The sequence below is a fragment of the Lolium rigidum genome, chromosome 6 (genome assembly GCF_022539505.1).
Source record: "Lolium rigidum isolate FL_2022 chromosome 6, APGP_CSIRO_Lrig_0.1, whole genome shotgun sequence".
NCBI classification, from domain to species: Eukaryota; Viridiplantae; Streptophyta; class Magnoliopsida; order Poales; family Poaceae; genus Lolium; species Lolium rigidum.
In genome coordinates, this window is record NC_061513.1 from 97,419,251 (window position 1) to 97,490,966 (window position 71,716).

General features: G+C 45.7%; 4 protein-coding genes across 5 annotated transcripts in view; 2 read left to right on the top strand and 2 right to left on the bottom strand.

The window, feature by feature from the left end:
* The window catches only part of LOC124665455, a 2,829-nt gene extending 1,853 nt beyond the window's left edge, over positions 1 to 976 (bottom strand). Inside the window, exons 1-2 of the mRNA XM_047202872.1 lie at positions 777 to 976; positions 338 to 685 (exon numbers count right to left, since the gene is read on the bottom strand). Of these exons, the coding sequence (XP_047058828.1) occupies positions 338 to 685; positions 777 to 896 (468 nt within the window). The 5' untranslated portion in view covers positions 897 to 976. The remainder of the gene's footprint in view (positions 1 to 337; positions 686 to 776) is intronic.
* Positions 977 to 37,791: 36,815 nt separating this feature from the next.
* Positions 37,792 to 40,873, bottom strand: LOC124665522 (probable rRNA-processing protein EBP2 homolog). Its single transcript, XM_047202924.1, has 2 exons — positions 40,781 to 40,873; positions 37,792 to 38,810 (listed from the first exon to the last, which is right to left on the bottom strand). Exons 1-2 carry the CDS (start codon positions 40,797 to 40,799, stop codon positions 37,939 to 37,941), a joined length of 891 nt encoding a protein of 296 aa, XP_047058880.1. The 5' UTR covers positions 40,800 to 40,873; the 3' UTR covers positions 37,792 to 37,938.
* Positions 40,874 to 46,600: 5,727 nt separating this feature from the next.
* LOC124666575 (nuclear matrix constituent protein 1b-like) lies at positions 46,601 to 52,104 on the top strand. Its single transcript, XM_047203915.1, has 8 exons — positions 46,601 to 46,756; positions 47,879 to 48,088; positions 48,375 to 48,628; positions 48,816 to 49,086; positions 49,167 to 49,250; positions 49,331 to 50,961; positions 51,052 to 51,172; positions 51,520 to 52,104. The coding sequence occupies exons 1-8, from the start codon at positions 46,616 to 46,618 to the stop codon at positions 51,676 to 51,678; spliced, it is 2,871 nt and encodes a 956-aa protein (XP_047059871.1). The 5' UTR covers positions 46,601 to 46,615; the 3' UTR covers positions 51,679 to 52,104.
* A 636-nt stretch (positions 52,105 to 52,740) lies between these two features.
* Positions 52,741 to 55,469, top strand: LOC124666177. 2 transcript variants are annotated; one of them, XM_047203526.1, is made up of 3 exons: positions 52,741 to 52,914; positions 53,721 to 54,251; positions 54,398 to 55,469. In XM_047203526.1, exons 1-3 carry the CDS (start codon positions 52,897 to 52,899, stop codon positions 55,238 to 55,240), a joined length of 1,392 nt encoding a protein of 463 aa, XP_047059482.1. In that variant the 5' UTR covers positions 52,741 to 52,896; the 3' UTR covers positions 55,241 to 55,469. The 2 variants fall into 2 exon arrangements, with proteins under 2 accessions (XP_047059482.1, XP_047059483.1); XM_047203527.1 differs by having other exon boundaries at positions 53,726 to 54,251.
* The last annotated feature ends 16,247 nt before the right edge of the window (positions 55,470 to 71,716 follow it).

Here is a 71,716-nt window from a genome sequence, read left to right on the forward strand (position 1 = left end):
AACAAATTTTAGGGGGAAATTTTTAAAAAAACACAACTGTCCGCAAACTAACGATCACCATGGTGGAGTGACCAAAACACATGCGGGGCAACTTCGTGACCCAGCATTCACGAGTTGCAAGTTCGTGACTAAAATGCACATCCGGGGCAACTGGCCAAATTGGGGTTTTTCTCCTAGGATAATTAAAGGTAAGCATGCCCGGTCCCTTTTAAAAAAAAAACCACTGATCCTTTTCTGGTGTAGGCAGAGAGGTCAGTAGGTCACATTCACAACTCACAACCACCCAAACCTTAAGAATTACTCCCTGGGCCATGGGCAAAAAGGGAAATGCTCTTACCGGCAAGGCGAGCCTGACATCGTCGCCGTCCTGGATCCAGAGCTCCATGGGCCCGGCGAGCTGGAAGGGCGGCAGCGTCGGCTCGAAGGTCCCTCTGGCGCCGCGTCCGATCTCGGCGAGCGCCGCCGTGTCGTCGGCGTCGGCCTGGGAGCGGAAGATGGGCAGGTCGACGAAGTCCCACCGGCTGACGTCCTCGAGCAGGCGCACCGGCACGGCCTTCCTCCCGACCTCCATGTCGAACTCGTACGCCACCGCCTGCCCCACAAGCGCGTCCCTCACGTCGAACCCGGACACCTTGAGCTCCTCCGACTGGAGCCCCAGCCCCTTCACGATCGCGTCCCTCAGGTCCTGCAGATCCGACAACAGCCGCGTCAGCCCGTCAGCTCCGATCAGGCCACAACCAATCAAGATTCAGGGAGGTGGTGGGGAGGGGACTCACGGAGATGGCCTTGGGGACGGGGGGCTTGGGCGCCGGGTCGAGGCCGCGCGACGAGCCGATCGCGAGGAGCAGCGCCAGGGGCAGCGCGAGGAAGCGCCATCGGGCTCGAGCGGCGGCCATCGCTGCTCCTCCTCGTCGTCTCTCCTATCAATTCGGCCGGAATCCTTTCGCGAGGAAGATGGCAGATGAAACGGAATTCAACTGTGTTTATTTTGGGACTGAAAACTGTTTGATGATCTCTCTGTAGAAGCTCCACGCGTCGGATCGTATGTATAGCTCGCGGGCCCGGGCAGTTGCGAACTTTCGAGAGCGCGGGCCCGCTATTGATTGGCCGGTTAACGACGTGGAGGGACGTGTCACGGACCAATCAGAGGAGAGAGCGTGGACGAGAGGTTCGACTTGGAGCCGGGCGGTAGGCGACCCCGCCGTACCGGGAACAGTTGGATTGGCCGGTGAGGCGCCGCCGTATCGGGAAGACAGTGTGACACGAAGTGAGCGTGTTCATAGTGTTTTCAGTTTTTCTTTACTCTCTCCTCTAGAAGACGGCGAAAAGGTAGGCGGCCAAGGGCGGACTCAGATAAGCAAATCATGTACTTTGTACTTCCTCTCATCTACATTAGTTGTCATTAAGAACATCTCCCGCCGCGTCCTTCGAAGCGTCCCCAAACAGCGACGGATCGAGAGTTTGGGGACGTATTTTGTTCGTGCTGCGTTTCGGATGTCGCATTCCAGCCGCGTCCCTCAAACAAAATTTTATATATGTAAAACTTAAGCGAATACATTCAAACTTACTATATATTACATAGATTCGAACGAAATTCGATGAAATTTAAACTAAACCTAATCTAGTAGTACTTTCGGTGGCCGGAGGCGTCGTAGTACTGGTGGAAGTTATACATGTCGTCAATGACGACCTCCTGCTTGCCGCGCTCGTCGGGCTCGTCCTTCACCGCCCCGCTTGGTCCAGCCTCGCCATCGTCGGTGAGGTCCACGAGCGGCTTCCCGGTGTCGCGGATGGACATGGCGATCGCCGCGTCGAGGTCGCCCCTCCAGGCGTCTTTGTCGTTCAGCGACGCCAAGCACACCGCTCGCAGCCCTGGGCAGTCCTCGGGGTCGTCGCTGCTCGCAATGAGGCGCTGCTGCCGCTCGTACTCCGCCAGCAGCGCCGCCTTCCCGGCTGCCTCGTCGTCCTGCTCCTCCTTCACCTCCGGCTTCGGGATGAGGAGGGTGTCGCCATCGCGCCTTTGCTGCTGCCGGCTGCCGCCACGCCTCGGGATGACTGGGGGCGCGCGAACTCCGGCTCCTCCTCCTTCACCTCGCGCTTGGGGACGGTGTAGGGCGCAGCGCAGTGCGACGAGGACGGCGCCGATCACACCGGCCCAGATGAGGAAGAGTTGGAGGAGGACGACTACGTCCTCCTCGGCTGCCAGCATGCTGCGGGAGATGGTGGCGGCGATGACGGTGTCTTCAACCTTGGAGCGCCGTTGTGGACGCCATCGACGATGTTCTCCAGGGTGCGCCCCGGAACGCCCCAGATGACAAGGGATTAACTTATCAATGCCTACAGGTTGTAGACTAGGGTTTAGTTGGAAGTAGAGGGCAAGTAGATCTCGAAGGTTTCAGCCGAAAAGTACTCGACGATTATGAAAACTAGGGTTTGAGAGACAATGATTCGATGCTTTCTTTGTCCCTCGACTCCCCCTTATATAGGAGGCGGAGCCGAGGGATTCGTATTGTACAAGTTACAGAGTTCGGGAGGGTTTCCAACTCATCCCGTAAGATTACAAACATCATCTTCTAATACAACTCTAACTTTCCTTAATATCAACTCGGGCTTCCGATTCTTCTTATTCTTCGAGTCATGGGCCTTCAGTAAACCCCGGGTACTATCTTCGGCAGGCCCATTGGGGATGCCTATGTCAGTAGCCCCCGAGATTTTGCTTGAATTGTAGAGTCAAGGAAAATCTCCCCTGTTTATATTTACTCGACAACTTTAAACTTCTCTATTTTTCTTCATATGAATTTCTATATTGTACAGGGATAATGGTATTTGGGGCTAGTTCATCTGACGGATCAGGTACTAGTTAACTGCTCTAGTGGCAATCCGCAAAAACCTACTTCGAGATCACGTCCCCGGACATGATCTCGGGATACTGGGTGTAAACTTCGACGAGTGCCGCTTAAGGTCTTACCATTCTGTCGAGTCCCGGTCATATTTATCGGGTACCTAACGCGTCCGTTAGGATTTTTCTTCGTATCCGTTGATACGGATAAAAGTAGCAAACCGGCGTCGGAGACGGCGCCACGCCACTCAGAACGGATCTGGGGTCTTACCTTCGCAAAGTTTTGCGGCATTCAGAAATTGTTCGCAACTTTCGGCGTTCTGAGAATATATTGTCGAGTGCTTATTCGGCTGTTGGAATGGCACATTTTATTGAGTCAACGGATGACTTATATTGCTCTCCCGATGGGAGTATATGCAGTGTTATTTTATAACTCGAAATATACTCTCTTGTTCTTCTTTCTCTTTTTTTTTATAATTTCATCGGGCACGCGAATAGCGTTCCCGATGGGAGTAGGCCCCGAGGCTACAGCCAAGGACTTGTGCTTGGGTGTAGGCTCCACGCCTTATGCCGCTATATTTTTTTCTCTCCCGAAACTTCCAAATCTCTCGGGTGCGCGAACAGCGCTCCCGATGGGAGTAGCCCCCGAGGCTATGAGCAAATATTTGTATTTGATCATAGGCTCACACCATTTCTATTTTGTTTTTCTCGAATTTTTCATTTTTCCAAAGTAGCCCCCGAGCATTTGGGCAAAAACTTGTATTTGATCAAAGGCTCTCGAAATAATTAATAATCTTTTGCTGTCGAACATTTCCCTTGTCAAGGTGACATCATTGCTTACGATACCCACGATCAATATATCGGGCAATCACGAGAGCCTTTCTCTCTCTCTTGCTTGTGGGCCGAAATTTCGCACCATTTTGACACGTCGCGCAAGTGGGGGACACATGTCCTCCGCTTTTCCTGGTGCACGTACTGTAGTTGCTGCACTTTCTCGTCCATATGAAATTACCGTTTACCCCTTGTCCACGTGTACACCATCTGTGATGTAATTTGTCAATCCCACGGTGTGACGGTTCATCGCACCTCTATATAAGGGCGTCGTCTTCCTCCTCTAGTCCTTTCGCTCGCGCCGCACCTCTGTTCTCCTCTGTCACAAATCCTCCCTTGCGCCGCAAAGCTCTTGAGCTCAACCATACTCGCACCTTACTCCAGCGCCATTGTTGATGCCTCCACGCAGACTCACTAGGCACAGCACGCCTGAATCGAAAATGGCAACTGAAGATCTGGCGAACACAGAGTGGGAGAGATCCAAAATCTCCTCACAAGACATCAACTTGCTGAAGAAACTGGGGATCAGCAAGAAGCAGGACGCGCTTCGCTTCCCCAGTGAAGAAAGTTATCCAACCCCTCCAATGGAGTACCGGGTTAGTTTTGTCGATCATCTCATCCGCGGTCTTTCTGCCCCCATCCACAATTTCTTATGGGGGTTGCTTTTCATGTATGGAATGCAACTTCACCACCTTACTCCCAATTCCATCCTCCATATCTCCATCTTCGTCACGCTTTGCGAGGCTTTCTCCGGGAGTCCAGCCCTAACCGGACTCTTTGGAAACGCATTTTCTTCTGCCGCCGTAATGGCTCGCCAATGTTTCTTATAACATTGGTGGCGTTGTTATCTCGCGTCCGCCCCGACGTTGAGTACTTTGATGTCAAGTTCCCAGACTCAGTACAAGGGTGGCGCAAAAAGTGGTTGTACATTCATGAGGAGAATCATGGTTCTGTCGAAGATAACATCCCTCCTTTTGATGGTACCGAGAAAATTTGTCGCCGTCGTTCTTGGGATGCAGAGGTTACCGACGAAGAAAGAACGGCGACGGAGGCCTTGATGACACGCATCCATCAACTCCAAAACACCCGAGGTCAAGAATTATCGGGTGTCCAAATCACGGCGTACTTCCTTAGGATCAGGGTGCAGCCTCTGCAAGCCCGAAAAAATCCCCTTTGGATGTATGCTGGCGCCGAAGATATAGACCGCTTGTCGACAGATTTATCAGTTAAGGACTTAGAGAAACTTGTCCGAAAAATCTCGTCATTGAACAAGAAAGACACCATTCCTTCGACTTGCCGTGTGACGCCATTCAGCGCCACCAACGCACTTCCTCGGGTGATATATCTTTGTCATATGTTTAATTACAGACTCCTTCTTTTTCCTCATTGGTACTGCTAGTTTTTGAACTGCTATTACTGATATGAATCTATGCCGAAACATTTCTATGTTGTGCAGAACCATGACACTTCATCACCTCTTCCTCCCCTTCCTGAAGGTGGAGATGTCGAAGAACGGGCCATTGTCACCGACGACAACCAAGGTACCTCTCGCCTTGACAGTGATGTCGCAGGTTCTCGAAAATCCGCGGCATCCTCTGAAAAAGAGATTGAAACTGAAGCCACCGAATCAACACGCTCTTCTCTCCCAGCTGCTTCCCCGAAGAATAAGAGAAAAAGGGAGAACGTTGTTGATTCCGGCACCTCCGAAGCCGGTGCTGTTCATGGAAAAGGGCCTGCACTTGATGCTGGAAAGAAAACCTTTGATCCTTACGAGGCTGCTCTTATCAGCTCGTAAGTATTTATGTGCTGTACTTGTTTAGTTTTTGATAATGCTTTCCTATGTTCCTTGGCACTTTATTTTTGTAGTGGCGAAGAAGATGAAGATACACCTATTGATGCGACTGCTCGCACGAGCACATCCCGCACTTTAGTTGTTTCTGAATCTCGACCCGATGGGGACGAAACTTCGCCTCCTCAACAAAACATCGAGCAGCCACCACTAGTTGAAAGCCCCCGAGCTTCTTCTCCAAAAAGAGCGAGGGTCGAGCCAGCCAAGGAAACTATCCAATTCCCTGGTAGTTCGTCGGCACCTTCATTGAATGATGTAAGTTCCTCGCCTTTTAATGCTTCCATCTCCTCTTTATTTTTTGCTAGGTGTTGTCAAATTTATTCTGATTATATTGACTTCCATTCTCCCTTGGTTGTCTCTTCAGCCTTTGATGAAGGAATTTATTCGTCTCGGTACTCAATTCATCGGGTACCGTGACCATACCAAAAAGCTGGAAGGTATTTCTTTTATTTTCCTCCTCTGTGGCATATGTACCATTATGTCTTGTCATGATGTCTGACTGTCGCTTATTTTGCCAGGAGATCTTGCGGAGGCTGATACGCGTACAACACGCGTCCGTTGGGAACCCCAAGAGGAAGGTGTGATGCGTACGGCGGCAAGTTTTCCCTCAGAAAGAAACCAAGGTTTATCGAACCAGGAGGAGCCAAGAAGCACGTTGAAGGTTGATGGCGACGAGATGTAGTGCGGCGCAACACCGGGGATTCCAGGCGCCAACGTGGAACCTGCACAACACAACCAAAGTACTTTGCCCCAACGAAACAGTGAGGTTGTCAATCTCACCGGCTTGATGTAACAAAGGATTAGATGTATAGTGTGGATGATGATTGTTTGCAGAAAACAATAGAACAAGTATTGCAGTAGATTTGTATTTCAGATGTAAAGAATGGACCGGGGTCCACAGTTCACTAGAGGTGTCTCTCCCATAAGATAAATAGCATGTTGGGTGAACAAATTACAGTCGGGCAATTGACAAATAGAGAGGGCATGACAATGCACATACATGATATAATGAGTATTGTGAGATTTAATTGGGCATTACGACAAAGTACATAGACCGCTATCCAAGCATGCATCTATGCCTAAAAAGTCCACCTTCAGAGTTATCATCCGAACCCCTTCCAGTATTAAGTTGCAAAACAACAGACAATTGCATTAAGTATGGTGCGTAATGTAATCAATAACTACATCCTCGGACATAGCATCAATGTTTTATCCCTAGTGGCAACAAGACATCCACAACCTTAGAACTTTCTCGTCACCGTCCCGCATTTAATGGAGGCATGAACCCACTATCGAGCATAAATACTCCCTCTTGGAGTTAAGAGTAAAAACTTGGCCAGAGCCTCTACTAATAACGGAGAGCATGCAAGATCATAAACAACACATAGGTAATAGATTGATAATCAACATAACATAGTATTCTCTATCCATCGGATCCCGACAAACACAACATATAGAATTACGGATAGATGATCTTGATCATGTTAGGCAGCTCACAAGATCCGACAATGAAGCACATGAGGAGAATACAACCATCTAGCTACAGCTATGGACCCATAGTCCGAGGGTGAACTACTCACTCATCACTCCGGAGGCGACCATGGCGGTGAAGAGTCCTCCGGGAGATGATTCCCCTCTCCGTCGGGGTGCCGGAGGTGATCTCCAGAATCCCCCGAGATGGGATTGGCGGCGGCGGCGTCTCGATAAGGTTTTCCGTATCGTGGCTCTCGGTACTGGGGGTTTCGCGACGAAGGCTTTAAGTAGGCGGAAGGGCAACGCGGGGGGCCACACGAGGGCCCCACACACCAGGCCGGCGCGGTCAAGGGCTGGGCCGCGCCGCCCTGTTGTGTCGGCGCCTCGTGGCCCCACTTCCTTTCCCCCTCGGTCTTCCGGAAGCTTCGTGCAAAAATAGGACCCTGGGCGTTGATTTCGTCCAATTCCGAGAATATTTCCTTTGTAGGATTTCTGAAACCAAAAACAGCAGAAAACAACAACTGGCTCTTCGGCATCTCGTTAATAGGTTAGTGCCGGAAAAATGCATAAATACAACATATAATGTGTATAAAACATGTAGATATCATCAATAATGTGGCATGGAACATAAGAAATTATCGATACGTCGGAGACGTATCAGGATCCCCAAGCTAAGTTCCTGCTCGTCCCGAGCAGGTAAACGATAACAAAGATAATTTCTGGAGTGACATGCCATCATAACCTTGATCATACTATTGTAAGCATATGTAATGAATGCAGCGATCAAAACAATGGTAATGACATGAGTAAACAACTGAATCATAAAGCAAAGACTTTTCATGAATAGCACTTCAAGACAAGCATCAATAAGTCTTGCATAAGAGTTAACTCATAAAGCAATAAATCAAAGTAAAGGTATTGAAGCAACACAAAGGAAGATTAAGTTTCAGCGGTTGCTTTCAACTCGTAACATGTGTATCTCATGGATATTGTCAACATAGAGTAATATAACAAGTGCAATATGCAAGTATGTAGGAATCAATGCACAGTTCACACAAGTGTTTGCTTCTTGAGGTGGAGAGAGATAGGTGAACTGACTCAACATAAAAGTAAAAGAATGGCCCTTCGCAGAGGGAAGCATTGATTGCTATATTTGTGCTAGAGCTTTGATTTTGAAAACAAGAAACAATTTTGTCAACGGTAGTAATAAAGCATATATATCATGTAAATTATATCTTACAAGTTGCAAGCCTCATGCATAGTATACTAATAGTGCCCGCACCTTGTCCTAATTAGCTTGGACTACCGGGATCATCGCAATACACATGTTTTAACCAAGTGTCACAAAGGGGTACCTCTATGCCGCCTCGTACAAAGGTCTAAGGAGAAAGCTCGCATTTTGGATTTCTCGCTTTTGATTATTCTCAACTTAGACATCCATACCGGAACAACATAGAAAACAGATAATGGACTCCTCTTTAATGCATAAGCATGTAGCAACAATTAGTGTTCTCATATGAGATTGAGGATATATGTCCAAAACTGAAACTTCCACCATGATTCATGGCTTTAGTTAGCGGCCCAATGTTCTTCTCTAACAATATGCATGCTCTAACCACTAAAGTGGTAGATCTCCCTTACTTCAGACAAGACGGACATGCATAGCAACTCACATGATATTCAACAAAGAGTAGTTGATGGAGTCCCCAGGAAACATGGTTATCGCACAACAAGCAACTTAATAAGAGATAAAGTGCATAAGTACATATTCAATACCACAATAGTTTTTAAGCTATTTGTCCCATGAGCTATATATTGCAAAGGTAAAGAATGGAAATTTTAAAGGTAGCACTCAAGCAATTTACTTTGGAATGGCGGAGAAATACCATGTAGTAGGTAGGTATGGTGGACACAAATGGCATAGTGGTTGGCTCAAGGATTTTGGATGCATGAGAAGTATTCCCTCTCGATACAAGGTTTAGGCTAGCAAAGTTATTTGAAACAAACACAAGGATGAACCGGTGCAGCAAAACTCACATAAAAGACATATTATAAACATTATAAGACTCTACACCGTCTTCCTTGTTGTTCAAAACTCAATACTAGAAATTATCTAGACTTTAGAGAGACCAAATATGCAAACCAAATTTTAGCAAGCTCTAGGTGTTTCTTCATTAATAGGTGCAAAGTATATGATGCAAGAGCTTAAACATGAGCACAACAATTGCCAAGTATCAAATTATTCAAGACATTTTAGAATTACTACATGTAGCAATTCCCGATTCCAACCATATAACAATTTAACGAAGAAGATTTAACCTTCGCCATCAATACTATGAGTAAAGCCTAAGGACATATTTGTCCATATGCAACAGCGGAGCGTGTCTCTCTCCCACACAATGAATGCTAGGATCCATTTTATTCAAACAAAACAAAAACAAAAACAAACCGACGCTCCAAGCAAAGCACATAAGATGTGATGGAATAAAAATATAGTTTCGGGGGAGGAACCCGATAATGTTGTCGATGAAGAAGGAGATGCCTTGGGCATCCCCAAGCTTAGACGCTTGAGTCTTCTTAAAATATGAAGGGGTGAACCACCGGGGCATCCCCAAGCTTAGAGCTTTCACTCTCCTTGATCATATTGTATCATCCTCCTCTCTTGATCCTTGAAAACTTCCTCCACACCAAACTCGAAACAACTCATTAGAGGGTTAGTGCACAATAAAAATTAACATGTTCAGAGGTGACATAATAATTCTTAACACTTCTGGACATTGCATAAAGCTACTGGACGTTAATGGAACAAAGAAATTCATCCATCATAGCAAAAGAGGCAATGCGAAATAAAAGGCAAAATCTGTCAAAACAGAACAGTCCGTAAAGATGGATTTTATTGAGGCACCGGACTTGCTCAAATAAAAATGCCCAAATTGAATGAAAGTTGCGTACATATCTGAGGATCACGCACGTAAATTGGCATATTTTTCTGAGCTACCTACGAGAGGCAGGTCGAAATTCGTGACAACGAAAGAAATCTGTTTCTGCGCAAGTAATCCAAATCTAGTATGAACCTTACTATCAAAGACTTTACTTGGCACAACAAAGCACAAAACTAAGATAAGGAGAGGTTGCTACAGTAGTAAACAACTTCCAAGACTCAAATATAAAACAAAAATACTGTAGTAAAAACATGGGTTGTCTCCCATAAGCGCTTTTCTTTAACGCCTTTCAGCTAGGCGCAGAAAGTGTGTCTCAAGTATTATCGAAAGATGAAGCATCGACATCATAACTTGTTCTAATAATAGAATCAAAAGATAACTTCATTCTCTTTCTAGGGAAGTGTTCCATACCTTTCTTGAGAGGAAATTGATATTTAATATTACCTTCCTTCATATCAATGATAGCTCCAACGGTTCGAAGAAAAGGTCTTCCCAATATAATGGGGCAAGATGCATTGCATTCAATATCCAAGACAACAAAATCAACGGGGACAAGGTTATTGTTAACGGTAATGCGAACATTATCAACTCTCCCCAAAGGTTTCTTTATAGCATTATCAACAAGATTAACATCCAAATAACAATTTTTCAATGGTGGCAAGTCAAGCATATTATAGATTTCTTAGGCATAACGGAAATACTTGCACCAAGATCACATAAATCATTACAATCAAAGTTATTGACCTTCATCTTAATTATGGGCTCCCAATCATCCTCTAGATTTCTAGGAATAGAAGTTTCAAGTTTTAATTTCTCTTCTCTAGCTTTTATGAGAGCATTTGTAATATGTTTTGTGAAAGCCAAGTTTATAGCACTAGCGTTGGGACTCTTAGCAAGTTTTTGTAAGAAATTTATAACTTCAGAGATGTGACAATCATCAAAGTCTAAACCATTATGATCTAAAGCAATGGGATCATCATCCCCAATGTTGGAAAAAATTTCAGCAGTTTTATCACAGGCAGTTTCAGCAGTTTTAGCAATTTCCGGCAGTTTTGCAGGCTTTGCATTAGAAGTAGAAACATTGCCAACACCAATTATTTTACCATTAATAGTAGGAGGTGCAGCAACATGTGGAGCATTAGCATTACTAGTGGTGGTAATAGTCCAAACTTTAGCTACATTATTCTCTTTAGCTAGTTTTTCATTTTCTTCTCTTTCCCACCTAGCATGCAATTCGGCCATCAATCTTATATTCTCATTAATTCTAACTTGGATGGCATTTGCTGTAGTAACAATTTTATTTTCAATATCCCTATTAGGCATAACTTTCAATTTTAAAAGATCAACATCAGAGGCAAGACTATCAACCTTAGAAGCGAGAATATCAATTTTATTGAGCTTTTGCTCAACATATTTGTTAAAAGCAGTTTGTGTACTAATAAATTCTTTAAGCATAGCTTCAAGTCCAGGGGGTGTGTTCCTATTATTGTTGTAAGAATTCCCATAAGAATTAGCATAACCGTTACCATTATTATAAGGACATGGCCTATAGTTATTACTAGAATTGTTCCGATAAGCATTGTTGTTGAAATTATTATTTTTAATGAAGTTTACATCAACATGTTCTTCTTGGGCAACCAATGAAGCTAACGGAACATTATTAGGATCAACATTAGTCCTATCATTCACAAGCATATACATAATAGCATCAATCTTATCACTCAAGGAAGAGGTTTCTTCGACGAATTTACCTTCTTACCTTGTGGAGCTCTTTCCGTGTGCCATTCAGAGTAATTAATCATCATATTATCAAGAAGTTTTGTTGCTTCACCAAGAGTGATGGACATAAAGGTACCTCCAGCAGCTGAATCCAATAGGTTCCGCGAAGAAAACTTCGATCCTGCATAAAAGGTTTGGATGATCATCCAAGTAGTCGATCCATGGGTTGGGCAATTTTTAACCAAAGATTTCATTCTTTCCCAAGCTTGAGCAACATGTTCATTATCTAATTGTTTAAAATTCATTATGCTACTCCTCAAAGATATAATTTTAGCAGGGGGATAATATCTACCAATAAAAGCATCCTTGCATTTAGTCCATGAATCAATACTATTCTTAGGCAGAGATAGCAACCAATCTTTAGCTCTTGCTCTTAATGAGAAAGGAAACAATTTTAATTTTATAATGTCACCATCTACATCTTTATACTTTTTCATTTCACACAATTCAACAAAATTATTGAGATGGGCAGCAAGCATCATCGAACTAACACCGTAAAATTGCTCTCGCATAACAAGATTCAAGAAAGCGGGTTTAATTTCAAAGAATTCTGTTGTAGTAGCAGGTGGAGCAATAGGTGTGCATAAGAAATCATTATTATTTGTGGTTGTGAAGTCACACAACTTAGTATTTTCAGGAGTGGCCATTTTAGCAGTAGTAAATAAAGCAAACTAGATAAAATAAATGCAAGTAACTAATTTTTTTGTGTTTTTGATATAGAGTGCAAGACAGTAAATAAAGTAAAGTTAGCAACTTTTTTTTGTGTTTTGATATAATGCAGCAAACAAAGTAGTAAATAAAATAAAGCAAGACAAAAACAAAGTAAAGAGATTGGATTGTGGAGACTCCCCTTGCAGCGTGTCTTGATCTCCCCGGCAACGGCGCCAGAAAAAGTGCTTGATACGCGTACAGCACGCGTCCGTTGGGAATCCCAAGAGGAAGGTGTGATGCGTACGGCGGCAAGTTTTCCCTCAGAAAGAAACCAAGGTTTATCGAACCAGGAGGAGCCAAGAAGCACGTTGAAGGTTGATGGCGACGAGATGTAGTGCGGCGCAACACCAGGGATTCCAGCGCTAACGTGGAACCTGCACAACACAACCAAAGTACTTTGCCCCAACGAAACAGTGAGGTTGTCAATCTCACCGGCTTGCCGTAACAAAGGATTAGATGTATAGTGTGGATGATGATTGTTTGCGTGAAAACAGTAGAACAAGTATTGCAATAGATTTGTATTTCGGATGTAAAGAATGGACCAGGGTCCACAGTTCACTAGAGGTGTCTCTCCCATAAGATAAATAGCATGTTGGGTGAACAAATTACGATCGGGCAATTGACAAATAGAGAGGGCATGACAATGCACATACATGATATAATGAGTATTGTGAGATTTAATTGGGCATTACGACAAAGTACATAGACCGCTATCCAAACATGCATCTATGCCTAAAAAGTCCACCTTCGAGGTTATCATCCGAACCCCTTCCAAGTATTAAGTTGCAAAACAACAGACAATTGCATTAAGTATGGTGCGTAATGTAATCAATAACTACATCCTCGGACATAGCATCAATGTTTTATCCCTAGTGGCAACAGCACATCCACAACCTTAGAACTTTATGTCACTGTCCCAGATTTAATGGAGGCATGAACCCACTATCGAGCATAAATACTCCCTCTTGGAGTTAAGAGTAAAAACTTGGCCGAGCCTCTACTAATAACGGAGAGCATGCAAGATCATAAGCAACACATAGGTAATAGATTGATAATCAACATAACATAGTATTCTCTATCCATCGGATCCCGACAAACACAACATATAGAATTACAGATAGATGATCTTGATCATGTTAGGCAGCTCACAAGATCCGACAATGAAGCACATGAGGAGAAGACAACCATCTAGCTACAGCTATGGACCCATAGTCCAGGTGTGAACTACTCACTCATCACTCCGGAGGCGACCATGGCGGTGAAGAGTCCTCCGGGAGATGATTCCCCTCTTCGGCAGGGTGCCGGAGGTGATCTCCTGAATCCCCCGAGATGGGATTGGCGGCGGCGGCGTCTCAGTAAGGTTTTCCGTATCGTGGCTCTCGGTACTGGGGGTTTCGCGACGAAGGCTTTAAGTAGGCGGAAGGGCAACGCGGGGGGCCACACGAGGGCCCCACACACCAGGCCGGCCCTGTTGTGTCGGCGCCTCGTGACCCCACTTCCTTCCCCCCTCGGTCTTCTGGAAGCTTCGTGCAAAAATAGGACCCTGGGCGTTGATTTCGTCCAATTCCGAGAATATTTCCTTTGTAGGATTTCTGAAACCAAAAACAGCAGAAAACAACAACTGGCTCTTCGGCATCTCGTTAATAGGTTAGTGCCGGAAAATGCATAGATACGACATATAATGTGTATAAAACATGTAGATATCATCAATAATGTGGCATGGAACATAAGAAATTATCGATACGTCGGAGACGTATCAGAGGCCAACAAGCGTGCTGACGCTCTTGCTGCTAGGTTAGAGCAGAGCGAAAAGGCTCGCGAAAAAGCTGAAGAAGATGCCAAGAAGGCTACGAAAGATGCCGACATTGTCGGAGAACTCCGAAAAAGACTTCACGACGCAGAAACTTCTTTGAGTGAAAACATAACTCAACAATCTGCGCGTGAACAGGAGATCCTTTCTCGCCTAGAGTCGCAATGTCGATGTTTTATTAGTAAGTGTTCAGATCCTTGCTGTTTCCTTGTGTCGTGTTTTTTTTCTTTTCATTTGGCCAACTTTTTTCACTTTTGCTCAGGGAGAACCGGTCAAGAGTATGAGCTAGAGGGTGCCGAAGGTGACCAACTCCTTGATGCATTCTCTCTTCTGGAAATTCACTGTGATGAGGCTCGCGATGGCCTTACCGAAGCAAAGATTGGGCTGTCGCGGCTTTTTCCATATTTTTTCAAGAAGAAAGAAGTGCCTGGAACTTTTGTTGCTCTCGCCAAGTGCTTCAGTTCTCAAGATAACCTTGGACTCCAACTTCGCCAAGAGGGGTTAAAAGTACGAGTTGAAGGTACAATTGCCTTGGTTGCTGACAGTCAGCAAGATGTCGACTGGGCAAAAGTTGGCGGCACAAAGGAGATGGAGACGAAGAAGTGGCAGGCGCTGATTAAGGCTGCGAAGCCTAACTCGAAGAAGATCCTTGCCTATCTTGGATATGATCCAACTTCTGCGCCTAGCTCGTCGAAGCCGGAGGTCAAGTAGACCACCTTTCCTTTGCTTCTAGCTTTAATTCTCTGTTGGCGTTGTTGCCTTTCTAGATTTGACGACAACTATTCCAGTAGTTCACTAAGAATCCCTCTTCTGTAACAGCCTTGTATATATTTGAAGAATTAATGGAAATCTATCTTTGCTTGATGATTGATGTCGAGATTCTTTATTTTCAGTTGATTTTTGACAACTATACTGCGACCCCTCCTTCCGATCCTTTTCGTGTGTCCTGTTTGAAGAAACCTGTTGCTGTCGAGCAATTTGAAGACTCGTCGAATAAACATTCAACAGAAGATCTGGAAGAACTTCGCCAACGACTCCGATCTCCGAAGAAACAATCACTTATGATAATGGAGCAATCTCGAAAATCATCCGAGAGAGAAACAATGGCACTTCAACGAGCTCGCGATGCCATAACCGCTAAGGAAGCCGCCTTAGATGAAGCCGCGAAAGCTGCTTCTCGAGAAAACTCCCTGCTTGAATTAATGATTGAGGCAAGCTCGAAATGGCGGGTATATTTCTTGGACTTAATCCTTCTCTCTCTTTTTCTACTGTGCCTGTTATCTATCTTTAACTGATGTATTGTCACCAAGCAGGTCCCTTTTTAGATGCTGAGGCCGAGGATCAAAGAGTGGATACAAGATCAAATTTTCTTATTAACTTGGGTCTTGATCATGGTGTCCTCTTCTGGGCTACGCCTGAACGTACCCGACAGATTGTAAGATTCCAAGACCGCTCGAGCCAAGTTCGAGGATTTCTTGAGTTTTGTTCCAGCACTTTGTCCAAGATTTTCAATGCTATGTTTCCTCGGAATGTTCAGCCAAAATCTCTCCTCGAACTTATGGAGAAATTTAAGGATGTGCGAGAAAATCCATGGCTTTGTAAAAGCTCAACTGATAGCTGGCGCCAAGGTAACCCTTATTATGCTTCAAATCTACCATCCCAAACTTGATATGACAAAGGTGGTGGAGACTGTTCATACAAAGCTGAGGCAACGGCGAAGAGGTGTTGATAAAATCAATGCACGGATCACTCCAGTAGCTGAGGAAATAATTGATGACCTTCTTCGGATGGATGGCGACTTTTTTTCAGACGGCCATTATGCTGATTTCTTGGGTGCTGCTCCCGAAGAAAGTAGAATAGACATTGACGACTTGTTGGGTCACAACTGAGTTTGTATTTTATCGATAGGAACTATATCTTTGCTGTATTGTAAGTTGTATATTTTGCTTCCTTCAAGCCCCCGAGTGTTTCGGTGATAGGTCCTTGTGTTGTGTATGCGAGGTATTGAACCAAAGCATCCAAGTTTTTATACTATATTTGCGGGTACTAGCCCCTGAGTATTTCGTCTTTGATTGCTATCTTGTAACTCTGTTTGATCTGGCGAGGTATTTGGTACCAAGGCGAGATATTCGTGTTTGTGAAATTTGTCTATATTGTAACTTCGAAGTGTAAGCCCCCGAGCGTTTCGAAGAAAAAGATATGTGACATAGGCATCCCAAATGGGCCTGCCGAATATAGTACCCGGGGTTTATTGAAGGCCCACTACCCGAAGAATAAGAAGATTCGGAAGCCCAAGATGTATTAAAGGAAAAGATAGAGTTGTAATAGGAAGTGTTATCTGTAATCTGGCGGGATGAGTTAGAAACCGTCCCGGACTCTGTAACTTGTACAAAACGAAACCCTCGACTCCACCTCTTATATAAAGGGGGAGTCGAGGGACGAGGAGATCATCGAATCATTGTCTGCAAACCCTAATTTTCATATTCGTCGAGTACTTTTCGGCTGAAACCTTCGAGATCTACTTGCCCTCTACTTCTAACTAAACCCTAGCCTACAATCCATAGGCATTGATAAGTTAATCCCTTGTCAATTGGCGCCGTCCGTGGGAATTAGAGGCGTAAGGATCCGATCTCGATGGCACGTTCAAGATCTTCGACATCGTCAACCGGAAGCAACACTATGGATCGAGGTAAACGAGATCGCTGCTGGTCTTGTTGATTTTGTTCCTCACCCACCCTCCCGTTTGGATGCATATGCGTATCTGGCGGAGCCCTTGGAGATGACGTTCGGAAGGTTCCACTTTCGCGTCGAGAAAGAAGGATCGTATCGTGTCGAAATTCCGATTTCGTCGGGATCGTCGGCGGTCGATTCTCGATTTTTCAAGCTATGCATCGTCAACCGAGTCGAAGAAGAAACTTCGGCAACACGTTACGTCGGCATCGAGCAAGAGAGAAACTCGCCAAGATCTTCGACAACGCATCGTTTGAGTCATCTGCGGACTCATATATAAGCGATGGCTCAAGCGATGTCGACAGTTATGACTTCATCGAAAAATCTCTCACGATGGGCAAGGTCTTCATCAATCTCAACAATGATGTCACCAAACCCAACATAGATCCGAGTACAAAATATCATCGATTTATGCTATCGAAAATCAAGAGGAAACATCGGAGGCTTTCGACGAGTTGGGAAATCCTTTTGTCGATCCCTCAGATCTAAGGAGAGGTATGGGCACTAAATATGTCGGGCCCACACCACGCATCAGAGTTCAACTTCCACAGGCAGCCTGGGATAGAGCGGCAAAAGCCCTAGATGGTTTAGAACCAATGACGACAACAGCTACAGCTCAAGAACTGCAAGCTTATCAATATAGGCTCGCACGAACTGCCCGAGAAATAGAAAAACGAGACAACTGAGTTGAACAGGAGAAAGGAGGCAGCTTCGCATCCGGCAGGAGAAGGGCAGATCTAAGTGGACAATCTAGAGTTTCGGTGATAGCCACGGGAGGCTCGGAACGGAGGAAGATCAAGGTTACAACACATACCCGAAGCGAGAAAGAGAGCACTTGGTTCAAAACCTCGACATGTCTTTTATGTCGATAGATACAAGAGGAAATATTATCCCTAAGACACCAGAAGCTGGGTATATGGCGACACAAGCTTACATCCTTGCATCCAGGCCACCCCCAGGAGATCCAAGGGAAACATTATACAACATGGCACTAGCAGGAGTTGGAGCTATGGGGACAGCATTCGTAGCAACGCCTCCCGAAGGAGCGGCAAGGCAAAATAGTCCACGACCTGCGGCGAGCAACGGCGGCAGCTCCGGAAGGACCAAGTGGAGCAAGAGATACAGGAGCACAAGCAAGGGTCGATAGAGCGAGGCAAAGCAGAAGAGATCATCGGCGATCACCGGAGCTTAATGACGAGGATATGTGCGGTCTACCGTGCTTCACGAGAAGAGTCCGAAAAACTCGAGTCCCCTCGGGATTCAAGTTACCCGATCACTTCAAAAAGTTCGACGGCCCGCAAGATCCGGAGGACCGGCTAATTGATTACCTCGAGACGGTGAAGCTAACTGGAGGAACTAGAGCAACAGCCATGCAAAGTATTCGAGTGCACTTAAGTGGAGCCGCACGATCTTGGATCAAAAAACTTCCGCCGGGATCCATCGACAGCTGGGAAAGTTTCGAGGACGTATTCGTCAAGAACTTCAGGTCCACGTGCAAAAAACCTGCGTCGTTAGAAGAGCCGAGGGCATGTCGACAAAAGCCAGATGAGTCAATGAGAAAATATATCCAAAGGTGGAACATCATAAAAAACTCGGCGAGAAAATATATCCGACGAGAGAGCAATAGATGCGTTTGTCGCGAGAATTAGGCGTGGAGATTTTGTCGAGGATTTGGGAAGGACCAATCCAAAAACAAGTATCCGCGTTGATGGAGATAGCAAATAGATGGGCAGACGGAGAAGACGCTGTCCACAATAAACGACACGAGTCGCCGGAGGAGGACCGTGGTCGAAATTATCAATCGAGGCGACGATTTCCTCGGCAGTATCGTAACTACGACGCTCCAGTGGCAAATTTCGGTCGGATTCCGAGCCAGCGCAGGAGGAAATAATAGAGATGATTATCAGAGAAGTAATGAGCAGAGAAGCGACAACAGAGACGACTCCCGCAATAGACAAAATAGCGGGCCAAGGTTTCCAAGACCTTTCGTGTCCCCCGAAGAAATGCTGAACGGACCATGTCAGATGCATTTCTTCCTCGACATCAATGGGAAAAGACAAGTCGTGGCACCTCGCGAAAAGACCGTCGAAATTTTCGAGCAATGTTCGGATACGCAGAAAATGCTCACGCTCGAGCAGACACGGAGAAATCCTCGGGATCCCAGGAGCGAAGTTCACCTACCGCCACCTCCCGCGATTACGAGAGGACAATCGACACCAGCTCAGAATAGCGGCAGCACCTGCACCACCACCCTATGTTGATCCTAATTCCAACGGAGCAGTGTCGATGATTCAGAAGGGAAGGCCGTCCAATAGAGCTCAAAAAGTAATCTCACGACAGGTGTTCATGGCAGAGAAAATGCCTCCACCAACAGTTGAGTACCTTAATTGGTCAGGACAAGATATCGGCTTCACAATAGCAGATCATCCGCAGCAAGTTCCTCGACCAGGGCAGTCAGCACTTATTCTACCGGCAGTTATCGCAGGATTTGATGTTTCTCGAGTATTCATAGATGGTGGCAGCAGCTTAAATCTTATGTATGCAGATACATTGAGGAAGATGAACATATCCTTAGCAAACCTGAAGCCAACGGACACAAGGTTCCACGGCATCACACCAACCAAGTTACCCATTGGGGAAGATCAACCTCGACGTTCAGTTTGGAACCCGAGAAAATTATAGAATCGAGAAACTGGAGTTTGAAGTCGTGGATTTTCCATCGCAAGTACCACGCTTTGTTGGGACGACCAAGCATACGCTAGATTTATGGCAAGTACCACACTATACATACTTGTTATGGAGATTGCCTGGACCCAAGGGACCAATCACGGTCAAAGGGAGTTTTGCCTTAGCTGATAAGTGCGACAAGGATTTCCATCGGTTATCAGAAACCTTCGGGATGCAAGCTGAATACTTGGCGTCAAAAAGCATGACTGATTACGACGTACTGCCAGACGTTGGAAGGCCAAACAAAGAATCAACTTTCAACGCAGAGAAAAATTCTAAGGAGGTGCAGATTCACCCGACAGATCCAAAAAGACGACATCCATTGCAAACAACATGGATATCGCATAGGAAAGCACGCTCATCGAGTTCCTCCGTGAGAACCGGAAAATCTTCGCATGGTGTCCAGCCGACATGCCGGGAGTACCCGGGGAACTTGCCGAGCACCACCTAAATTTGGATCCAACAATGAAACCAATCGGACAACCTTTGCGGCGTTTTCGGAACCAAACCGCAAAGCCATGCTATCGAAATAAATCGACTAGAGGAAGCTGGTTTTATCGGAGAGATATCTACGTAAGCCACATGGGTAGCTAACCCCAGTGATGGTGCCAAAGAAAAACACGACAGTCCTTCGCATGTGCGTCGACTTTACGTGTCTCAACAAACATTGCCCTAAGGATCACTTTCCCTCCCAAGGATCGATCAAATCATCGACTCCACGGCAGGTTGTGAACGTCTTTCCTTTTTGGATGCATACTCCGGTTATAACCAGATCAGATTAAAAGAAGACGATGAAGCCAAAACAGCGTTTATTACACCTTACGGCGTGTTTTGCTACAAGACAATGCCCTTCGGTCTAAAAAATGCGGGAGCAACATATCGAAGGATGATGCGAAGTGTTTAGCAACACGGATCGGGAAAAATGTGCAAGTATACATTGATGATGTCGTCATAACATCAAAAAAGGGGGCAACGCTGATCGAGGATCTCAAAGAAACTTTTGACAACCTCGACAGATTCTGCCTCAAGCTGAACCCGACGAAGTGTTCTTTTGGCGTCCCAGCAGGAGAACTTCTGGGGTTTCTAGTTTCAGCAAGAGGGATTGAAGCAAATCCCGACAAAATACAAGCCATAGTAACAATGAGAAAGCCAACAAAGTTGAAAGAAATACAGCAGCTAACTGGGCGAATCGCAGCTTTGAGCAGATTTGTCGCCAGGTTAGGAGAAAAAGCGTTACCATTTTATGCGCTGATAAAACAAGGAGATAAATTCCAGTGGAACGAAGAGGCCGATAGAGCTTTCGAGGATCTGAAGCGAAAAATCTCGACACCACCAATCCTGGTGGCTCCAAAGGAAAAGGAACCTCTCCTCGTTGTATATTGCAGCCACACCCCAAGTGGTTAGCACGGTGTTAGTTGTCGAAAGAGAAGAAGAAGGGAAAATCCATGGAGTGCAGCGGCCAGTATACTTCGTGAGCGAAGTCTTGTCGCCCTCAAAACAAAGGTACCCTTAGTACCAAAAACTAGCATATGGAGTGTTCACGACAGCGCGGAAATTGCGCCACTATTTTTCGGCACACCCGATCACAGTGGTCAACGAAGCTCCCTTGTCAAATATACTGAACAATCCAGAAGCTACGGGTCGTGTCTCCCTTTGGGGAATAGAACTTTCCCCTCGGGACATCACGTACGAAAAAGAAAAGCAATAAAGTCGCAAATACTGCCGGACTTCATCGCGAGTGGATGGAGTTGCAAAATACGGGACCTCCGGATTTGTCGAGAACCTGGACTATGAACTTTGATGGGTCCAAGAGACTAGAAGGGGCTGGCGCAGGAGTAGTACTCATATCACCTGAAGGCGACAAATTGAAGTACATCCTTCGGATGACGTTCCCTAACGCGTCCAACAATGAAGCGGAATATGAGGCTCTCATACACGGGATGAGGATGGCGAAAGCCTGCGGAGCAACTCGATTAAAAATCTTTGGCGATTCACAGTTGGTAGCTCAGCAAGTTATGAACCAATGTGACGCAATCAATGATAGCATGATGGCATACAAGGAGGTGTACAATGAGCTCGAGAAGTTATTCGATGGATGCGAAGTAAATCATATTAGTAGATTGAGCAACGACGAAGCCGACGTTCTTGCAAACATCGGGTCGCAGTGCCTTGCAGTCCCACCATGTGTATTTTGGGAAGAGATAACAGAGAGATCCACTGAGTCGACAAAATCAAAAAAGAAGGAGAAGAAACCCTCGGGGGCTACCAAGGAGAAGCAAGAGGAAGAAGAAGAAGAGCAAGACCTGGTCATGGTAATACAGATACCGTGGATGCAGCCATACATATCATATATACTCAGGAAAGAAATACCCGACGATCCAGTCGAGGCAAGGCGAGTAATTCGACGCTCCAAATCTTTCACAGTGGTTAAGGGAGAATTATATAAGAGAAGTATTTCAGGCGTCTTGCAAAGGTGCGTCACACCTGAAGAAGGAAGAATAATTCTGAAGGATGTACACGAAGGGATATGTGGCCACCACGCAAGTAGTCGAGCTATCGCAGCCAAGGTTTTTCGGGCAGGATTCTACCTGGTTAACAGCAATTGAGGACGCTAAGGACATAGTACGAACTTGCGACGCGTGTCAAAGGTTTGCCGCAAAACCTCACTCTCCAGCAGCAGAGCTAGCACCAATACCTTTGTCGTGGCCCTTTGCACAATGGGGACTCGATATGGTGGGTAAATTACACAAATCGTGGCCAGGAGGAAAGGAATACATGCTAGTAGTCGTCGACAAATTTACAAAGTGGATAGAAGCGAAGCCGATAAATTCACCGGACGGAGCATCCGCAGTAAAATTCATAAAAGGCCTCGTCTTCGGATTTGGAGTGCCCCACAGACATCGTCACGGACAACGGCAGCAATTTCACATCCAATGAATTCAAAGACTATTGCAAAGAGGTGGGTATCAAGCTGAACTTTGCGTCGGCTTGCACATCCTCAAACCAATGGGCAAGTCGAGAAAGCCAATGGCATCATCTCGCAATGGCATCAAGAAACGTCTGTTGGGACCTTTAGAAAAAGCTCGACATACCTGGCCTGAAGAACTACCAAGTGTGCTGTGGAGCATCCGAACAACACCAAATACGGCGACACAAGAAACCCCGTTTTTTCTAGTCCATGGCGCGGAAGCAGTACTTCCGATAGAAATAGAGCACGACTCCCCTAGAGTCACAGCATATGATGAAGAAGCGTCAAAGACAGCATTGGAAGACGATGTAGATGCACTCGACGAAGCTCGAGACGAAGTATTATCAAGGGTCACCAAATATCAACAGGACTTGAAAAATTATCACAGCCGACGTTTGCGGCCAAGATCTTTTCAAGTGGGGGACTTAGTTCTTCGGCTCACGCAAAAAAGTCATGAAAAACTCGAGTCACCATGGCTTGGTCCCTATATCGTCACGGAAGTAATTGGAGGAGGAGCATACGTAATAAAGGACAAGAAGACGAGGGTGGAGGAGCAAAACCCCCGGAACGTGGCGCAACTCAGGGCGGTTCTACGCCTAGAGCTAAAATATAGTCCTTGTAAAAACTTCAATGTACGGAAACGCCCACGAGTTTTCAGACGCACTCTTTTCCTTTTTCGGGGCACCGAGTGGGGCCGGGAAAGGTTTTTAATGAGGCGGGCTCGTGGTGCTGCAATATAATAAAGATAGTGGAGATATACTTCTTATTTTTCGACACGCTCGGGGGCTCAAACGCCCAAATTTCAAAATACATACAATATAGATTCACTGAAATATTTCGCCTTGGTACATTAATACCTCGCCAAATATAACAAAATCGGAAGACAGCAATCATAAATATAGTGTACACATCAAAAAACGTAAGTGCCTTGGTTTAAAAAACCTCGCCATGCAAATATAGAACTTCGACATCAAAGATAGTCGAAAATGGGCAATCTACCCAAGGGACAAACAAAGATGTCTTATTCCAGCAGGAAAAATAGATTTCAAGGAAGGAAAAATAGTGCAATCTTCGCCTAATTAGGCTCGGGGGCTTCAACAAGATAGAGGACCTCAGCAATATACAATAAAATCCTTCGGAAACATAAAAAGAGGAGGGACATTAAAAAAGAGTGAGATATAAGGTTTCCAATATAATACAAGTCAGTTAAATCCCAAGATAGTATCTACGGACAAGCCCCTGGTTGTCTTATGCTCAGCATAAGAACCCTTGGTAAAAAACTCCGAGTCCATCCGAAGAAGTTCATGTATCATCGATTCAGCTACAGGAGCTACCATTGCATCGATTGAGTCAATATCATTTTTTCGACGCGTTTTCTTGGCCGAGCAACCAGCAACAATCTTCGTCGAGTCCAACTTTGGATAACAAATGTTTATCATAATCATGGCAAATCTCGCTCCAGCAGTGAGTTGAGCCCGCACAAAGGTATGGATGCGAGGAGCATCTCTGAATACCTCCAATAATTCGGGAAGAGTTTTTGGAACCTCGTTTCGCGGAAACAGATTCCTATAAACAAGGGTTAATGTCGACGTGCAAAAGCTGAGAAAATCGCGCACCTGGCAAGCACGATCTTGGAACCTAACAATTTGTTGGGTTCGTTCAGGAGTGGCCCGGAACAAACACCCATGATTAAGGGAGAGATTAACAAGAAGATTTGTCCTCTCATTCACTCTCCGATCTTCGACAGCAGAATCCAAGAACCGAGCCTCGTTAAAAGCGACAGGGCAAGAAATTGGAAGAAAGGCACAAGCAAGATAAAGAAGAGGCATCAGAAGAAAGCAAAAACGTACCTAGCATATCCGTGCTAGCTTCCAACGATTAGCTCAAGCATACTATTTTCTCGGGTTGTGGCTCCCTTTGCTTCCAGTACAGCAGCATCCCTAGCAGCCACAACTTCTTCGGCTTGATGAAGAGCAAGTTTTTCTCCTTCAGAGGCTTTTCGAGATTGTTCCATCATGGCCAAAGTTTGTTTCTTCATAGACTGAAGTTGTTGTCGAAGTTCTTGTAAATCTTCCGACAAATGTCCGCTTGAGGAACTCTCGAGGAGACTATGGTCGACTAGTATTTTCTTCGAGAAGGAAGATGCAGGTGAAGCAGCGGCAGAACAAGGAGGAGTCGAGTAGTTATCAAATATTGACTGGAAAAGAAAGGCCCAGGATCAATGAAAAGCACGAAGGGAAATTTCATTACTTGCTAGAAAATTTACATGGGTATTACAAAAGAAAGTTCTCCAGGAGGACTAAGTGAGTAATTGTCGCCAAGGCTAAAATGGCGACAAGAGCAAAAGAAACAGAAAAGGAAACAAGGAGGCATGCAACTAGACCTCCGGCCTCGAGGAGCTAGGAGTCGAAGTTGACTTGATCCCGAGATACGCCAAGATTTTCTTCGTATTGGGCTTGGCCGCCTTAATCAGTGACTTCCATCTCGACTGTTCTATCTGATCAGTGTCGCCAACCTTCATCCAGTCTAGAGTCTGTTGGCTGTCGACAACTGGAGCAACAGTATTTTCAACAGCCACCTTCATATTTTCATGGCGCATCTTCAGCCCAAGGTCTTCCGATGAATTGAAAAGCTTGGCAAGGTCAAGGAAAGTCGAAGGTTCCTCTTTCTTCGGGAAGAAGTAGGGGAACAACGCCGACAAACCCGCACCGGCATTAGCCACGCCTTCACGAATTTCGCGCCCATGCAACTCCAAAAGAGAGAGTGCGTCAAGGAGAGGGTCATTAACGGGATTCTCCAGATCAAAATCTTGGTCCGTTTGGGCTGCCACATGAGACAAAACATTAGTCGAAAACCAAGATACAGGAAATGCAACAAAATAGAAGAAATTGAGGATATTACTCAGCGTACGTCGACTTTGCGACTTCAAACGCTTGATGATCCCTTGCTCACGTGCAGCTTGTGCAGATTTTTGCTCGTGTAAGGCAGATTCAGCATCTTTGAGCTTTTGCTGCAATTCCTCGACACTAGCGGCCTTTGCTTTGGCATCATCAGCTTCAGCTCTAGCTTCGCTAGCGGCAAGCTCAGCTTTCTTGCGAGCCGCCTCACTTTGCTCAAGTTTTCGAGCAAGTGTCTCGGCACGTTCGTTAGCCTCCGCCGTTTTTCGTTGAGATGTGGAAAAGAGAGAGAAGAAAGATCACAAATAGCGACAAGCAAGCAGGAGTAAAAAACCAAGGAAAAACAGCAAGTATAAAAGTCGTTACCTTCGGCTCGCTGGCATACTCGCGGTACCCAATAAATTGGGACCCGATGCGGATAAGATCCTTGATCATAGGCTGTCAAAGAAGAAGAAAAGAAGGGGAAAACTTCGGTATTACAAAAAGTAAGGGTCCACAAAAGCAAAATAGAAGAAATATAGACATCGACAAACTTACATCATCCAAGAGCTGCGACGAAGAGCTGCTCAATTGAGGAGGAGGCTCAACGATCATTTCAACCCTTGCCCTTTTTGGCGAAGGGACAAGGGGGCTTGAAGGAAGAGTAGATGTATCAACATTCCGTTGAGGAGGCGACGATTCTTCTCCTTCAACAGGTTTCTCTGAAATAACTAAAGTGTGTGACGTGCTCGTCCGAGGAGCTACGTCACGAGTTGGTACTTCTTCCTCGTCATCACTGCGAGTAAGGAGCAATAGCATAAAAAGCAAGACAAAGAAAAAACTTCGATTACAAAAATAAAGAAGAAGCCGAGGAACTTACGAGCTGACGAGGGATGCAACATAAGGATCATAAGTTGCCTTCGGAGGAGAAGGAACAACTTCTTCGGCTTTGGAAGTGCCGGAATCTTCGACATCGTTCCTCTTCCTTTTCCTTTGTGGGGAAACAGCGGGAGGAGGAGATTGGATCGACGTGGTGTCCTCGGAAGATCCCGCAGACTTTCGAGAATCCACGGGATCATTCACAAAGGACGGAACTTCTTGATTGTCGTCGGTAACAATGCCCATTTCTTCGACTTCTCCATCCTCAGGAAGAGGAGGAAGGGAAGCCATAGTAGGGTGATTCTACAAGAAAATAGCGACAAAGGGAAAAATAGAGAGATATCAATGCAATGAGATGCAGGGAAAATTCATAAAAAGATAAAATTCGAGAAGACAAAATACCTCGGGGAGAGGATTGGTGGAGTTGTAGGGTTCCACGCGACAAGAGGAAGGAATAGGATCCTTCTTACTCAGCGAGGTAATTCTTCGAATAAGCTTCTCCAAGTCTTTCACAGAAAGATCATTGGAGAGCCTATTGGCGTCATTGGCACCAGAGTACGTCCAAAGGGGATTTTTGCGAGCCTGAAGAGGCTGCACTCTAATCCTAAGAAAATAGGCAGTGATTTGGACACCAGATAACTCTTTGCCTCGAGTATTTTGAAGTTGATGAATACGAGACATAAGAGCTTCTGTCGCCTTTTTCTCTTCTTCGGAAGCTTCGGCATCCCAGGAGTAGCGGCGTTGAATCTTTGCGTTTCCGTCGAAAGGAACTATGTTGTGTTCCACGGAATTGGCGCTTTCTTCGTGTATATAGAGCCACCTTTTGCGCCATCCTTGGACAGTAGTCGGGAAATTTGACGTCGAAATAATCGACATCGGTTCGGACACGGATAACTACGCCACCTATGTTGTAGGTGGCGTTGTGAGCGCCATTGCGGCGAAGGCAGAAAATGCGCTTCCAAAGAGCCCAATTGGGAGCGACTCCAAGAAAGCATTCGCAAAGCGTGATAAAAATAGAAATGTGAAGGATGGAATTGGGGGTCAGCTGGTGCAGCTGAATCCCATAGACAAAGAGAAGACCGCGGAGGAAGTCATGGATTGGGGTAGAGAGGCCGCGGATGAGATGATCAACGAAACTAACCCGATACTCCATTGGAGGCTTGGGGTAGCTTTCTTCGCTGGGAAAGCGGATGGCGTCTTCCTTCTTCATCAGGCCGAGCCTCTTCAGCATGTTGACATCTTGGTTGGAGATTTTGGATCTCTCCCACTCAAGATCTTCAGCGGCCATCTTGGACTCCGGAGTGCTGTGCCGAGTCAAACGCGCACGCGGTGGCATCAACGGTAATGGGCAGAGCAATGTGTGCGAGTGCGGGAAATCAGAGAGAGTTGGGCGCAGGGGAAGATTTGCGAAGAGGAACAGGTGAGCGGCGCAAGCGAGGGGATGAACGGAGGTTGAAGACAAGGTTTATATAAGAATTGGGTGAAGCAGTGTGCCGTTGGATGAGGAAATCGTATGGTGAGAATAGATCTTCTAGATACAAGGGCAAACAAGTATTTTTATTGAGATAGGCGTTACCGTACGTGCGCCAGAAAAAGCGGAGGACGTGTGTCCCCCACTTACACGACGTGTCAACGTGGTGGGAACGATGGACCCACAAGGCAGAAAAAACTCGACCATTAATAGAGTTGAAGAAAAGTTTGACAAGGGAAAATATGTCGACAAGAAAAATAAAAGGAGAATGGCGACAGGATAAGTTATTTGCATACTTCGGGAGCCTTTGGTCAAGAACAAGTTTTTGCCCAAATGCTCGGGGGCTACTTCGAAAAAAGTAAAGTTTCGACTATGGCAAATATAGAAGTTGTGGGAGCCTACAACCAAGCACAAGTTCTTGGCTGTAGCCTCGGGGGCTACTCCCATCGGGAGCGCTGTTCGCGCACCCGATAGATAAAAAAAAGAAGAGAAAGATTATCGGGAGATACTGGCAATATAGCGACAAGGTGGACTAAAATGTTGAGCCTACAACCAAGCACAAGTTCTTGGCTGTAGCCTCGGGGGCTACTCCCATCGGGAACGCTGTTCGCGTGCCCGATGAAATATAAAAAGGAAAAAGAAAAAGAAAGATAGAACAGCAAGAGAGTATATTTCGAGTTATAATTAACTCTACATATACTCCCATCGGGAGATTAATATAAGTCATATTTGACTCGATAAAATGTGCCATTCCAACAGCCGGAAAAGCACTCGACAATATATTCTCGAACGCCAAAGTTGCGATCAATTTCCGAATGCCGCAAATTTGCGAAGGTAAGACCCGGATCTATTCTGCTGGCCGTGGCATCGCCGAAGACTGCGCTCTGCTACTTTTATCCGTATCAACGGATACGAAGAAAAATCCTAACGGACGCGTTAGGTACTCGATAAATTTGACCGGGACTCGACGAATGGTAAGACCTTAAGCGGCACTCGTCGAAGTTTACACCGGTATCCCGAGATCATGTCCAGGGACGTGATTTTGAAGTAGGTTTTTGCGGATTGCCACTAGAGCAGTTAACTAGTACCCGATCCGTCGGATGAACTAGCCCCAACTACCAATATCCCCGTACAATATAGAATTTTATGAGAAGAAGTATAAAAGTTAGAGCTTTCGAATAAAAATAAACGAGTGGAGATTTTCCATGACTCTATGATTCAAGCAAAATCTCGGGGCTACCGACATAGGCATCCCAAATGGGCCTGCCGAATATAGTACCCGGGGTTTATTGAAGGCCCACTACCCGAAGAATAAGAAGATTCGGAAGCCCAAGATGTATTAAAGGAAAAGATAGAGTTGTAATAGGAAGTGTTATCCGTAATCTGGCGGGATGAGTTAGAAACCGTCCCGGACTACGTAACTTGTACAAAACGAAACCCTCGACTCCACCTCTTATATAAAGGGGGAGTCGAGGGACGAGGAGATCATCGAATCATTGTCTGCAAACCCTAATTTTCATATTCGTCGAGTACTTTTCGGCTGAAACCTTCGAGATCTACTTGCCCTCTACTTCTAACTAAACCCTAGCCTACAATCCATAGGCATTGATAAGTTAATCCCTTGTCAATATGTATCTCCACTATATTTATTATATTGTAGCACCGCGAGCCCGCCTCATTAAAAACCTTTCCCGGCCCCACTCGGTGCCCCGAAAAAGGAAAAGAGTGCGTCTAAAAACTCGCGGACGTTTCAGTACATTGTATCTTTACAAAGGAAGACTATATTTCAGCCCTAGGCGTAGAAACGCCCGAGTCTGCGCCACGTTCCGGGGGTTTTCTCGGGAACCCCTGTCTTCTTGTCCTTGATCCTGTATGCTCCTCCTTCGATTACTTTCGTAACGACGTAAGGGCCCAGCCACGGTGACTCGAGCTTTTCAGTACTTTGTTGATTGAGCCGTAAGACTAAATCCCCGACTTGGAAAGACCTTGGCCGCAACCGTCGACTGTGGTAGTTCTTCAGGTCCTACTGGTACTTGGTGACTCGTGAGAGCACTTCATCCCGAGCTTCATCGAGTGCATCCACGTCGTCCTCCAAAGCTCTTCTTGAAGTTTCTTCGTCATACTCTGTGACTCTTGGGGAGTCATGTTCTATTTCGATTGGTAGTACTGCCTCAGCTCCATGGACTAAAAAGAACGGAGTTTCTTGCGTCGCCGTATTTGGTGTTGTTCGAGTACTCCACAAAACACTTGGCAGTTGTTCTGGCCAGGTATGCCGAGCTTTTTCAAGCGGTCCTAGCAGGAGCTTTTTGATGCCGTTGCAGATGATGCCATTGGCTTTCTCGACTTGGCCGTTGGATTGCGGGTGCCCAACTGACGCGAAGTGCAGTTTGATGCCTACTTCTGCGTAATATGCCTTGAACTCCTTGGACGTGAAGTTACTGCCGTTGTCTGTGACGATGCTGTGAGGTACTCCAACCCGAAAAACGATGCTCTTCACGAATTTTATGGCTGACGCTGCGTCTGGCGAATTTATCGGTTTTGCTTCTATCCACTTGGTAAATTTATCGACAGCAACCAACATGTACTCGTATCCTCCTGGCGAAGCTTTGTGTAACTTGCCTACCATATCAAGTCCCCATTGGGCAAAAGGCCAAGACAATGGTATTGGCATCAGCTCTGCTGCTGGGGAGTGTGGTTTTGCGGCGAATCTTTGGCACGCGTCGCAGGTTCGTACTATCTCTTTTGCATCCTCGATTGCTGTCAACCAGTAAAATCCAGCCCGAAAAACCTTTGCTGCAATAGCTCGACTACTCGCATGGTGACCACATATTCCCTCGTGTACATCCTTTAAGATTATTCTTCCTTCTTCGGGTGTAACACACCTTTGCAGCACTCCTGAAATATTGCGCTTGTATAACTCCCCTTTGACCACTGTGAAGGCTTTGGATCGTCGCATAACTCGCCTTGCTTCAATTGGGTCATCAGGTATTTCTTTCCGTAGGATATACGATATGTACGCTTGCATCCATGGGATTTCTACCATCATCACCAGCTCCTGATTCTCTTCTTCATCTCGAACTTCTTTGTGAGGCGCCGAAGTTTTCTCCTCCTTCGTCTTCTTCTGCGCCTTTGTCTTTGTGGATCTTTCAGCTATTCCCAAAACACCTCTGGTGGGATTGGGAGGCACTGTGACCCGATGTTTGCGAGAACGTCGGCTTCATCATTGCTCAGCCTACTGATATGATTTACTTCGCATCCATCGAACAGCTTCTCAAGCTCGTTGTACACCTCCTTGTATGCCACCATGCTGTCATTAACTGCGTCACATTGGTTCATAACTTGCTGTGCTACCAATTGTGAGTCGCCAAAGATTTTTAGTCGAGTTGCGCCGCAGGCTTTCGCCATCTTCATCCCGTGTATAAGGGCTTCATATTCTGCTTCATTGTTAGATGCGTTTGGGAACGTCATCCGTAGGACGTATTTCAATTTGTCGCCTTCGGGTGATATGAGTATCACCCCTGCGCCAGCCCCTTCTACTCTCTTGGATCCATCGAAGTTCATGGTCCAGGTTCTCGACAAATCTGGGGGTCCTGTATTTTGTAATTCCATCCATTCTGCAATGAAGTCTGGCAAAATTTGTGACTTGATTGCCTTTCTTTTCTCATATGTGATGTCCCGAGGGGAAAGTTATATTCCCCAAAGGGAGACACGTCCTGTAGCTTCTGGATTGTTCAGTATATTTGATAGAGGTGCTTCATTGACCACTATTATCAGGTGTGCCGAAAAATAGTGGCGCAACTTCCTTGCTGTTGTTATTACTCCATATGCTAGCTTCTGGTACTGAGGGTACCGTTGTTTTGAGGGCGATAAAACTTCGCTGATGAAGTATACAGGCCTTTGTACTCCATGGAGTTTTCCTTCTTCCTCTCTCTTTCAACGACTAGCGCCGTGCTAACCACCTGAGGTGTGGCTGCGATGTATAGCAGGAGGGGTTCCTTCTCTTTTGGTGCTACTAAGATTGGTGGTGTCGAAATTGTGCGCTTTAAATCTTCGAAAGCTCGCTCTGCCTCCTCATTCCATTGGAATATCTCTCCTTGCTTGATTAGGGCGTAAAATGGTAGTGCTTTTTCTCCCAATCTGGCGACGAATCTGCTTAAAGCTGCGAATCGCCCAGTCAACTGTTGTATTTCTTTCAACTTTGTTGGCTTCCTCATTGTTACGATAGCTTGGATTTTTTCGGGATTAGCTTCGATCCCTCTTGCTGATACTAGGAACCCGAGAAGTTCTCCTGCAGGGACGCCGAAAGAACACTTCGTGGGATTAAGTTTGAGGCAAAATTTGTCGAGGTTGTCGAAGGTTTCCTTCAAGTCCTCGATTAACGTTGCCCCCTTTTTTGATGTGATGACGACATCGTCGATGTATACTTGTACATTTTTTTCCAATCTGTGTTGCTAAGCACTTCTGCATCATCCTCTGGTAGGTTGCTCCCGCGTTTTTCAGACCAAAAGGCATTGTTCGATAGCAAAACACGCCATAAGGTGTAATGAACGCTGTTTTGACCTCATCCTCTTCTTTCAATCTGATCTGGTTGTAACCAGAGTAAGCATCCAGGAAGGAAAGACGTTCACATCCTGCCGTGGAGTCGATAATTTGATCGATCCTCGGGAGGGGAAAGTGATCCTTTGGACAATGTTTGTTGGGACACGTAAAGTCGACACACATGCGAAGGACTTTAGTGTTTTTCTTCGGGACCAACACTGGGTTTGCGACCCACGTGGCCTCTGTATGCAGCTCCTTGATGAAACCAGCTTCTCTCAATCGGTCAATCTCTGACAGCATAGCTTTGCGGTTTGGCTCCGAAAAACGCCGTAAAGGTTGTTTGATTGGTCTCGCTATTGGATCCAAGTTTAGGTGGTGCTCGGCAAATTCCCTGGGTACTCCTGGCATGTCAGCTGGACACCATGCGAAGATTTTCCAGTGCTCACGGAGGAACTCGACGAGCGCGCTTTCCTATGCGAGGTCCATGTTTGCCGCAATGGATGTCGTCTTCTTTGGATCTGTCGGGTGAATCTGTACCTCCTTGGAATCCTTTGTAGTTAAAGGTTGCCTCTTTATTAGGCCTCCCTACATCTGGTAGCACATCATAATCAGTCGTAAGCCTTGACTCCATGTATTCTGCTTGCATCCCGAAAGTTTCTGATAGTCGATGAAAATCCTTGTCACATTTATCGGCTAAAGCAAAACTTCCTTTGACTGTAATAGGTCCCTTAGGTCCAGTTAATCTCCACAACAAGTACGTGTAATGTGGTACTGCCATAAACCTGGCATATGCTGGCCGTCCCAACAGGGCGTGATATTGCGACGGGAAATCCACGACTTCAAATTCCAGTTTCTCGATCCTGTATTTTTCTCGGGTTCCGAACTGAACGTCGAGATTGATCTTCCCCAGCGGATAACTTGGCTTCTCCGGTGTGATACCGTGGAATCGTGTGTCGGTTGGTTTTAGGTTTGCTAGGGATATATTCATCTTCCTTAGTGTATCCGCATACATAAGGTTTAAACTGCTGCCGCCATCTATGAAAACTCGAGATACATCGAATCCCGCAATTACTGCTGGTAAGATCAGTGCTGACTGCCCTGGTCGAGGAACTTGCTGTGAATGATCAGCTATTGTGAAGCCAATGTCTTGCCCTGACCAGTTAAGGTACTCGACTGTTGGTGGAGGCATCTTCTCTGCCATAAACACCTGTCGCGAGATTACTTTCTGAGCTCTATTGGATGGCCTGCCTTTCTGAATCATCGAGACCGCTCCGTTAGAGTTAGGATCAACATAAGGCGGTGGAGCAGGTGCTGCCGCTATTCTGAGCTGATGTCGATTTTCATCTGTAATTGCGGGAGGTGGCAAGTGAATCTCACTCCTAGGTCCCTGAGGATTTCTGTGCGCTGCCTGAGCATTTGCATGTCCTGCCCATCTTAACATTGCCTGGAAATTTCGGCAATCCTTCTGCAAGTGTCCTGACTGTCTTTTTCCATTGTTGTCGAGAAAAAAGTGCATCTGACACGGCCCGTTCATCATCTCTTCGGGGGACACAAAAGGTCTCTGGAACCTTGACCCGGTATTTTGCCTATTGTTTCGGGAGTCATCTCTATTGTCGCCTCGCTGTTCGTTGCTCCTCTGGTAATCATCTCTGTTGTTTCCTCCGGCGCTTGCTCGGAAGCCAGCCGAAATTTGCCCAGGAGCATCATAACTCGAGTACTGCCGAGGAAATCGTCGCCTACTTTGATAATTTCGGCCGCGGTCCTCCTCTGGTGACCTATGCCGTTTGTTGTGAACAGCATCTTCTCCATCTGCCCATCTGTTTGCTATCTCCATTAATGCGGATACTGTCTTTGGATTGGTCCTGCCCAAATCCTCGACAAAATCTCCTCGTCGGATTCCTGCAACAAACGCGTCTATTGCCCTCTCGTCAGATATATTTTCTGCCGAGTTTTTAATGATGTTCCATCTTTGGATATATTTTCTCATTGGTTCGTCTGGCTTTTGTCGACATGACCTCAATTCCTCTAGCGATGCAGGTTTTTTTGCAGGTGGAGCGAAAGTTCTTGACGAAAACATCCTCAAAACTGTCCCAGCTGTCGATAGATCCTGGAGGTAGTTTCTTTATCCAGGATCACGCGGCTCCACTCAGGTGTATCTGAATACTTTGCATAGCTGTTGCTCTGGTCCCCCCTGTGAGCTTCACCGTTTCTAGGTAATCGACTAGCCAATCCTCTGGATATTGCAGGCCGTCGAATTTCTTGAAACTATCGGGTAACTTGAATCCCGAAGGGACTCGAGTTTTTCGAACTCTCCTTGTAAAGCATGGTAAACTGCACATGTCCTCGTCGTTTATTTCTGGGGAATGCCGATGTTCTCTTCTACTTTGCCGTGCTCTGTCCACCCTTGCTTGTGCTGCTGTGTCTCTTGCTGCACTTGTCCCTTCAGGAGCTGCTGCTGCTGCTGCCCCAGGTCGTGGACTATTTTGCCTTGCTGTTCCTTCGGGAGGTGTTGGTGCAAACGCCGTCCCCATGGCTCCAACTCCTGCCATTGCCATGTTGTATAGTGCTTCCCTTGGATCTCCTGGAGGTGGCCTTGATGCGAGGATAAAGGCCTGTGTCGCCATATACCCAGCTTCTGGTGTCTTGGGGATGATGTTTCCTCTCGTGTCTATCGACATAAAAGACATGTCGAGGTTTTGAACCAAGTACTCTCTTTCTCCTTCGGGTATGTTTTGCAGCCTTGATCTTGCTCGTTCCGAGCTTCTCCGTGGCTATCTCCCGAAGTTCCGGATTGTCGACTTAACTCCGCTCTTCGCTCGCTTGAAGCGGAGGCTGCCTCCTTTCTTCTATTTAAAGCAGTACGTCTGTTTTTCCAACTCCCTTGCCGCTCGTGCGAGCCTATATTGATATGCTTGCAGCTCTGCTGGCGTGGCTGTTGTAGCCATTGGTTCTGAGCCATCCATAGCTCTTGCGGCTCTATCCCATGCTGCCTGCGGGAGTTGAACTCTATCGTGAGGCTCAGGTCCGACGTATTTACTGCCTAGACCTTGTCGTAGATTAGAGGGATCGACGTATGGATTTCCCAGATCGTCAAAGGCCTCAGATGTTTCCTCTTGATCACGACTTGGCTCTCCGATGGCATAAATCTGATGGTATTTTGTATTCGGATCTGTGCTATGTTTGGTGACACCATCATAAAGATTGGCGAAGACCTTGCCCACTGTAGTGGATTTGTCGATGAACTCGAAGCTGTCGACGCTGCTCGAGTCATCACTTATATAGGAGTCCGCGGATGACTCGAAGGACATGTCGCCGAAGATCTTGGCGAGCTTTTCGCTTGCCCTGGTACTGATGAAGCGTGGCGATGAAGTCTCTTCTTCGCCTGACTCGATTGACGATGTTGAGTTCGAAAATCGGAATCGACCGCCGACAATCCCGACGAAATCGGAATTTCGAGACGATACGCTCCCTCTTTCCCGACGCGAAAGTGGAATCTTCCGAACGTCATCTCCATAGGCTCCTCCAGATACGCATATGCATCCAAACGGGAGGGCGGGTGAGGAACAAAATCGACAGGACCAGTTGCGATCTGTTTACCTCGATCCATTGCGTTGCTTGCAGTTGATGAAGTCGACGATCTTGAACGTGCCATCGAGATCAGATCCTTGACTCCTCTAATTCCCACAGACGGCGCCAATTGACAAGGGATTAACTTATCAATGCCTACAGGTTGTAGACTAGGGTTTAGTTGGAAGTAGAGGGCAAGTAGATCTCGAAGGTTTCAGCCGAAAAGTACTCGACGATTATTAAAACTAGGGTTTGAGAGACAATGATTCGATGCTTTCTTTGTTCCTCGACTCCCCCTTATATAGGAGGCGGAGCCGAGGGATTCGTATTGTACAAGTTACAGAGTTCGGGAGGGTTTCCAACTCATCCCGTAAGATTACAAACATCATCTTCTAATACAACTCTAACTTTCCTTAATATCAACTCGGGCTTCCGATTCTTCTTATTCTTCGAGTCATGGGCCTTCAGTAAACCCCGGGTACTATCTTCGGCAGGCCCATTGGGGATGCCTATGTCACCAGAAGAGGGCGCGCCCGTCCTTGTTCCAACTATTCCATTGGCTGACGAGACCGGTGGTGTTGCTCATCTCCATGTCGTACTGCGCCTGGAAGTAGGCGACCCACCAGACGTCGTTGTCGGTGGCCGCCCAGGTCGGATCGGCCCACTCGTCGGCGGTGAGGCAGACCGTCGGGCCTTGATGGCGTCCCTCCAGCGATCCGTGCCTGGCGACGGCAGCGGCGGGACACCTATGCCGTTGACGGCCATCCTCCACCTGCCGCTGCTTGGCAGGCGCATGTCCGGCGGGATTGGATATCCCGCGCGGTACAACGCCCATGCCTCCGCCACGATGAGGCTGCCGAAGCCGTTCGTCGCGATCTTGCGGGAGGACGACATTGGATAGAGGTTGGGAGCGGCGAGAGATTGGGATGAACAAGAACAACAGGGGCGCTCTTAATGTACAGCGGCGGCAGGCAGGCGAAGCGGCAGCGGGTCGTTGGACGAAATAACACCGACGCGGACGACCACGCGGCCAGGCACGACGAGACGTGTCCCTGCGTCGCGTGGGAAATCTGGAACGCCATTAACGTCGCTTGACCAAAGGTAGGCGATGGGGTTTTAGGCTTCCAAGCCGCTGACGCGTCGAGCTCGCGTCTCCTCGCGTCGCTTTTTGTTGTGTCCGGCGTGCCCGGAGTCCCCTATGTAGCGGGGACGGACTCAAAGCGCCGGACATCGTATTAGACCGCGCCAGACAAAAAGAGGTTTTAGGGCTCGCGGCTGGAAACTTTTTTCGTCCAACGCCCCAAATCCCTTTGAGGGATGCGACTCGAGATGATGTATCTAGATATATTTTAGTTCTAGATATATCCATATTAATGACAGGTATTATGAATCAGAGGGAGTAAAAATATTTTTTAGACAACCATCAGAAGCAAGCTGGAGAGTGTAGACATATTAGTTCATGGCAAACAGTGTAGATCATCCAAAGCTGCAATAGATAGGCAGCTAATGCAAAAGTTCTTCCAAGTTCAGAATTATAGCAAGGAAAGAATGATTTGCATCTGGTCATGGATAGCAATAAGAAAGAACAAGACATTATAATTAAACCTGTTAGTTCAATTTGAGCAAGGCATGAAAAACAAACCATTCCCAATAAAAACAACAGCCAGTTAGGGTAATCTAAGAAACCAAGACATGACTCTTAACAGCCATCAAAACTAGCGGAGTGTTACTCCGTTCACCTTGGCTGTACACTGATAAAATAAAAAGCTGCATAAGTAAACAACAGGAAGACCAAGCAGCAGTACACTTCTAATATTAAGATTAACTGCATTTCATAACCAAAAGTCTAACTTTTGCATCAAGTGATAAAGCACTGCAGCTAGACAGCATAACAGCATGAACATAATAGCGTCACAAGGAAGCAGGAACAGACTCTTGCAACATGTATCAAAACATTTTCCTCTTCTTGTTTCCTGACTCTCCCTTCTGGTTGTTGAATCCTCTAAAGTCATTCGTCGTCTCAGCAGTGTTTTGCTTCCTCATCCCTTTACGACCACCATGCCCAAACTTGGAATCTTTTGACCTACTGTTCTTACCTTGTTTACCTCGCTTTCCACCAGACCTATCACCAGGAGCAACACCAGGCCTCTGCTTCTTATGTTGCTTGAGTCCTTCTTCGACTTCAAAGTTAATATTTGGCCCATCCTCCTTCCCCTTGGAAAATCCCCCCTGTTGCCTCTGCTTCCTCCATTTCTTCACTGATTCGATGTTCTCCTTCTTCTCCTTGGCCCTCTCCTTAAGCTTCTCTGCCTGCACCTCCTTTGACCTCTTCTTCAACTCTCTCGCCTTCTTCCTCTCCTCGGCCTCCTCAATCTGCTTCTTCTCAAATAAGAGCTTTCCTTTGATCTTGTGCATGTGAGAGTCAGTCTTGACCATCTCTGCATAGTAATCTGCCGGCCTGAGGAAACGGACCTTCTTAGACTGCAACTTCTCAAAGGCCTGCCTCGTGCCATCCAGAGCCTGTGTGTAGAAAGCAAGCTCACGGGTAAGGTCATCATTCACATCAACCTTTTCCCCCTGGTCATGATCAATGGCAAGCTTGTGCATCCAGTCCACATTCTCCGGCCAGGCTATGTCCTCAAGTTTCTCAAGGAGCCGCTCCTTGTTGTATATGGCTTTCTTTGAAGGTTCAGCCTGCAACTCTTCTTCCTCTGAATCATCTTCTGATTCTACATATTCATCATCAGTATCATCATCTTCCAGCATGGCTTCTTCATGAACCAAGGGTTCTTCGTCACTTTCAAGTTCCACCATCTTCGCTGCAGCAAAGAGAAAATGGGTGTTAATTGACAGATCCAATATAACGCAAGCACAAGCTAGGAAATTTCTTCCAAGATCTACAGCCTAGTATTGGGTGGTCAAGTATTTTTCGATCCCTTTCTAACTCTCTAGGAGTGGTACAATTAGGTTTTGTTTTCGTCCCCAGTTTGGCAGATGTGACTGCTCAGGTTTGTGGCGCTATGTGCAGTTAGAATTTAGAACTCAACATTGAGTGTTCAATCTTGGTTGACCTACTGCCCACCGGAAGCCGTGCGGGCAAGCCTTGTAAGCGTAATCTACAGTGGGGAATCAGACGGCTGTTGGGGGCCCAAGGAATAATTGGAAGACGGGTTAATTCAGATTTTTCGCCACAGGGGTCTGCTTATGAAGTTAGAGGAAAAGGGGACAATGCAGTTGTTTTAGGAGACGAAGGTAATGATTCTCGAATTGTTAGTTCTTGTGTTCTAACTATAGGGAGTTTTCTTCGTTTTGAATTCAGTGAATTAATAGATGCTAAGGTCAGGAAATGAGGTTAGAGATGCATGTATTTCAAGAATCTGCATTAGGTGTGTTGTTTAAAATGACACTAGAATTTTCAATTAAGCACGGACAATTACTCCTACGAAATTTGCCGTGGTGTCTACTGCGATTCATGTTCGTAGTAAAAAGATTAGATGAAATTTCAGCCCAGAATTGACCCAAATTTTTTTTAGAAATAGCTATTCTGTTATATTTGTAACAACCAAGGAAATTCTATCTAATATACGCGACTCAACAGTGCAAAAAAGATGCAACCACTGATGAAAAAAATATTATAAATTGCAGGAGTCAGACTGGGAATGCACCTCCAGAAGAGACCTAAATTCTTCTCACGTCAGTAAACTGGTGCAAACACACTGTGATTTCCCCACAAGGGGGAAGGTGAAGTTATTGCACCAGCAGCAGAAATTTTGCTCGACTCAATTGGTGAAGCATATGATTTCCACAATTTGTTTCATAGGATGTGGTTATGGTGTTCGCTACAGGACGACCAGATTAAACATTGACCAAGTGAAGTGCATGGAAGAAATCGTATGTCCATGCTCGGTGAGTCTAGACATGAAGTGACTAATTCGTTATTACCAGAATATAGATTTTGATGGAAAAATGTAGCGGAAACCAAAAATGGTGAATTCACACTACTTGTTTCCTTTAAGCACAGGGAAATCATTTGGGGAACAGGCAAATCATTTGGGGACTGGCACATTGGCCATCCCATAGGCACTTTGACAGCTACACCAAGGATCTAGTGAAACAACTAAGGTAAAACAATGTGATTCCGGGGAAGGTGCACAACATTATAGGTACTTCCTATGTCCGGAAATAAGTGACTCGGATTTGTCTAGATTCGCACGTATCTACACACTAAAACGCGTCTAGATACATGCGATAATGACATATCCAAGTCACTTATTTCCAGACAGAGGTAGTTTCTTTGGTAAAATGGAAAATGTACCATCACCAAGAGGGCACCCAAGACCTTGTACAGCAAGATCAGGGGTGAGCACGCTGATGACTATGTTCACAAGACAATAGAGGTTTTCTGTGATATATGGGAGCAAACAATCCAGAGGTCATCTATAATGTCCAGGTAGGATCATGAATCTTTGGACTACCGGTAAGAGCCGGATGCAGTACCAGTATTTTGGTGATGCAATCGCATTCAACACCTGGGCCTGGCACACGTTGGACCTGCAATTGGCTAAAAGCATACGGCTCATATCCCACACAACCTATTGGATTCACGCAGTACCCAAAGTAATACTAAAACAGCTACAGAGCAGCTGACAGAAACGAACGGGAAGATGGGGAAAGGATAAGCGGACCAGGCGAGCTCGGGCGGACTTCGACTTAGCGGCTACTCAAATTCGACGGCGACTGTCTCCAATCAAGGAGAGAAAATGGGGGAACGAGTGGAGGAGGTACTCACCATGCCTACGGGGTACCATCGCTTGCGAGGAGGGTGGCCGGCCGCCGGAGAGGTTTCCGAGAGACGCGCGAGCGAGGAGGGGAGAAGGGGACGTTGGGGTTCTGAGAGGAGGCGCTTTGGGAGGCCAAGTTCTAGGGTTAAGCGTGATGTTGTTCGTGTTTTGGACCGGGCCGTACCTAAGGATGGGTCGAAATGGGCTGAAGAGATAGGAAGCTGGGATATACCCATGTTGCAACTACTGAAAACTGGCCTTTTTTAGTTTTGGATGAAGTTGACACAGATATTTCGTTACCATTCCTCAAAAAAAAAAAAAACTCGTTACCATTTGTTGAAGAAAATATCTAGTTTTTTTTGCAGGTAAAAGGGAATTTTATTACTCCACAGGGATTACAAGACGGTCATGGTCGAGCTCCTGCAACAAACATTCAGGTCCAGATTTCACGAGGCAGTGACTAGCCCTATTTTATATACGATCTACTTTTACAAAAGAAATAATGTTGTTACCATTAACTAAAGCCTTAATCTCTAAGATGAGATATGAAAGCGACGAGCGATCCTGCGACTTCTCCATGATTGAATCCACTAAGCCAGAGCAGTCTAGGTCCACTAGGATAGGCTTGTCGCACATTCGTGAGATATGCATGACACCAGGAGAGTTACATCAAGGGGTGGCGGTGGCGGTGCTAGCGGGAGCAGTTGGTGCTGAAATTTCCATCCCACCATGCTTTGGAACATTCCTATTATATTATCGTAGTTATTATGCGTTTTTGCCTAATTTTTGCCTTTGCTAGAGTTGCTCTAAGCTCCTTCCCTTACCAGCATGGTAGCATCTACTAGAAAATGTGATGCATTTAATACACGTTGTACACTTATTCGAAATTTAAGTGATCTCAACGTTAACCATGATAGTATGTACACGGTGTTGATCCTAAAGATTGTTATTTGCGGTTTGATTTCAACATACTCTATGAGGCCATCTTGAAAGCATACTTTACTCTCGTGTGGATTTTATATCTACTCTTAGTTGGCTTCAAGAATCAAGCAAACCATAGACAAGATCTTGATTGCCTTTTTTTTTAAAAAAATGTATACATGCAATTGTCATTGTGGGAGCTCACTCCCTTGCACACGAATTAGAAAAGAAGAGCATCAGAAAAGAATGCTTAACGCCACAACTTTTCTCCCCTTGTGCCCTTGTGGCGACTTCTCTACTTGAGCCTTCTCCCTAGATCCACTCTCTCTCTACTTCTCTCTCTCTCCCTCGCTCCCTCTCTCTCTCTCTTTGCGAGCGGCCATGGTGGCCTACGACTGGTGCGAGGGGGATCTTTTTTCTAGTACCTCTATGTTTTCTCGTTGTTAGGTTCCTCCCTTCTTCCCCATAGATGGAGAGGGATTAGGTTGCTTTTTTATCTTTTCGTTGGGGTCATTTTCGTAAAAGTTCGAGGGCATGGGTGTATTTTTTCCTTTTTCTTTTGAGGTCCAATATTATCCCACCGAGTGAAATCTCCTCCTCCTAGAAAAACAATTATCATGGTTTCGAAAAGTGTCTTTTTTTGTGAGAAATCCACCAATCTATTAATAATCATCAACAGTAGTACAAATAACCCAAAAAGTAAAGAAAATTATAAATTTGTACTCGGACCACCTAGCGACGACTACAAACACTAGCATGAGCCGAAGGCGCACCGCTGTCCTCGCCCCTCCATCGCCGGAGTCAGACAAAGCTTGTCGTAGTAGACAGACGGGAAGTCGTCGTGCTAAGGTCCCAAAGAACCAGCGCACCAGAGCAGCAACCATCGCCGGTGAAAACCGTAGATCGGAAGAAACTATCATGAAACCACACTAATAAACACGAAAACCGATCGGATCCTAGGAGATCCGATGGACACACAACTCCAAGCGTCCTCCGTTAGTGCTAGATGCACCACCGGAGCGAGGATAGAACGAGGAGGACCTTATTCTGAGCATCAGTGCTCCTAATTTTTAAAAATCATATTTTTTAGATTTTTTAAAAAATTAAATACCCACAAACGTACAGTAGAAGTTTCGGACAAAAATATGTTGTATTTTAAGCTATACAAAAAGACAAATTTCTCACAAATATCCACCCCTATAGGTAGCCATGAATTATTTTTCCTGTAGCTTAAAATACATGCAGTTTTTACCGAAACTTCACACGAGTATTCAGAACATATGTACAGGGACGGAGCCAGCAGGGGGCTGGTTGGGGCCATGGCCCCCCTCATGGTAAATTTTTTTGTTAGAAAACTTTGGTTAGTTTATATATTTGACCTTCAATTTGCCTAAATTTACATATATGGCCCCCTCCAATAAATTTTACATGCAAATGGCCCCCCTTGTGTTACTTTTCTGGCTCCGTCCCTGCATATGTATGTATCATGAAATAAATGTGACAATTTTTCGAAACGTAGATTTAGAGTTTTTAAATATTTTAGAAAGTCGGAGCACTGCTGATCATGTGTACCAAATCTGCTTCCCAAAGGTTTTTCTTATGATACCAGTTTCATGTTTCCAAACTCTCCGGGCTGGAAGAGACGTCATCGTTCTTGTCGAGCTACCGGTGTCGGCTTTTGTTTTCTCTTCTCTTTCTCTTCCGTTTCTTTTGGGCCTAGTTATGCGTTGCGACGCAGACGCTCAGTATCGTGTGGTTGCTATATTAATATAGCGGGGCGAAAGCCTGTTTCGAGAAGAGACGTCGCGGTCAAAGCGAGGAAGTGCAATGGGGCCGATAGGATAGGAAGGAGCCGCCAAACTGGAAGCCGTGGGGCGATCGGGGCCTCCGTGGGCAGGGGTTCCCCTACCAGCAGCCTCGGATCCGGCTTTTCGCGTGGCGCCGCTCCCGAGCCATCTCCTCATCCAGACAGATGATCATATCCACACCTACCGGATCATCCCACCGCAGCACCGGCCAACTATTATTTGGACCCCACGCTCCGCTTCCGCCACCACACCCACAGCTCAAGCGCGCTGGGCGCCACGCCGAAACCCACCAAACTGGACCTCCCATCCCACCAAGCGCTTCCACAGTCCAGGTCGCTTTCAATCGGGCCCAGGGTTTCCGACCCCACATGTCATTCCAACGAGTTGATGCTGAACTCGCAGGACAGGACAAAGCGGCGCCAGCGGACGAAAGCGTCGGTCGCTGCTCTGAAAGCGGCAGTGCTGTTACTGTAGACCCTTTTCGGAGAAGCCAGCTCGTTATCTTTCCGTAGCCGCCGGAAACGATTCGTCGTCCGACACCGACGTGCGGGCCGTGGCATCTTGCTGGACCCACGGGTCATGCTTTAGAGTTTAGAGGATAGTACAACTGCAGCCGCGCTGGTTTGGTGTTTTTTTAATGCACGGCCGAAAAGGTCTCTCCCTTCCAGGGGACGCCTCCTCCCGTGGACCGAGCCTACGGAGGGGTTGTTCCTTGGTCGCCGGCTAGCATCCAAACGTGTAGATTCTCTGGTCAGTAGGATCGGTGGTGAATAGATAAAAGCTTATCCTGCTTGTTTGGCATTCGAATTCAAAAGCACACGCCAGTATTGCTTGATATGGCAGAATGCACATGAACATGTTATATTTTTTTTTTGATTTAATGCGTATAAGTCAAGAATACAATTTCAATTCGACTCATGTTAAGCCAAGGTTATTGCCATGTGTACATGTTAGTCAAGCTTTCCTTTAAAAAAGTTATGATCCCTCCCTAATAATAAATAGAAGCAAAGTTTGTTTTATTGGGAACGTAGAAGAGTTCTTACATTCTCGATTAATAACGAGCTCTTACATTTTATGCCTCAACAACAAAAAATCGATCTTGCCTTTTCAATAAAATAAAACATCATTTGCCGCTAGATGACATGTGATAATGGGATGATGTGCTACTATCCAAACTTATTGAGAACGCTTTCTAAACATTATAGGCTTCCAGTGGTATGCTTTCAAAAAGTGCCATTATAATGTGTGATGGAAGAGAGAAGGGGAAGAGTGTGAAATAGAGCGGGTTGTTGTTTATACACCGACGTAAATTTGGCGAATCGTGAAATTATCAATGAGACCAGTTTGCTTGATGGTTCTATAAATCTCAATGTCACCTCACGATATTAGAAGGCAAAACCATGATATCAACGGATGAAATACTAGCAAGCTGTACGGGAGTATGAAGCACTAGAATCAACATAAAATGCATTTGTATGCGACCATCTCCCCATGGTCGAATATGCCTGAAAAGATATATAAGAAAAAAAACTATATTATGTAACACTTTTTTGTATGACATTATTAAGTGATACAAAACCTGATTTACCTTTGGGCATAACCATTGGACCAACATCCAACCATTCACATCATGTCCCTCCAATCCATTTATCATAGTCGAATAGGATTCAGTAAATTGTCTAGCGCAATAGAGGCTGAAAAGACATAGAAGAGCAGGAAGAAATTACTAGTTAGGAGCAAGGTTTAAAATAGAGCTAATAGCATATTTTGCCAACCCAGCTAAATTTTAGTAATTTTGCTAGCTATGATCAGCGGCGGAACTAGGCCCAAAATGTTGGGGCGGGCCAATACACTAAAGATGGGTAAAAATAAGCTATTATTGGGCTAAATTTTTTTGGGGCTAGGCGGGCCATGGCCCGGTTTTGCCCCAACATAGGTCCGCCACTGGCTATGATACTATTTGCGAAATAGCATGTTATATCGCACTAAAACATCGTAGCGTTAGCTCGCTATTTTTTTACCGACTATTGGTACAAGGTGTTGAGTTTTCCTCGTTAAGAAAATAAGAAATTTCTTTCTGTTTATATGGTGATGAACGTCAGTCTTATTGATTTCTGTTCTGAATCGAAAGATAATATAGGTGCTACTGATAATTTTTAATAAATAATTTATACCATGTCGATGCCTTGTGAAATATTAACGTTAAGCTTCTAAATTTTTTGAGAACTATATTTGTATGTGATTATGTATCTACGAATCTATCACTTTTGGACCAAAATTCTTTATCTTTAGATTATATCTGTTATTTTTAAAACGCTATTTGAAATATAGCACACTGTTAGAACGATATAGCGTGTATAGCATTTGAAGGATGCCACCGCTATTTCTTTTAGAATGTTGATTTGAACCTTGGTTAGGAGAGAACAATGGGAGGTAGGAGTTGGGGTATTGCTTTGGCCATGATGCACATTCATTCGAACTAACATCTATGAAAAGACTTGTGAAAACTTCAAGTTACCGAGAATTTCCAAGCCCAACATTGTACTACAGTATTGTTTATTATAAGAGGAAGGAAAAGAAAAATGGTGGATGAGATATTTCTTTTAAAGTATATGACAAAATGTTTTAAATTCCACAATTGAAGATCACAATAGATCATCCCTACATTGTGGAAATATTCACCAAACGCAACAGATGGAAACATTCTGTAAATTAAGAAACGCTCAAAGCTGGCAAAAAAATATGGCAAAGTCAGGGATTGACCTACAACACAACGGCAGGCAACCAGGACAGAATCTGCCAGTCATCAATCCCCCGTCCAGATAACAAACGGCCGCTCTCTCCCTACACCGGGTCCATCCAGAACCGGTCTCTCCTCCACCCATCAAACCAAACCCTTCTCCCTCCCTCCCACCACCCAGCAAGCAAAGCCAGGTAAAAACCCCGGACACACACCCAACTCGCCGTCGCACACACGCACGAGACTCGCGCAGCCGAAAAGCCAGAGAGGAAAAGGAGGCGGAGAGGGCGACCTCCACCTGCCCGGCGGCCGCTGCCACGGGGGACCTCGCCCGCTCGTCGCCGCCGCCGCCGCCGAGATCTAGGGTTCCGGCCATGGCCAGCCCGCGGCCGCCCGTCGGCGCCGGGGACGAGGCGATCTGGAGGAAGCTGCGCGAGGCGGGCTTCGACGAGGAGTCCGTCAGGCGCCTCGACAAGGCCAAGCTCATCGGCTACATCTCGCGGATCGAGTCCGAGGTACCTCACTCCCCCCTCCCCGGTCCCCTCGCGCTGCGTTTCGAATGCGCCGGGTCTCGGTTTCGCCGTTCTTGCGCGTGGAGGATTAGTCTTTTGGGGTTTCTTTCGGGGAAGAGGAGAAAGACGATAGGTGGAAAGGATTGGCGGCTCGCTGGGTAGTTTCCGCGTTTCGATTTGATCCCTCCAAGGTTTCTTGGTTTCTTTATGCCATCAATGGCGTTATTTCTGTGCGCAGATTAGCGGGGGGAAAACGGCATCTTGGCCTCATTTCTTGGCTTCTCTGGTAGTACCCTGGTGCGTGTTTGTGCTGATGGGTTACCTAACAAAGAAATCAGTCGTTTTTTACTATTATAGGCAGAGATTTTGCAGATTGGTTTCGTTTCTTGCTGACTGGAATTAATTGTTTTTGTTTTTCCTCGTATTCCCCTTCATTCTGCTTGATTGGGTTTGTTCTTGATACATAGGGGTTCCAGCTGATGCACATGTAGTGTCGTTTGCATCGCTCCGGTATACTATTGTTTAGTGCATTCTAATATTCATAGCGAGCATAAAGGCTGGAGGGAGCCACGATTATTGCTGAATTGACATTTGCTTAAACCTTTTTTATTTATTGCTGTCAGCATCCAACCGTGCATATTTTGTGCTAAATTCGGGTGAACAGTTTGTCAGCCTAGGCTTATAGGGAAGTTCTTTCGATTAATCAAACTACACCTAGGTTTGCTTCTGTCTCATACACCTGTCTGCAGCAAACATTATACGGTTTATACCACAGTTTCTTTAAAAGTCCTGTGTTTAAGCAACAGTTTCTGAAACTTTCATCTCCTGCAAGTCCTGTGCTGAAGCTAATGTTTTTGTTACTTTACAAGTTTTTTTAGTGGTGTTACTTTACAAGTTTGCTGAACAAGTTGGAAAGAACAGTTTGTAACAGTTAATTTTACAAAGCACTCAATGTAAATATAAATTGCGCTGTGTACCATTTACTTTGCTTTCCAATCCAAAATACAGTATCACATGTCTCCCTGGTGGTCTATGACAAATGTTCACTCTGTGCTGTAAGCTATCTTGTTTGGGAACTGCTGTTGCATAGCTGTGACTTCATGCTCATTTTTTTTTCCGTTGTAGCTTAATGATTACCAGCACAATCTCGGGCTTATATTATTGGAGCGAAAGGAGCTGACATCTGAGATGGAACAACTTAAAGCTTCCTTGCTCTCTGCCGAGATCATGCACAAACGTGAACGAGCTTCCCAGCAATCTGCTCTTGGTGAAGCAAGAAAGAGAGAAGAAACCCTAAAAAAGAATGTAGGAGTTCAGAAGGAGTGTGTCGCTAATGTAAGTTTCTGTTTCAACTAATCATATAGGAGCCCAATTTTTTTGTTGTGCAATCTGTAATGGATAAATTCTCGTACGGTTGATGGATTTGTTAATAATGGACATTATATTGAATATGCAAAATATGAAGAATATGAAACCAAGTTATTATCAACCTTATGGTCTCCACTTATTGACTATTTTTAAAACCACTGCTTCACCAATATTAGACCTTTTACATAAATTTTCTGTCCCTCTCCATATATTTGCTTCATCTTCATCTTCCACTTTTTATGTTTTTATGTAGCTTGAAAAGGCACTGCATGATATGCGTGCGGAAACAGCTGAACTGAAGGTTTCATATGAAACCAAATCAGCTGCAGCGCTTGAATTGATGGACATTGCTCAAAAGAAATTTGATGAGGCAGAAGAGAGGCTTCTTGCAGCAAAATCCTTGGAAGCAGAGTCCACTCGTGCACGGAACGCTGCTTTGAGAAGTTTACGAGACATGGAAGAGCGTGAAGATCAACTTAGAAGAAATCGCATTTCTAGTGAATCTGCGTGAGTATTCAGTTTTTGAGAAGTTGGCCCTTCTAACTAGTGCAGTTTAGTTTTGAGTATGGTACTATCAATTGAGGTGTATTCTGTTTCAGTTAATTGTGAAGTGTGCACGATGTTCATTCATTCAAATGAATGTCCTGTGTACAGGCTCTCTTCTTTGCTATCTAAACCAAGTATGTCGTTGTAGGTATGAGGCCAAAGAAAAGGAGATTAACTCACAGAGGAAATCGTTGAATGATACCAAGAAAATGATGCATGAAAAGGAGCAGGTACTACTGAAAGAGCAAGCACTGCTTAATCAGAGGGACGAAAACATCCTTGAGAGGTTAGCTTATGTAACTCGCTCAGAGAAAAAGTTAGAAGAGGACAAGTTGATTCTTGAAGATCAACGGATGGTTCTAATGGAAGAGAAAAATAAGCTGGATCTTAAAATGGAGGCAGTAGCTTCAAGGGAGGAAGTATGTATTGGTTTTACCTATCCTTTTAATTAGCAGCCTTATTTTCTGCCAGAATTGTATTACAACTGCTTTGATCACAGGCTATAGCTCGGAAGGAATCTGTGCTTGACAAACGGGAGAGTGAGTTGTTGATTCTCCAAGAAACTATTGCAGATAAAGAACGGGTATGGTTTTCCAGTTCCATTGTAGATGATTGTAGTATAGCTGGTTTGCGTCTTCTGAATCATCCTGACTTGTGTTGCAGGTGGAGATTGAAAGGCTCAATCAGGAACAAGAAATGGCACTGGAGAATAGAAAGTCTAAATTTGAAACTGAGATAGAGAATAAGCGTTTGGCCTTCGAGGCGGAAATGGGCACGAAGATGACTTTGCTGGATCAAAGAGAAAGAGCTCTCAGTGAGAGAGAGCTGGCATTTGCTCAAAGGGAACAAAATGCTGACCTTCGGCTGGCTGAATTAGTAAGCAAGGAAGAGGCCTTATCAGGGAGATCAGATGAGTTGAAAGAGGAGGAAGGAAAGCTCCTCTCTGATAGAGAAGCATTACACATCGAACTACAAAAAGAAAGAGAGGAAATACAGAAGATGAAATTAGATTTGGAGAAGGAAAAGGCTTTCTTTGAGGAGGTGAAACTGGAAGCAATCCATGCGCAGCAAAACCTTGCAATAACCCAAGCAGAGAGAGACAATGTGCTTACTTTGCAGATGGATCTTAAAGAAGAAATTGACAATCTTAGAGCTCAACAAAAGGAGCTCATGGCTGATGCTGATAGGCTGCAAGGAGAAAAAGAAAGATTTGAGATCGAATGGGAGTTCATTGATGAAAAGAAAGAGGAGTTACAAAAGGAAGCTGCCAGAATTGCTGAAGAGCGAAGAGTAATAACTGAGCATCTCAAAAATCAATCAGATATCATCAAACAAGAGAAGGAAAATTTATGGGCCCAGTTCAAAAGTAATTCAGAAACCCTCTCCCGTGACCATGAAGAGCTAATGAGCAAGATGCAGCTAGAACATGCAAGTTGGCTAAGTACGATTCAGCGTGAGAGAGAAGATCTTACAAGAGACATTGATAATCAGAGAATGGAGTTACTAAATTTGGCCAAGGCAAGGCAGATGGAAATAGATTCTAAATTTAGGGAAAGAGAAGAAGAGTTTGAGCAGAAAAAGTCCAAGGAGCTTGAGTACGTAAATTCTCAAAAGGAGACGATCAAGTCAAAACTAGAGCATGTTGCGCTTGAACTGCAGAAACTTGAGGATGAGAGGAAAGAGGCTACTTTGGAGCGTGAGAAGAGAGAGCAAGAGCTGTCTGAGATGAAAACTACAATTGAAGCCCTTAATAATCAACGAGAGAAGCTGCAGGAGCAAAGAAAACTGCTTCATTCAGACCGTGAAGCAATAACAGAGCAAATTCAGCAACTTAATGTGTTGGAAGAACTGAAAATCGATTCCGAGAGTAAACAACTGTCTTTGATTGAGTGTGGAAAGTCAAAGATGAATGAGAATGGTGTCCTCCCTTCTGGTGAAAATCATGATGCAACTCCTAGGAACTGTTCACCAAAGCTTCTCGACAGGAAACTAGAAGTGTCACCTTCAGCCCCCACACCAATATCCTGGGTTCGAAAATGTGCGCAGGTGATATTCAAACGCTCTGCTGAGAAGAGCGCTGATCATGATAATGTTCATAATGGTGTACCAAGAAACCTTCCGAAACCTGTTGATATCGCTAATCAGCTAGGCGACGAAGCTGGAGAAGTACCTCAAGTTGGGAAAAAGAGGTCTTATCTGTTTGCTTGTGATCAAATCGAAGATTTAGAGCCAAGCCGAAAGTACCAAAGGAGCACTATTCAGACCGTAGTTGGAGGAGAAATTACTTCAAACTGGTACGTTATATTTCTGCACAACTAACATAATCTTTCTGCCAATTCTTGGGAATAAATTTGTTTCCTGCATTAACATGTCCATGTTTTCAGCCCATCAATCCTAGAAGAGAAGTGTTCGAAAAATGTACATGATGATCTGGCATTTGCAAATGGTAAAGTTGATGAGTCAGATTTTGCTGATGATGATGAACCTTCAGAGGATATCACAGTGGTAACTGCTCTTTTTTGTTGCACTCCTCACCATGTGCTCTTTCCTGCTGTATTGTCCCGTTTTCAGTTTCTAAATGTCCTTCACTGTCCAAATAATCTTGCTATATTCCTCCTTGGTTATGTTCTTCTATATCCTAAATGTTATGCAGTTAGATGCTTTTTTCCTTAATCTAATGTTCTGCTGGACGAGATGACTCTTAGCTCCTCTGTTAGAGCATGTTTAACTTGTTGCTATCTGTTCAGCTTAACAACTGTTTGGTGCATTTTATGTTTTGATCACATATATCGACCCTGGTATTGTTAGAGGTCCCCTTTGCCTGACCATTTCAATGGTTTTTGTCGTTCCAGTCTGCAACTGAACCATCTAATGGATTGCTTGATAAGCAAGAGGACGATGCTAACGGTGAAGAGGAAGAGGAAGAGGAAGAGGAAGAGGAAGATGAAGATGAAGATGAAGAAGAGGAAACATCGCCAGGGAAGAAGTTGTGGCGATTTCTCATCACATGAGTAGGTTCCACTTATGATAGAGATACAGAGCTGACTGTAGGCTGACAGTTACCTCTGATGAAGATACTTTTCTTTAGGTCCATTCATCTGCATCTCCACCTTCCATATTGAACGGTGGCATGTTGTTGGGTACTTGTTGGTTGTGTGCCTGTTATTACCAGCGGTGGTTTTCGAAGCAGCTGTGGAACTACGTGATCTATTTTGTGTTTTCACATCCCGGCCACTTCAACATCTAAAGGGTTGATAGCTTCCTGAATGTGTACAAATGATTGGGGTCTAGGAAAGCCCATATGGCCATTGGTAGTAGTTGTGTGCAAAATGGTGTTGGTATTCGCCTGTGCTATTGTCTTTTCAGTGACATAATTTCATCTTAATGCGTGATCCTGTGTTCTATATTTGATATCATGTCATGCAGAGTTGCCTCCATATTTGTTACTCTGATTGATATTTCTCTTGGTATCCACCTTGTTTTGTTTTCGTTTGACTAGCCAGGCAAAAGAGCAACGTGTCGCATCAAAATTGCTACGGTTGCAGTTGATTTGCCTGACTTTGGTTAGGCGGGCTTGGGTGAGACTGAACATGTGTTCAAAATTTACATTTCGTATGAGCATCTACGGGCAATACATTGACCTCTTGCAACTATATGATGTTTAAAATACTTCTGCACTCGAAGAGCATCTTTTGGCGACAAAAATTAAAGGAACCAAACATTAGCCAGTGGAAAGAAAATATACTCACTTTTCTTTTTTGAATATTTGAATTGATGCTCACTATATTTTTCCTTACTATTTTACTACAACAGCTACTACTACTCTGTTTGCTTCCTAACACCGCGTGTGACGACCCCGGTCGTCTCTCCAGTCTCAAACAATACAAATTATTACAAATTGCAAAATGAAGTGTGGAAAATGTGCAAATCATCCTGTCTCAGCCCTACCTATAACCAAACTACGGAGTGAAAAAAAAGAACTCCAGCCCTGCCTCACCGGCTCGCCCGTGTTCCTTCAAATTCCACCTCGCCGCCGCTCTTCTTCCCAAAGCGGTGCCCCCTTCTCCTCCTGGCGCCGCCCCCCTGCCGCTCCTCCTAGCGCGCCGCCCCCACCGGAGCTCCTTCCCACGCAACCGTCAACTCCCTCTCCACTGGGCCGCCTTCCCTGAACAACCACACCAATGGCGGTGCGGCGGTGATCGGCGGGTCGAGCAGCGACCTTGAGGACGATGCCAGCGGTATCCGTGGTACGTACTTACGAAGCTCCTGTTTTGTGCCGGTTATCCTGTATCCAGTCATGGAGTGAATTCGAACCCCGATCTAGATCGAGCGATCGGAATCGGGGTTCAGCGATGGTCTGTCAATTCCTGTAGGTGCGGTTAGTCGGTAGCTGTCACTCCCTGCTTTAGGGAACTACTAACAGTAGGTACAGCATAGTTAGGCGACTTCGATTACCTTATTCCAGGGTGCTGTTCTGAGTAGCGTGGTGACGAGTAATTGCTTTATTTCAAATTTCAGTCGGATGCTAGAAAACATCTCAAACCGCCGTTTATTGAGGATACATTTGTCAAGTTAGTTCTGAACTTCATCAACCAGAAATGCAGATACCAGATAACGAAATTACAGGAACCAGTGAATTGCTTCATACGGCAGATTCGTTGGTTCCGCATGTTTATTTTACCCACTGATTATGCAGTGCCAACGACTTTGTTTCTTTGTTTGTTTATTCACATCTTTGCATTGCGACAAATCCTGAGCTTCAGTTACATGGTGCTAAACAAACCTAGCAGTTAGTCAGTTATTGAAACTGGTGTACTATGCAGAGCAATATTGGTATTTGTAATATGCTGTGCTCTCTCTAGCTTCCATTTCTACAAATATAAACATGACGTTTAGACGGTCTAGATTGATCAATGATTATTCCTCCTGATATATAGAAGAGTAGCTGTTTTATTTATTTAGTTAGTGATTTGCTTTTTATGGTTAATTCTTGTTCAACATTTTATATGGATTAAATTCATAGTGGATTTATTAGTGCTGCTTTATTATGAAGGTTAGTAAAATGAAACTGAAGATGAGGAACAAACAGCGAAAATCTTCTGTTCTCAACTTTATTGTATGGGGCTTGGTGGGATTTGCCCTCATTGTCTGCTTATTTTTCGTCAGCCGTCAAGTAAAAACTGGGCTTGGCCATATCGGTTCTAGCCAGCTACATGCCATCAGAGAATTGGAAAAGGTTGAGGAAGAGGAGTTTCGCTTGCCACCTCCTCACAAGTTGAATCCTCGTGCAGTGAAACGTCGGGGTCCTCACAAGACTTCAAAGATTATCGATGAATATCTTGATGGCTCGTCAGCACTACACGATTCGTTCTTTCCTAGTGAAGCGACTGCTATAAACCCCCTAAAGGGTGGGAATGATAGCATGTCCTTTTATCCTGGTAGAGTGTGGCTGGACACAAGTGGAAATGCCATTCAAGCCCATGGTGGTGGGATTTTATATGATCGCAAGACTTCGAAATACTATTGGTATGGAGAAAACAAAGATGGACCAACCTACCAAGTTCATCCTGAAGGGGCACGCCGGGTAAGTCGAAATTCTGTTATTAAATCTGTCTTAATTATTCTTTGTTTATTTAGCATTTGTTCTGAACTTGCAATATGACTGTTGTTTGATTACCTGCAGGAGTAGGTTGTGTCCTGATGCTTTGCTTGTGTTTGTGTTCTTTCCAGGTAGACCTTATAGGGGTAAGCTGCTACTCCTCAGAGGACCTATGGTCATGGACAAATGAGGGGATTGTGCTTCCTGGAGAGCGTACCAACATCACCCATGATCTTCATAAATCAAAGGTGCTTGAGAGACCTAAGGTGATATATAATGATTACACTGGGAAATATGTCATGTGGATGCATATTGACGACGCGAACTACACCAAAGCATCTGTCGGTGTGGCTGTCAGCAACTCTCCCACAGGACCTTTCACTTACCTCTACAGCTTTCAGCCACATGGATTTGATAGTAGAGACATGACAGTTTTCAAAGATGACGACGGGATGGCTTACCTCTTCTACTCCTCTCGTAGCAATACCGAGCTTCATGTCAGTCCACTCACAAAGGATTATCTCAACGTCACACTGGCGATGCGGAGGATATTAATAAGACGATTCAGGGAAGCTCCGGCAGTCTTCAAGGTGGAAGGAATCTACTATATGATCACCTCGCGCTGCTCAGGCTGGGCTCCTAATCCAGCACTGGCACATGCTGCCCACAAGATCATGGGGCCATGGGAGACGCTGGGGAACCCCTGCGTCGGAGGCAACCAGTTTCTCCGTCTGACAACGTTCCTATCTCAGAGCACGTTTGTGCTTCCCCTCCCCGGCTTGCCTGGTACATTCATCTTCATGGCAGACAGGTGGAACCCGTCGGACTTGAGAGACTCCCGCTATGTTTGGCTACCCCTGTCGATCGGAGGTCTGGCAGACGAGGCCTTGGACTACAGTTTCGGTTTCCCTTCGTGGTCGAGGGTGTCGATCTACTGGCACAGGAAATGGCGCCTCCCTGAAGGTTGGAGGTAGAGGTACACCTGAATTTTACGGTGCGCATAGTGACAGAGTATACGGTACTAAACAATAGATGATGAATGCAATCGCAGTCGAGATAGGGTGGTGATGGTTCAGAAAATCTTGATTGATGTATCTGATCTTAGGACATCTGCCTAGAAATTTGCCGTGTGTCGGCAAGTTCATGAGAAGATCAATCTGAAACTGGATACGATGAACCGAGCTCATACTATCACTTATTTCAGAATGCTGTGCAACTTTGCCAAAACGTAACATCACTGCACAACCCAGCTAGGCTCGTATTGCAGAAGAGTTTGAGCAGACAAGCCACATCTTCTTGCATGCTGAACTATTTAGCTAACCACAGTGCTGCTAAATTACTGCTCGAGTCTTTATCTTGTCGGGCATAATAAGTCGTGAAGCAAAGCCAAGACACCGACACACTCCTCTCCGGGCTCCTGCTCGAGCGGTTGAGCGGGCGCATCAACGCACGCGTCAAAGCGGGAACTGTCGGCCGTGCACGCACAAAACGTTGATGCGATTTTAGTGCGTCATCACGTAGGCGCATAAACAACGGTGCGATGGACTGTTTTCTGTACAGCCAGTAATTACACGTCACTTTGCTCTAGTAGTATTAGTATACAATCATCACAAATTGTACAAGTACGCTAGTGGCACTGCAACTGGGCCTTGGGGAAACTACCGGCATGTGGTGGTTCCGTGTTTCGCGGTGTTCATGCTGCAGAGCACCGTGTGGACATATGCAGCGCCCGTGTGCATATCGCCACTGCAGAAAAGTGCAGAGCGCCAGTGTTCTCGCTGCTTCCTATTTGCGCCGCGCAATGCACGGATCCGTTTGTCAAGTGCAATGCAGGACCTGCCGATTTGATTTACAGGGCGGACGGGTCAGATGTGTGCAGATGGGATGATTCCTTCCGTCCTCCCATCAAGCCACATTCTTCAGAGGCCCGTGAAAACATCATCTAGTTTAAAGTATATTAGTTTGTTAAAAAAAGTTATAACCAATCTAACCAATGTTGACTACGAAGTACGATATTAATATATTTTTTTTGTCGAAAAAAAACCCCAAAGCGGGTGGATCGGGCACCACTTTGCATCCTACTCACATCCGATGGTTACTAATATTTTTCTGCAACAAGGCAAAAGTTTTGCCATTTTTATTGTATAAAATGAGTTTAGAGGTCTTACAAGCCAACTCTTGACCAAGAGGTCAAAAAGATAAATAAAAGCTTACGCTCGCGGTATTATATTACACAAAGCTTTCCCTTGGCGAGGCACCATATAGCCACCTCCTCTTTGATTTTTGACACAAATATATGTACCGTAATGAATTGATTTTAGAAGACGCAAAAGCCATTGCCTTCCTTCCTTGTTGTCTCTTGTGGACCGCCTCAAGCCACCAAGTCTTAAAGGAAAATGAGAGCCAATTGGTAGGGTCGATAGCCTAGCCCTCGTTGTTTGGTTGCCCACACTTTTTTGTTTCGCCTAATCGACCGTCGTTTGGTTACAAGCTGTTTCCTGACACGGCAACCTCGTCGGCTATGTGGTGAGCTTACCAAGAAAAGAGAACACTGCCTACAAGGTGTTCGACTCAATATCAATTCCGGCGAAGACTAGGATATAACACATAATTAACATGAGTAACATAGTTGTAGTAGTGGATCATAGTGTTGCACCATGATTTCACAAACAACTGATCCTGATGCAACACAAGTACATCAACAAAGGGGTTAGTATATATCACCTCAAAAAATACACATACCTAGCATTAGTTTTCATTAAACCTAGCTACTCCTAGAATATACATCATCATCATCATCACCACCAAAACAAGCACCACATGCACCCGATGCGTGGGCTCCTCAACGATAATACTTCCTCAAGAAGGTAGCAAACAAGCTCATCCTGCACCCAGGGCCCATCGCAAAATACATGGTGGCATGTGCCTTGTGCTCCATGAGGTGGCCGAGAGCAGGGTGGATCCTAGTCAGAGAGATGTGCGCTGCTTGAACACGGAAAACGAAAAATGAAGATGATCTTCATCTAACCATTATTTACTATGGGCTTGTTGATGAAATCAACGTCCTTAGGGTTATCCCACAAGCAAGAAGTTAGTTAGTTCCTCGCCAAATGCTAGCTGACGACTTTGTGAATGAACTGAAAGAAATCCTACATTGATTCAACCTTAATGTCGGCATAGTAGACATCATCCTCCATCATGATTGATGTTGCCTCCTCCACCTAGAGCACACCCTTAAGCCTTTTGAGCTTAAGGACATGAACCCACCCCGCTCTACAATGTCTCATATGGTTGTAGATCGGCGCCAGGTTAACTTGAGAACAACCTCTGCAACACCATGGAGTTCCTTCAGCCTGATTCCCTTATCTATTGAATCCCAATTCTCGATGAACTCACACATCCTATTTATTACGAAGGTGGACGGATCCTCGGGAGGGTGAGGAACAAAATCGACGAGATCAGGTTGGGCCTGTTTAACTCCGTCCATCACGTTGCTTGTTGTCGACGATGTTGATGATACCATCGAGATCACCTCCTTATCGCCTCCAATTCCCACAGACGGCGCCAATTGACAAGGGTTTAACTTGTCAATGCCTACAGATTGTAGACTAGAGTTTCGCGGAAAGTAGAAGACAAATAAGGTTCAGCCGAAAAGGTGCCCGACTATGAAAAACTAGGGTTTGTGTTGACAATGATTTCCATACCCTCTTTCTCCCTCGGCTCCCTTTTATAGAAGAGGTGGGGGCGAGGCTTTCGTATCGTACAAGTTACAAACTTCGGGAGACTATTTGAGTCCTTCCCGTATAATTACATGACTCATTATTCCTAATCTAGCTCTATCTTCTATATCGACTTTTACTGGGCTTCCGGTCCTTGAAAGCTTCGGGTCGTAGGCCTCCAAATATCCTCGGGTCGTAGGCCTCCAAATATCCTCGGGTACCTTATTCGGCAGGCCCATTGGGGATGCCTATGTCTTCTTCTTCTTCTTCTGAATTGGGCAGTCCCTATCAGGCACCTACATATACCGAAGCGACATCGCCGACAACACCGAGTTCACCGATAGAACAAGTTGTAAACATAGGGAGCACACACAACAATCTAACAAGCTTTGAAAACAATGGCACACGGTGAAGGTTGTCAACTGGTCTTCATTTCATGCTGCCATATATAAGCGGTGGTACAAGGAGAACATCTAAAAATTATAGAACCAATCCTAATACCAGCCATTGCGCTTATACATGGATCACACAACATTGAAGATCAAACAACGCAACCAACACTACCACAAAACATCGATCTACCTCTTCCCCATGCTAGATCATGAAACTAGAGTTAGAAAATCAACTATACCACCTTCAGATCTAAGCTAAGAAATGTAAACTACCAGATCTAAACTACCACTCCTAGGGTTCAGTGTTACTCACAACGATCTATCAATTAGACGAGAAAAACGACATGTCGTCTAGGGGGAGGAAGATGAATTGCCACGACAGAGCTCCACCGTGTCCGGAGAAGATGGCGTCGCTTACCTGTTCATCGGTGAATAAGCTTCCTAGGACGAAGAGCTTGAATATGGGAAAATGGTGGCACGGGATTTACCGAGAATCGGCGGAAGGTGGCCGAATTTCTCCCGCCGGATTCAACCAGACGCGCGTGACGTGACCTCTTGCAATCTCTCTCTCGCAAGAGCCTAGCACAAAATTCTACCAGCGAGCATGAGAAGAGCTTAGGGCATCTCCAGCGGCGCGACGCAAACGGACGCTAAGCGACCGTTTGCGTCCGCCGGGAAAAATGTGTCTGGTACCACCTTCAGCGGCGCGACGCAAAGTGACCGGGCCATCCGCAGAGACGCGAACCCGGTGCATATTTGTGGCAGGTTTGCGTCTCCGCGGACGCGCAAAGTGTCCGCTCGCGTCTGTACCGGGCCCGCCTGGCAGCGAGCCTGTATCGAGGGCATCGCTTCCGCGACCATCGCTTCCGCGTCTGCGCCGCAGCCTTCGCTATCAATGGCGCGGCTGCCTCTTCTGCGCGCGCACTAGCGGGCGGCGGCTGGGCTTGTGCGCCGCCTTCAATGGCATCGTATCCCGCGCGCGGCCGGCCTTGAAAGTCCACCGGCCCCGTTCCTTAATTGCGCACACATCCACTCGCACCACCATCGCCGCAGCACCATGGGGAAGAAGCAGAACGACTTCGAGGCGTCCGGCAGCGGCACGAAGAAGGACGAGCGGCCTGATAGGGTGCCGCTGCCCGTCAGCGTCGGGAGGCTGATGCACGCGCACTAGACGTCGTGCGACACCTGGAGGGACGTGCACATGCCTGGCGGCTCAGCTACCGTCGGGTGCCCATCCCTCCGGTGCCTGCGCGCGAGCCAGATAGGACCAACGAGATCCGGCGTAGGAGGCGGTACCTGCCGCAGGACCTCCGTGCCGATCCGGCGTACGCCATCGACTCCGATAGCTGGCGTACGTATCTCTCGACCGAGAGGGATCGGAGGAGGAGGGCGGGCTTCATGGGTGACACAGATTTTCCCTTCGACCGTCCACCGCCGCCTCGTCCTCGAAGACAGCAGGCGCCGACGCGTGCGCACCAGGCATCGACGCGTGCGCAGTACAACGACGACGATGAGTACGACGACGACTACATCGAGGCGCTGGCGTACCACAACGAGGAGGTCAAGGACGATAGTGACGACTACGTCGCGGTCGTCTTCCAGGAATGGCAGCTGGCCATGGCGGAGGGCCGCAACTTCGAGTTCCCGGACAACATGACGGACGATGAGATGACGAAGCTCGGCGTCCTCGTCTCCGAGAACGACCCACCTGTGCAGCCTCCGCTACCCCGCTACGCCACCGGCTTCATGCCGCCAGGCCTGTCGGAGGATGAAGCCCTTCGACTGGCGCTATAGGACTCGGCCGCGCCACAACCGCCGCCGTACAACCCCTGGGTTCCTCCACCGCCGCCACATCCCTAGGCGCCTCCACCGCCGCCACAGCCACAGCCCTGGGCGCCTCCACCGCCGCAACAGCCCTTGGTGCCTCCACCGCAACCAGAGCCCTGGGCACCTCCACCGCAAGCACCGCCGGCGCGCCCAGCGTACGTTCCGCCGGTATCCAACTGGCCCTGGACGGTACCGGAGCTCATCGTGCTCGACAGCGATGAGGAGCAGCAGTAGGCGCAGCCGTTTAGGTTTTATTTTCATGTGTTAAAATATGTAGATTATGTTTTGACGTTATAAAAAAACGATTCGACCGAAAAAAATGCGTCGAACCGCTGGAGCCATCCCGACGCAAACGGACGCGCGGTCGATTTCGACCATTTCAACCGACACAAACAGACGCGTGCGAACATTTCCGAACGGTAAAATGCGTCGCGTTGCTGGAGATGCCCTTACCTTGTGGGAAACGGCTGAAACGACCGTGCCTCTAAATACTCGGGACTGTTGTAAAAAGCGTGCAATACAAGGAATCTTTTTCACGCGGGCAAGTAAACGGACCGTTTTCTTCTCCCTAGATCCGGGAGACGGGCATGCGAGGAACCAGTCAAGCTCCTACTGTGGCACTACGTACTGACCATGTGGCGCCGCCACTATAGCTTAGATTAATTGCCAATCTTACTTGCTAACCTAGCCACTTTCAGTAGTTCCAGCGGTAGAAGTATCGCTGGCACTGGCACACTCGGGGCCATTCTACATGCGAGCAAGCAAGGTACATCCTTGTACTTTCTTGAGCACACACACATCCGATCTGAATCTGATGCATGCCTTGCCTGGCTGGGCGACCGATGCAGAGAGTATGGCGCTGGTGATGCCATGCGTGTGCTTTGCCATCTCTGATATGCTGTGGATCGACACTATGATCAGCTGCAATCTCGTTCCCCCGAAAGTGATTAGCTTTGATCGAAGTGTTGCGGCCCTACGGTTTCTTTTACCACGATGGTGTATAATTAACAGGGCTCCACGTGGTCTAGGATGCACGGCCAAGCCCTTTGGTATGAGCACGCAGCCGTCCATGATGGAAGCATTAGCAATTAGAATTAGAGAAGGAGCAAGGCTAGCATTAGAAAGGAGCTATGAACGGGCCGTCATTGAGAGTGATTTCAAAGAGGTAGTTAACTTGATAAATGATGGACTTCAAATTAGATCAGAACTTAAAGCTATATGTGATGAGATCAGGGAGATTATGAGAGTTTTACCTAGCTTAAGTGTGTCGTATATTGGGAGAGATGCTAATCAAGCAGCTCATTTATGTGCTAAGCAAGCTAATTCTGATAGGAGAAGATGCCTGTGGATCAACTATAACCCAGGTTTTCTGACTAGCACTCTATTGAGTGATTGTAATCCCGTCAGTTAATTAATAAAGCTCTCACTGATTCGCAAAAAAAAAAGGATGCACGGCCTCTGCCTTGTAGCCAGGGTCCAGTACTGATTTGCCGTTGAGCTGCGGAGGGGGAGGAACCTGCAAATCCTCCTCGTATTCCATTCCAGCCCTGCTGGTGTAAGACTGTACATGTACTCGTATGTGCCCCCCCATACCATTCTGATTCGACAATTTCTTGCGTCTGATCTAGCAATGGCCAACTTGATATACCAAAAGACAAAATTACAGAAGTGAAGGGGTCCCAGCACACCAGATTGATTGATGAAAGATGCTTGATTTGCAAGTGCAACCTAGGACTAGTGATGCCAAGTTATTCAGGGAGCAACTAGTGTGAGATCTGTCCTTCAGATACAGTCCCATGGTGTCATGTCCAATACATGTTAAAAAAGACACTACCAAAGTTTTCTAAAAATGTTTGCCAACTAGACACGAACATTCATAAATTATCTCACGAAATTTAAGTTTCAAATTCAATTTGTGGATCAAGGGGGGGGGGGGATCTAGCTACGAATAGTACCTAAATAGTATGATTTGAATTTTTCTATTCGTGAGGATAATATGATTTGAAAAAGACTCTACTCATCTACAAACCATAATGGATTTCCGTCTACTCACAGCTTAATTTTTCAAATCATATTATCCTCGCGAAAAAAATTCTCTTTATGTTTTCATAGATGTTTTTGATGGAGCAAAATAATATTTTACCTCATGGGAAAAACCCTAAGGTCAAATGAAAAAGGGTCTAACGTCTAAGACCAGGGGTGGGAAAATCCGGTTTCACGGTATGGCCGATTTTAGCTTAGTTCAATTTTTTTACTAAAGTGAAAGTGGAGATTTGATTTGTGAAAGAAAATGAACTACTCTCATAAACCGGTTTGAAACGGTAGGTTTCCTCCGGTTTCAGTTTTGCACACCTCTATGTGAGACCCACATTTAAGTTCTGTCAGTGTCAAAATGTTTTCAAATATCCGTCTTGAACTGAAACTTTGCCTCATTTTCTGGTTGGCATGGTGACCAAGGCACCCCAGAATTCTAGGAAAATCCGGCTGTCCCACCTGAGCTCAATGGGGCACTTGGAGATCCAATCTTGGCCTGTGTCTGCATTAGTTTTTCCTGATTATTTCTTTCTGTCTTTCATGATCGCTACGTGCATGCTTTTCCCCCGGCTGCTTCCTGAAAATGCGTTGTTCAGTAAAGAAGGAAAACGGTCGAAAATGGAGCCCGGGACTCAAAAGTCAAAACAATGCATATTTATACGGTTTAGATCACAAGGAGGCAGATCAGCAGTATGTGTTTCTCCAGCTCTTTTGCGTTGTGGTCCGATTAAAGGGAAAAAACACCGGCATGTGTTTCTTTTCCGCATACATGTTTTTAAATTGCTTCAGAAGAATATATCTTTTTGTTTTAAAAAAGTTAATTTTTGCAGGTTTTGTCTTTGAGCTGTACAGTTGGATGATATATCAGCAGCTCTACCTTTCTAAGGGAAGTGTTTTTAGTGAGGAAGCATGATTACTGAACAACTCAATTGATTTTTAGCAAGTGTAAGTTTATCCTCCTTTGATCCCGACCACGGTCCTCTCGGTATTACAAAACTGATAGGGAGAGGATGCCTGGTCCCTCTACATGTAGCCTACAATATGGAAGGCCATACACTTTGAGCAACTCCGCCACATGGATCCAGCAATGTGCAATCCAAGCTTGACTGAATTTGGTTGCTAGGCCGTGTTTTTGCACATATCCTACCAACCGAACATGGTCACGCTGCACACCTTCGTGCTAACTTCTCATACGTTTAATCAGGTGTCATCATGCAATCTCCAATCAGGCCAAGTGGTCACTCATGCTAGCCAGATCTAATCTCCTCTTCAGTTTATTTTCCCTCTTTCTCTCTCTAATAATTTGCTGAAACAAGGTACTGGACGTGCAGATCCTTTGTTTGATCTTGATTTGTTTCGATTGCATCTCTTGATCATGCTATTATTATTTCGTTTCTGTTTGGACCAGACCTCGCAAAGTATTTATTTATGTATAATTGATGCTCCATTTTGTATTATGAAAAGTTAGCAGTGGGCGTTTTCTGTTGCTTAGATCTCGTACTTAGTTTTCCGCCTCATTTGTTTTTCTGGGTGGTCAAATCAAAAGTTTGTACTAATATTTTCCCAGAACATTTCATATCAATATTATAGATCACAGATTCAGGAAGACTGAAGCTGACAGAATCGCATTCTGGAATCTGAAGGTGGCATGCACACTACAGTAAAAACAACTAGCTCCAGACAAAATTCCACGAGGAACAAAGTACTCCTTAAACCAGTAAATCACAAACCCAGCTTGGACATGATCAGGTGGCCAGTTTTCTGTTGAAATATTGGGCCCACATTTGGTGGTCCAAATTAGATTTCAGTTTTTCCTATAAATCTCAAAGCCCACATAGTGGCAGCCTTGTGAGTTTGAGCCCAAGTTGGTGGCAGCTCACTAGGGAGTGGCAAGTGGGAAGTTTAGTCCCACATGGAAAGTTGGGAGGAAGTTAGACCACCTTATAAGGTGGGTTGTTCCACCACTAGTAAGTGAGTGAGAATAGGAGTGCTACACGCGCTCCTCCTCCTCCTCCTCCTCCTCGCTCGACACGACACGACACGACACGACACGACACGACACGACACGCCACGCCGCGCTCGTGGTGAGTGGTGAGTGGATTGAGCCTCGAGCCGAGAGCCACGCCCACGTTGCCTAGGGTCTCCATCCCGTGCGCCAACGTGCATCGGCGAACGGGAGAGCAGGTCTCCGGAACCGCTCGTCCTTGCGATCCTGTACGGGAGAGGGCGAATTAGGTTTTTGGGAAGCGCTCTGCGCGACTGCTCAAGCTCTTCATCACGGGTCGCCTTCCGTCCAAGTCGGGCGGTGCTGCCTACCGTCGTCTTCAACGCCGTCTACTTCGACCCGTCGTCAACAACGTTGTCATCAACAAATGTTACTGCTGCGACATCATCTGCTACACCTCCACCGCCACCTCCACCAGATCGGTACGTGCGACATATCTCGATCTGTTTAGCGATTGATGCTTTATCGTTTGCGTTGCTGCTACTCATGTTGATTAATGCTTCTAGTATGTTTGAGTTTCACATGTTAGTAGTTGCTGCCATCATGTTTTATATTCTGGAATTAATCATGGAAATTGTGCCTAATTATCCAACAATCCAAAAACCTAATTGTAGGCAATTTCCTGAGTTAACAATGGCTGGTTTTGTCTGATGCACCGAGGCCGGATAAGTTTACCGGTGTGCACTTTAAGAGGTGGCAGGTTAAGGCCACGCTCCGGCTTACTCATCCGAAAGTGTTCGAAGTTAGTGATGGTTTACCCGAAGGAACTATATCCGACCAAGATCAGAACAAGTTCAAGGAAAACAATACTCTCTTCGTCGGATGCGTTCGAGTATTCTTGTCGATCGTCCGTGTGATGTGTACATGCACATAACGGATGGTAAAGAGCTCCGGGGTGCACTCGAATGCTAAATTCGGTGCAACCGATGCAGTGCAATGAATCGTACATCATGGAGAGCTTCCATGACATCGGGATGGTAAACAACCGTTCGTAGTCGAACAAGCTCATGAGATACGATGCATTGCCAAAGAGCTCGAACTCCTTAAGTGTGCCTTACCCGACAAGTTTGTGGCTGGATGCATCATCGCTAAGTTGCCCCCTTCATGGAGGAACTTTGCCACAACTCTCAAACACAAGAGACAGGAGATATCGGTTGAAAATCTGATAGCGTCTCTTGATGTTGAGGAGAAAGCTCGGGCTAAGGATAATACCGAGAAAGGAGAGGGTCGATCTAGCGCCAACATGGTGCGGAAGAAACCCTACAGCGAAGAACAAAGGGAATAACAAGCCCTCCTTCAATAAGCCTATGAAGACTACAACCTTCAAGAAGAAGAAGATGATAAACAAAGCGGATCCGAGCTGCTTTACCTGTGGAGAGGCTGGCCACTTTTCTAAGGACCTGTCCGGAGAGGGCGGACCGCAAGAAAAAGGGGAGGCAAGTCAACACCGTGACCGCTAGCAATGCTGATGGGTACGGTAATCTCTTTACTTGTTCTTTCGGTATTTCAATCTCCATGTTGGTGGATTGATACAAGTGCTAATGTTCATGTGTGTGCCGACATATCCATGTTCACTTCTTACCAGGTCGCCCGGGATTCTTCCGTCTTGATGGGGAATGGGTCACATGCTTCGTTCGTGGTGTTGGCACGGTAGATCCGAAGTTCACTTCGGGAAGATCGTGCAGCCGAGGAACGTGCGGCATGTCCCTACTATGAACAAGAATCTCGTTAGCGGCTCCCTTCTATGCAGAGATGGGTTTAAGGTTGTTTTAGAGTCGAATAAAGTAGTTGTTTCCAAGTTTGGACAATTTATTGGTAAAGGCTATGAGTGCGGAGGCTTGTTCCGCTTTTCGCTTTCTGATTTCAGTAATAAGTCTGTGAACCATATTTGTGGCAATGTTAGTGATGATACCAGTGTTTGGCATTCTCGTTTATGTCACATTAATTTTGGTTTAATGTCTCGGCTATCCAGTTTAAGTTTAATTTCGAATTTCACCATTGCCAAACGTTCTAAGTGCCATAGTTGTGTGCAATCAAAGCAACCTCGAAAGCCTCACAAGGCGGCCGAGGAGAGAAACTTGGCACCTCTAGAACTCATACATTCTGATCTATGCGAGATGAATGGTGTGTTGACAAAAGGTGGAAAGAGATATTTCATGACATTGATTGATGATGCTACTAGATTTTGCTATGTTTATTTGTTGCGAACTAAAGATGAAGCTTTAGACTACTTTAAAATTTATAAGGCCGAAGTTGAAAATCAACTAGAGAGAAAGATCAAGCGTCTTAGGTCGGATCGTGGTGGTGAATATTTCCCTAAAATATTTGATGAATTCTGTGATGAACATGTCATTATTCATGAGAGGACGCCTTCATACTCACCCCAATCAAACGGGGTTGCCGAGAGGAAAAACAGCACACTGACTGACTTGGTGAACCCCACATTAGCCACCGCTGGTTTATCAAATGCATGGTGGGGGGAGGCTTTGTTGACTTCATGTCATGTCCTGAATAGAGTTCCTAACAAGAATAAAGATAAAACCCCTTACGAGGAGTCGGCTGGGAGAAAACCATCACTTTCGTATTTGCGCACATGGGGATGTTTGGCGAAAGTCAATATTCCAATTACTAAGAAGCGCAAACTTGGACCAAAGACAGTGGATTGCATCTTTCTAGGTTATGCTCCTCGGAGTGTAGGATATAGATTTTTAGTAGTTCAATCCGAGGTACCTGATATGCACGTTGATACTATTATGGAATCTCGTGATGCAACATTTTTTGAGAATATGTTTCCTATGAAAGATATGCATAGCATTGCTAGAATTTCTACTGAGATAATTCCTGAGTCTAGTACATCTAATGAGTATTTTGAACAATCACATGAGAATGTTACTGAGAAGGATCACAATGAAGCTCCTAAACGGAGCAAGAGACGAATGATTGAAAAATCCTTTGGTGATGATTTCATTGTGTACCTTGTGGATGATATTCCCACATCCATTGCAGAGGCATATGCATCTCCAGATGCAGATGACTGGAAAGAAGCTATCCATAATGAGATGGACTCGATTCTTTCCAATGGAACTTGGGAATTGTCAGAACGACCCCATGGATGCAAGCCAGTGGGCTGCAAATGGGTGTTCAAGAAGAAGCTAAGACCTGATGGTACTATTGAAAAGTACAAGGCACGGCTTGTAGCGAAAGGCTACACACAGAGAGAAGGCGAAGATTACTTCGACACCTATTCACCTGTCGCTAGACTTACCACCATTCGAGTACTACTATCCATGGCTGCCTCTTATGGTCTTATCGTTCATCAAATGGACGTAAAGACAACTTTCCTTAATGGAGAGTTGGAAGAGGAAATCTATATGGATCAGCCTGATGGGTTTGTAGTAAAAGGTGAAGAAAGAAAGGTGTGCAAGTTGCTGAAATCTTTATATGGCCTGAAACAAGCACCTAAGCAATGGCATGAGAAGTTTGACGAACTCTAACTTCGTAGGCTTTGTTGTCAATGAGGCCGACAAGTGCGTTTACTATCGCCATGGTGGGGGCGAAGGTGTTATACTATGTTTGTATGTGGATGATATTCTGATCTTTGGTACAAACATGAAAGTAATACATGAGGTCAAGTCTTTCTTGTCAAAGAGTTTTGATATGAAAGATCTGGGAGAAGCTGATGTAATTCCGAACATCAAGCTGATTAAGAACGAGAGTGGGATTACTCTAACGCAGTCCCATTATGTTGAGAAGATCTTGAGCCGGTTCGGCTATATTGATAGCAAGCCTTCTTCAACACCTTATGATCCCAGTGTGACACTACGCAAGAACCGGAGGATTGCCATAGATCAATTGAGATATTCTCAGATCGTTGGCTCACTCATGTACTTAGCGAGCGCGACTAGACCCGACATCTCTTTTGCCGTTAGCAAGTTGAGTAGGTTCATGTCAAACCCGGGTACCGATCATTGGCATGCACTTGATAGGGTCATGCGCTACCTATGTGGTACAATGAGTTATGGGATTCACTATTCAGGGCACCCAGCTGTGCTTGAAGGATATAGTGATTCGAATTGGATCTCGGATGTAGCTGATCCGTACGCCACAAGTGGGTATGTATTTACCTTTGGAGGTGGCGCGAGTATCATGGAGATCTTGCAAGCAAACCATATTAACGAGGTCAACTATGGAAGCAGAACTTACTCGCTTTAGACACAACCACCGTTGAATCGGAATGGTTGCGTGAGCTCTTGATGGACTTGCCTGTGGTTGAAAAACCTGTTCCGGCAATCCTTTTGAATTGTGACAATCAAACCGTAATTGTCAAAGTGAACAATTCTAAGGATAACGCGAAGTCATCAAGACACGTCAAGAGACATTTGAAGTCCGTCGGGAAATTGCGAAACTCCGGAGTAATAACTGTTACATATATTCAAACGGACAAAAACCCGGCAGATCCCTTTACAAAGGGACTATCACGTAATGTGGTAGAAAGTGCATCGAGGGAGATGGGTTTGAGACCCGTTGATGTTACGCCATAGTGGTAACCCAACCTTTGTGATCGGAGATCCCGTGAATTAGGACCTGGGAAGAACAAACTAGTGGTTTAATTGAGGAGAGTATTATGTAACCCTCTCTATGTGAAGATGCACAACTCTCAATTGCTGTAAGGCAGGTTGGCAACAAGCCTTAATGTGTTTATGTTGGCTATTTTAGCAAAGGTGCTGTCCTACGAGCATTCTTGAAATAACACACCTATATGAGTCCGATTGTTAAACATCGCAATCTATGAGATTTGGGTGATCTCTAGTAAACTCATGAAGAGACCACGAAGTATGACGCATATGCTTCACCCGCGGGGTAGGCTACCGGCAGCCATGTACTGGTCATGACTTTGAGTGAAACCCTGTTCACGCAAAACTTGCAATTCAAGGCTTAGTCCATTGTTCAAGTGTGAATGGATGTAGCTTAATGTTCTAGGCGGAAGTTCAACTTAACAGTCTCTGCTGAAACACTGGTATATAAACAAGCAGCGAGTATTGGTAAATCTCTAAATGGGGATTTGAGATCTGGTGGGGGATTGTTGAAATATTGGGCCCACAATTGGTGACCCAAATTAGATTTCAGTTTTTCCTATAAATCTCAAAGCCCACATAGTGGCAGCCTTGTGAGTTTGAGCCCAAGTTGGTGGCAGCTCACTAGGGAGTGGCAAGAAGTGGGAAGTTTAGTCCCACATGGAAAGTTGGGAGGAAGTTAGACCACCTTATAAGGTGGGTTGTTCCACCACTAGTAAGTGAGTGAGAATAGGAGTGCTACACGCGCGCTCCTCCTCCTCCTCGCTCGCTCGTCTCGACTCGACACGTCACGATGCGCCGCGCTCGTGGTGAGTGGATTGAGCCTCGAGCCGAGACTTTCCTTACTTTTTGCAGCTCAGGAAAACGAACAGAGTCCTAGACGGACGCGTCACAGTTAGTCGATTCGGGTCGCTCCCGGATCGTGGGCTATCTGTAACCGACTCGAAACGTTCGTGCGACGTGGGCGTGGTCCACGTTGCCTAGGGTTTCCCGAGCCTATATAATCTCCTGCCCGGCTACCGCAGAAATACATCTAATACACGAGTTAGGGTTTCCACCTCTCTCTGCTTGCGCCGCCATCGTAGCCTACTCCATCCCGTGCGCCAACGTGCATCGGCGAACAGGAGAGCAGGTCTCCGGAACCGCTCGTCCTTGCGATCCTGTACGGGAGAGGGCGAATTAGGTTTTTGGGAAGCGCTCTGCGCGACTGCTCAAGCTCTTCATCACGGGTCGCCTTCCGTCCAAGTCGGGCGGTGCTACCTACCGTCGTCTTCAACGCCGTCTACTTCGACCCGTCGTCAACAACGTTGTCATCAACAACGTTACTGTTGCGACATCATCTGCTACACCTCCACCGCCACCTCCACCAGATCGGTACGTGCGATATATCTCGATCTGTTTAGCGATGGATGCTTTATCGTTTGCGTTGCTGCTACTCATGTTGATTAATGCTTCTAGTAAGTTTGAGTTTCACATGTTAGTAGTTGCTGCCATCATGTTTTATATTCTAGAATTAATCATGAAAATTGTGCCTAATTATCCAACATTTTCCTCTTCCAGTGTTCCGGGCAGTAGATCTGTCTGACTGTGGCGTGTCAGGATTATACTCTCGGTCATCATAACAGAAAGATGACACTGGTGAACGTATTTTAAGCTGACAGTGTTTTCCCGGATCACATCGTCCTGTACTAACCAATTAGGCCTGTTTGGTATTCCCTGTCCCAAATTATTTGACATTTTGACTCACTTTGTGTACATTTTTCACATGTATCTAGACATGTTTTAGTGTCTAGATACAAATATCTAAATACATATGTTATTTACACAAAGTTAAGAGTGTCACATAAGGCGAGTCAGTTAATTTGGGACGTACTAAAGTTTATATGGAGACAATTGGAGATGATCCCCACATGGACCGGTGAAAACCTACCTTCACCCAATCTTCACCTATCTTAATAAAACTTTGGAAACTGCTGGGCATCTCCCGGGGGATCTGATTTCCCAGCACCCGGATCGCCAGCCGTCGGATCGGCCATCTTGGACGGCCAGATCTGCTTTTACTGAATGTAGCAAAAAAATAACTTCCGGCAGCAAAAAATAATCCGCTTTTGCTATATTGTAGAAAAAAACGGTTCAGTCACGAAATCGAAAATAAAAGGCCGAGCTCACCGGAGACCTCGTAGCAAAAAAATATGCTATTGTCGCAGAAAAATGCTAATGTAGCAAAATCCAATATCATCGGAAAAATTAACGAAGACTTCGCCGGAGACCTCGAAGCAAAATTTCTATACTAAAGTAGCAAAACAACAAAACAATTATAGCAAAAAAAAGATAGCAGACATCATTTTTTACAAGTCAACCTCACTGGAGACATTGATAGAGAATTTGTCGGTGACCTCACCGGAGACATCGCCGGAGATAACATAGCAACAATAATTTACTATTAAAGCAAAATCACACAATGTTTGTAGCACAAATTAAATGGTATTATAGCAAAAATGATCTTAGAACTCGCCGGAGACATCGTAGCAAATTTCAGTACCAAATTAGCAAAACAGCAGAACAATTGTAGCCATGTATAATCTTAGCATCGGTATTTTATATTATACCACAGCCCCCTAACAGAGATGGTAACACCAGCGCAGTAGCACCTCGCCCATCGACGGGGTCTCCTCCAAGCTCCGCTCTAGTGCGGTTTGCTCCTCCCCCGTCCCCAGTGATTTTTCCACCGCTGGCGCGCCCCCTATACATGAAGATCTCGCGGTTGCAGGCGATCGGCTTGCGGCAGAGGAAGCACGCGTCGAGGAAGTAGCCGTACGGCATCCCGCCGGGCCCTCCGCCGGCGCCGCCGCCGATGGGGCCCAGGAAGTTGTCCTCCAGGCCGGAGCTGGCCAGGCGC

Bases quoted from the DNA above. Each gene is read 5' to 3' on its own strand.
- LOC124666575 (XM_047203915.1), top strand. From the start codon at position 46,616: ATGGCCAGCCCGCGGCCGCCCGTCGGCGCCGGGGACGAGGCGATCTGG. The intron at 50,962-51,051 runs GTACGTTATATT...CCATGTTTTCAG, and splicing joins GGAGAAATTACTTCAAACTG to CCCATCAATCCTAGAAGAGA. The intron at 51,173-51,519 runs GTAACTGCTCTT...TTGTCGTTCCAG, and splicing joins CTTCAGAGGATATCACAGTG to TCTGCAACTGAACCATCTAA.
- LOC124666177 (XM_047203526.1), top strand. The intron at 54,252-54,397 runs GTAAGTCGAAAT...TGTTCTTTCCAG, and splicing joins ATCCTGAAGGGGCACGCCGG to GTAGACCTTATAGGGGTAAG.